General features: G+C 46.0%; 1 protein-coding gene and 1 long non-coding RNA gene across 3 annotated transcripts in view; one reads left to right on the top strand and one right to left on the bottom strand.

The window, feature by feature from the left end:
- Positions 1-22,724: 22,724 nt before the first annotated feature.
- On the bottom strand, positions 22,725-38,355 carry SLC20A1 (solute carrier family 20 member 1). Of its 2 annotated transcripts, none has more exons than XM_067704393.1 (11): positions 38,221-38,355; positions 36,396-37,011; positions 36,080-36,220; positions 35,810-35,895; positions 30,999-31,095; positions 28,437-28,556; positions 26,632-26,904; positions 25,952-26,510; positions 25,174-25,359; positions 24,540-24,624; positions 22,725-23,704 (listed from the first exon to the last, which is right to left on the bottom strand). In XM_067704393.1, exons 2-11 carry the CDS (start codon positions 36,739-36,741, stop codon positions 23,543-23,545), a joined length of 2,055 nt encoding a protein of 684 aa, XP_067560494.1. In that variant the 5' UTR covers positions 36,742-37,011; positions 38,221-38,355; the 3' UTR covers positions 22,725-23,542. The 2 variants fall into 2 exon arrangements, with proteins under 2 accessions (XP_067560494.1, XP_067560493.1); XM_067704392.1 differs by lacking the exon at positions 38,221-38,355 and adding an exon at positions 37,461-37,608.
- Positions 38,356-51,088: 12,733 nt separating this feature from the next.
- LOC137205953 (uncharacterized) overlaps positions 51,089-55,998 on the top strand; it is an 18,769-nt gene continuing 13,859 nt past the window's right edge. Inside the window, exon 1 of the long non-coding RNA XR_010934383.1 lies at positions 51,089-53,314. This is a non-coding gene — a long non-coding RNA (uncharacterized lncRNA). The remainder of the gene's footprint in view (positions 53,315-55,998) is intronic.

Raw genomic sequence — 55,998 nt, 5'->3', positions numbered from 1 at the left:
TGTAATATACCACAGGATAAATAGAACTAACACTGCTGATTTTATATATGAAAGATGTTAAGAGAGAAAAACAATTTTTTTCTATTTCTTTAATTTTGTATCTATATGAGATGTTGCATGTTCACTAAACTTACTGTGATCATCATTTCTTGATGTATATAAGTCAGATCATTATGCGGTACACCTTAAACTCATACAGTGCTGTATGTCAATTATATGTCAATAAAACTGGAAGAAAAAACATTCTCATCACAAGTGGAAAAAAATGTAACTATGATGATGAATGCTAACTAAACTTACTGTGGTGGTCATTTCTCAATACATATATGTATCAAATCATTATGTTATATACTTTTAATACAATGTTATATATCGATAATACCTCAATACAACTGGAAAAATTGTTTCACTAAAAATAAAGCAAAAAGAACTTGGTGAAAAAAATAATGAGAAGGTGGGCTCTGGGCTGAGGACCAATTCATATATTTATCCAGGGAATTTAAGGCTAAAAGCGCTTTTTGATGAGAAGATTCTCAGAGGCTCCAAAGATTACTATCAGCTGCAGTTAGGTTAAAAGAAAATTAATTGTGATAATTCATCACAAAAACACACTACATGTATGTGTAGCTGCCTGGCTTACAGGGTGCTTTCGTTTAAATTATTATACTTGGTCTTTTTTTTTTTGGCCACAGAGCGCAGCATGCAGGATCTCCAGCCAGGGATGGAACCCGTGCCCCCTGCGTTGGAAGCGCAGAGTCTTAACCACTGGACTGCCAGGGAAGTCCCTGTTACACTTGATCTTCACAGCAGTTTTAAAGACAGGAAATGCATTATTATTCCGGCTCAAGTTCATTCTGTAAAATTTCATATCAATTCAGAAAAGCCTTTGAAGATTTAATTCATTGACAAACACTGTTTGATGTGGTCAGGTAGAACTATGTTATTAAAATCACCTAAAGCATATTCGGATCTCTGCAATGTCCTTGGGACACCTTTGAAGCGCCATATGATGAGTAGCAGGGCCAGGCTGAGACGTGATCTGTTCTCAATCCCGCCCCTCCTGGGCTCGGCTGGACAGTGCCTTCCTGTGTAACCCACGCCCTACTCTGTCCCTTTATATTTTTGTCTGTAAAGCCAGGAGTTCGTGTTTGATGAGTAGCTGCTTTTATTATAATTAAGTCTTCAGTAGAAAAATCACCTAAATTCATGGATGACATGAAGTAGTCTCTTGGTTGGCTACTCAGGGAAAGACAGCCTGAGACCCCAGCAGGACAGCAGGACCCTGGCATGGGGGTGGTCCCCCTGAAGGTCAGCACTGGGCCTGGGAACGGTTGGAGAAGGCGTCCAGGACGGGGAACCATGGGTATCCGACCTGCCTCCCAGGGATGCTGGGGAAATACCGCACTACCAGGGACAGAACCACTTCACCCTGGGTGGACGCACACCGCTATCACTATTAGTATTCATATTACCATTGCTCTTTTTATGGATGACGTCTCTTCTTTTTTTTTTTAATTAATTAATTTATTTATTTATTTATGGCTGCGTTGGGTCTTCGTTGCTGTGCACAGGCTTTCTCTAGTTGCGGCGAGCAGGGGCTACTCTTCCTTGCAGCACAGCTTCTTATTGCGGTGGCTTCCCTTTTTGCAGAGCACGGGCTCTAGGCACATGGGCTTCAGTAGTTGTGGCATGTGGGCTCAGTAGTTGTGGCTTGCGGGCTCTAGAGTGCAGGCTCAGTAGTTGTGGCGCACGGGCTTAGTTGCTCCACGGCATGAGGGATCTTCCCAGACCAGGGCTCGAACCCGTGTCCCCTGCATTGGCAGGTGGATTCTTAACCACTGCACCACCAGGGAAGCCCCTGGATGGTGTCTCCTCTTTCTCCTGGGCATGTTAAGCCTCTCTGGAAGGGCCAAGCCTCACCGAAATACTGTGCACAGATGAAACCACAGGTCGTGGAAGACTGGCCCATGGTCTGCAGGATGGTCTGCAAGATGGTCTGCAGGAATGTTGACCTCAAGATGGTCTGCAGGAATCTGTTGTCTGGGCAGCTTATCAGGGACACCTACCCGGCCAAGAGCCACAGCCCAGGCTGTCCTGCTGCTGAGAGATAACCTAACCTGTCTCCTCCTCCAGGCCTCACAGCTCCCCGTCTCCTGTGAACCTCATTGCACTCTCTGGTGTGTCACTGCACTAGAAATGAATTGGTTCTGTCTCCCCACTTGCCTTTGAGGTCCAAGGAGGCCGGACTGTACCTCGGGCTGTGGAGAAGGGTGGGGTGTAATGGGGGGATCTGCTGAGGGGGAGAGGGAAGGCTTGGGGCCCTGTCTCTGCTCTGCCAGGTGCACTGTAGACCCTCTAAGCCTCTCTTTTCCCATCTGTATAAGGGGAGAAATAAACCCTACCTACCTGGTATGGCTTAAAGCTGCACTGTCCACTATGGTAGCCACTAGCCACGAATGGCTGTTGAGAGCTTCAAGTGTGGCTAGTCCGAATGGAGATGTGCTCTAAGTGGAAAATACACACCAGATAGCAAAGACTTAGTACCAAAAAATAAATATAAAATCTCTCAATAATTTTTATAGTCATTACACAATATTTTTGATATATTGGGTTAAATCTATTATTAAAATTAATTTCACCTGTTTCTTTTTACTTTTCAAAATGTGGCTACTAGAAAAGTTACACTTACATACAGGCTAGCATTATGCTTCTATTGGACAGTGCTAGTTGAGAAAACCAAGAAGACACGTAGACAGCTATTTGGATGGACAGAGTCGTTACAACTCTCTTTCCTATGTTGCCCTCTTCTCCCTGCACCTCGCAGAATGTGGCTTTGAAAAATCCCCATCAAACATAAAAATCTTGGAATTTTTCAACTGAAAAGTTCAGGGAATCCAAACCTCCCCACCCCACCCAATGTAGATAAAGAAATTGAGACTTGGAGCAAACTATTAGATATCCCCTGATGATCAACCAGGAAGATAACCTTTTCCCCAGGAGTTTGGGGACTTTTCTGTCCCAGAAGCCACTTTCAAATATCTTTTTAAAATTAGCTTTTACGTTAATAAAACGGCTTTCATTTGTGTCACACATAGATTCTTTCTCCCTGTCAGTCTCTGCCTGGTGTTCCTCAGCAACCTAATAATAAAGGAGCTCTGGGAACAGAATTGTGGTTGCCAAGGGTGAGAAGAGGTGGGGGAGGGACTGAGTGGGAGTTTGGGGTTAACAGATGCAAACTACTATTTATAGAATGGATACACAACAAGGTCCTACTGTAGAGCACAGGGAATTATATTTCAATATCCTGTGATAAACCGTAATGAAAAAGAATGTATGTATAACTGAATCACTTTGCTGTACAGCAGAAATTAACACAACATTGTACATCAATTTTGGTTCAATAAAAAAAAAAGAAAAAAAATGTTAACTTCATTGAAAAAATAATTTATTAATTAGTTAATTAATTAGCTCTGGGTTCCCTGTACATACAAAAGCTCTGGGATTAACAGAGTCCAGTTCAAATGGCCCTGGACAGGCAAACACCAAACCCACGTGATGCCCTTCTCCCTGGACTTCAGCTTGCTGGGCTCTAAAATGGACCCTGACCCCGCTTTACCTTGTGTTTACCTTGGAGCAAAGGCCCAGTGAGGGCTGAGACACACAGGTAAGTCTTTTGTAAGTAAATTATCTGTCAGAAACTTGTGAGTCCCACATGCTATTAATGGATGAGAAGAATGAGGGAATGTTTTGGCACAAATTCTCACAGGGCTTGTCAGCAGACAGCAGCTGCTGCAAACTATAGGCATCTGAGAGTCTAAGCTCTTCCAACCCACATTTAGGAGGTGAGAAGACAGAGGTCACAGAGGAGGAGGGGAAGGGGCTGCCCAAAGACCAGAGGCCAAGTTTGTAGACACTTGGAAGAGCACTTACGCCATCCCTGGTTAGTGTTCTACAACCACTTTGCTTGGAAGTTTTGAAATAACATTCTTTTCTTACCACAAAGCAGATTCTTTTAGAATTTTTTGAAAATACACAGAAAAAAATCCCATCACCCAGTTCCCACCCACCCCCTGCCCCACCAACCAGAGATAATCGCATCAACTGTTTAGCATCTTTTTAAAATATAGTGTTTTTTCTACTCGTGTGAACATATATGTACTTTGTCTTTTACAAAAATGTGATACCACTACAACAGTTTGTATTTTTTTCCCTCTGAATAAATAGTAAACATTTTTCCAAGTGAAATATCTTTTCACATTATTATTACATTACCATTAATGATGTCATGATATTCCATTGAATGAATGTTTAACCGATTCCTGATTATTGGGCATTGAGGTTTTCTCCAGTTTTTCCCAATTATAACAATGCTACCATGAGCATTCTAGAAGAAAATATATGGAATGAGCTCCCTGACAATGGTCTTGGCAATGATTTTTTTGATGACATCAAAAGCACAGGTAATAAAAGCAAAAATAAACAAGAGATATTATATCAGACAAAAAGCTTCTGCACAGCAAGGAAAAAATTAACAAAATAAAAAGTCAACTTCTAGAATGGGAGAAAATTTTTGCAAAACACATATCAGATTAGGGGTTAATATCCAAAATGTATAAGGAAATTATACAACTCAATTGCAAACAATAATAGTCCAATTTAAAAGCGGGCAAAGGAACTGAATAGATGTTTCTCTAAAGAAGATATACAAATGGGCAACATGTATATGAAAAGATGCTCAATATCCCTAATTATCAGGGAAGTGCAAATCAAAACCACAGTGAGATATCATCTCATATCTGTTAGAATGGCTATTATCAAAAAGGCAAGAGATAACAAGTGCTGATGAGGTTTTGAAGAAAAGAGAACATTTCTACACTGTTGGTGAGAATGTAAATTGGTAAAGCCACTATGGAAAACAGTATGCAAGTTCCTCAAAAACTTAAAAATAGAACTACCATATAATCCAGTAATCTCACTTCTTAGTATATATCCAGAGGAAATGAAATCAGAATCTTTTTTTGTTTTGTTTCGATTTTTTGGCTGCGTTGGGTCTTCGTTGCTGCACACAGGCTTTCTCTAGTTGCGGCGAGCGGGGCTACTCCTCGTTGCGGTGCACGGGCTTCTCATGGCAGTGGCTTCTCTCGTTGCGGAGCCCAGGCTCTAGGTGTGTGGGCCTCAGTAGTTGCAGCACATGGGCTCAGTAGTTGTGGCTCGCAGGCTCTAGAGCACAGGTTCAGTAGTTGTGGCACACGGGCTTAGTTGCTCCGTGGCATGTGGGATCTTCCCGGACCAGGGATCGAACCCGTGTCCCCTGCATTGGCTGGTGGATTCTTAATCACTGCACCACCAGGGAAGTCCCTGAAATCAGGATCTTAAAGCAATATCTGCACTCCCATGTTCATTGCAATATTATTCACAATAGCCAAGATATGGAAACAACCAAAGTGTCTGTTGATGGATGAATAGATAAAGAAATTGCGAGATATTTTATCAATGCTAATAAAATGGGGAAATATATATATATGATGGAATGTTTTTCAGCCTTAAAAAAGAGGAAATCCTTGTCATACTGAGTAAGTCAGGCAAAGAAAAACAAATACCATATGATATTGCTTATATGTGGAATCTAAAAAAATGGTAAAAATGAACTTATTTACAACACAGAAATAGAGTCACAGATATAGAAAACAAACTTATGGTTACCGAGGGGGAAAGCAGGGAGGGGGGTTGGGGAGGGATAAATTGGGAGATTGGGATTGACATATACACACTACTATATATAAAATAGATAACTGAGGGCTTCCGTGGTGGCGCAGTGGTTGAGAGTCCGCCTGCCGATGCAGGGGACACGGGTTCGTGCCTCGGTCCGGGAGAATCCCACATGCCGCGGAGCGGCTGGGCCCGTGAGCCATGGCCGCTGAGACTGCGCGTCCGGAGCCTGTGCTCCGCGATGGGAGAGGCCACAGCAGTGAGAGGCCCGCATACCGCAAAAAAAAAAAAAAAAAAAAGATAACTGATAAGAACGTACTGTATAGCACAGGGAACTCTGCTCCATGCTGTGTGGTGACCTAAATGGGAAGGAAATCTAAAAAAGAGTGGATATATGTATGTGTATAACTGATTAATTTTGTGTACACCTGAAACTAACACAACATTGTAAATCAAGTATACTCCAATAAAAATTAATTTTTTTAAAAAAGAGGAAAGTCCTGTCATTTGCAATCACATGGATGAACTGGGAGGATATTATGCAAGGTGAAATAAACCAGACACAGAAAGACAAATATTGCATGATATCAGTTATATGTAGAATCTAAAAAAGTTGAACTTAGAGAAACAGAAACTTAAGAAATGGTGTTTCCTGGGACTTCCCTGGTGGTGCAGAGGTTAAGAATCCTCCTGCCAATGTAGGGGACATGGGTTCAAGCCCTGGTCCGGGAAGATCCCACATGCCACGGAGCAACTAAGCCCGTGTGCCACAACTACTGAACCTGTGCTCTAGAGCCTGCGAGCCACAACTACTGAGCCCATGTGCTGTCACTACGGAGGCCCACACACCTAGAGCCCGTGCTCCGCAACAAGAGAAGCCACCAAAATGAGAAGCCCACACACCGCCACGAAGACCCAACGCAGCCACAAATAAATAAAGAAAATAAAATAAAGAAATTGTGTTTTCCAGGGACTGGGGGTTGAAGGAAATGGGAAGATGTTGGTCATAAGGTACAGACTTTCAGTTATAAGATGAATACGTTGTAGAGAGCTAATATACAGCATTGTAACTATAAGTTAATAATAGATCGTATACTTGAAATTTGTTAAGAGAATAGACTTTTTTTTAATTGGCTGCACTGCACAGCTTGAGGGATCTTAGTTCCCCAACCAGGGGTTGTACCCCTGGCCCTTGGCAGCGAAAGCACAGCGTCCTAACCATTGGACCACCAGGGAATTCCCGAGAGTAGATCTTAAGTGTTCTCCCCTCACCACCACCACGCCCCCCCACCCCCGCCACACACGAACACAAAATGGTAACTCTTAAAGGTGTTGGATATGTTAATTAGCTTGATTGTAGTAATCATTACACAAGGTATACTTACATCAAAACACCACACTGTATGCCTTAAATGTGTACAATTTTTTATTTGTCAATCATACCTCAATGAAGTTGAGGAAAAAGCATTGTAAAATGATGTTTAATTTCTTCCAATGCTAATAGAAGTGTGGGAATAATCAACCAGGACCTACTGTATAGCACAGGGAACTCTACTCAATATCCTGTAATAACCCATATGGGAAAAGAATCTGAAAAAGAATAAATGTATATGTATAACTGAATCGCTTTGCTGCACACCCGAAACTAACACAATATTGTGTTAACTATACTCCAATATGAATAAAAATTAAATTACAAAAGAACTTTAATGGAAAAGAATCTGAAAAGGAAAAAAAAGTGTAGGAAAAACATATTAATCTTTTGTCACACATGTTGCAACTCTTGTTGCTATTTTCTATAGTGCCTTTATGGTGTTTTTCATGATTATGGTGTGAAGTCTGTCAGTATTTCCTTTATTGTTTCTGATCTGTTTGTGTGGTTTTAAAAAGTCTTTACACATTAAGGATAAAAATTGACCTGTGTTTTCTTCTAAACTTTACTAAAGATTTTGTTTATTAAAAATTTATATTTAAAAAAAATTTATATTTTATCTAACTTGAAATTATTTTTGTTATGGTATGATTCAAAATCTAATTTCAGAATCGAATTTCATTTTTCTTTTCCCCCTGAACGGTTCTTCCAAATATATCATTTATCCCAGGGTTTCGCTCCAGTGGCACTATTGGTATTTGGGGCCAGGTAATTCTTTGCTTTGGGGTTGTCCTGCACATTGTAGGATGTTTAGCAGCATTCCTGACATCTATCAAATCCTAGTAGCATCACCCCAGTTGTGACAACCAAAAATGCCTTTGGATATTGCCCGGTGTCCCCTGGGAAACAAAATCACTCCCAGTTGAGAACCACTGATTTATCCTTCCCTGGAAATGATTTGAAATACCATCTCGACAACGAAGTACATTCTAATATATCATATACACCCGGGTCCATTTCAGGACTTTCTATTCAGTTCCAATTATTTGCTGTCTATTCTTGGACTATATAGAAAATAGTACCAACTATTTTCCTTATTGTAGTTTTGTATTAACCTTTAATCAGTTTACACTCTTGCTTTCCCAGTCTTTTTTTTTTTTTTTTTTTTGCGGTACGTGGGCCTCTCACTGTTGTGGCCTCTCCCGTTGCGCAGCACAGGCTCCGGACGCACAGGCTCAGCGGCCATGGCTCACGGGCCCAGCCGCTCCGCGGCATGTGGGATCCTCCCGGACCGGGGCACGAACCCGTGTCCCCTGCATCGGCAGGCGGACTCTCAACCACTGTCCCACCAGGGAAGCCCTCCCAGTCTCTTTTAATCCTTCACGGAGGATACTTAATCTTATTGATCAGTTGCGGGGGGGGGGGGGGCGGGAAGGAACAAAAGAGACCGAAACGGAATCTGGGGCATGGGAGGCCCCACCTTCATGTCAAGGAGGCCCACACTGGGTGGAACAGGCACAAGGCTGCCTGAGGCTGATAAGAGAAAAGGCGCCTCATAGGATCTGGAAGCCACATCCCCAGGATCATCTGGTGCAACCCAAAGGGGAGGAGCTACAGAAAATAAAAACAGGAAGAGGAAGCAGTGCTTTGAACTGCTGGTATTACTAAGTGTGTCGGGGGGAAGGAAGCTGGGGAACAGGATGTTTATTTACACGGTATCTATAGACTTCTGTTGTTCCAGAGGAGCTGAATATAGCCCTATAAGGAATTAGTCTGGGCTTCCCTGGTGGCGCCGTGGTTAATAATCCACCCGGACATGGGTTCGAACCCTGGTCCGGGAAGATCCCACATGCCGCGGAGCAACTAAGCCCATGCGCCACAACTACCGAAGCCTGCGCGCCTAGAGCCCATGCTCCACAACAAGAGAAGCCACCGCAATGAGAAGCCCGTGCACTGCAACGAAGAGTAGCCTCACTCGCTGCAACTAGAGAAAAGCCCACGCGCAGCAACGAAGACCCAATGCAGCCAAAAATAAATAAATTAATTTTTTTAAAAAAAGGAATTAGTCCTTTAAGCCCAGTAGATGAATCATAGTCACATGGACACTGGTAAATTCCCTCAGGACCAGGATCTTAGATTCCCCTCCCCTCTGGGAAGGAGGGCCCACCTCTGCCAGGACAACTACTGGGATAAATAGGGCAGCGCTGCCTCCTCCATGGAGCCCACAACCCAGGGATTCTAGAATTCTCTCCCCCTCTGCATCAGAGACAACAGCTCAGATCAAAGACTCTAGTGACAGGCATCCCAAGGGTACCAGTTAGGATGGCTTCAGCTGCAAGAAACAGGAAACCTGACTCAAACTGGCTTAAGCCATCAAAGAAATTTCTAGGCCCAGGTGACGGAAGTCCACAGGGAGCCTTCCTCCAGTAGCTCAGTGACTTTGCAAGGACTTGCTTCTTTCCTGAGCTTTGCACTGTCTTCCTCATTGTTAGCAGCATCCTTGGGAAAGGCTTGGGGCTCCCTTTGCATTGTGCTGATAATCACACAGCAGAAAACTCTTTGGCCCAGAATTCCCAGCAAAAGTCCTGACGTTCGCTTTGATTAGACCATACTTGTTCACATGTCCATCTGGGAGAAGGGTAGAATTGGCTTGTCTTGATCACCTTAGAGCTGGGACCACTTAAATCCCCACCGGAAATCTGGGCCTGCGGGGGAAAGGGAAGAGGGAAAACGGAATGGATGCTGAGATACCCCGACGTGTCCACTGCACCAGGCTTCCTGAAGAAGCCGGGAAGGAAGCAGCGTGGAGCCTGAAATCTGAAAAGAAATACTTGTATCACTGGAGAAACTTTGCCCCTTACATCTTAGATAGATTCATAACATCATTTTTCTTTATACCATCTTTATCATTTCTTCCCAAGCTCAGGATTCAAAAACCCTGTCAGCCAGAAATGAAGACCCAGAAAATGCATGTGACCTAAATCAGGAACGAGACCCCCAATACCAGACAAAGCCAGAGTCTCGCTGCCTGATCTGTCCAGCCCCTCCATAAAGGGCACACATGAGCTCTAAGTGACAGGTGCCATGTCACAGTGTTTTGTCTGGAAAACAATTTGCAACTATCAGAGCAAAAAGTGCCCTGGTGGGCTTCCCTGGTGGTCCAGTGGTCAAGATTCTGTGCTTCCACTGCAGGGGGCGCGGGTTCGCTCCCTGGTCGGGAAGGTCCGCCTGCCCGGCAGTGCAGCCAAAAAAGAAAAAACAGTGCCCTGGTGATGCAGGCTGGTCTGTCACAGCCACTGTCCTTCCTGAGTTGCTCAGCTGTTCCTTGATGCCAGGAGGGCTGCTCGGGAAGAAGCAAGAAAGCCACAAGCCCCCAGCCTGCTGTTAGCGCAGCGACTTTGGGAGAGCAGTGCCTAGAACAACCCCTCTATCTTCTCGAAACATGTTTCTCATCAGCTGCTTCCAGCAGTTTTGCGTCATCAAGTAGATCCGTGGCTCCTACCCACAAACTCTGCTCTGTTTAACAGAAACTCCTGCGAGATGGCAGTGGGTGGGGAGGTGGGGGGCAAATCAAAGCTTAGCCTGTTTTGGCAACATGATGCCTCAAGGTTCCTCCTGCGGTCAGGGTCAACCATGCTGGTACAGACCATGGGGTTGCACTGGGAATGCCAGTCGCATGCCAGGCATTCAGAAAATGGCAGCATTGTCAATATCCTTATAGTTATGCCTGCAAATCAGACTATGTTTAGTCCAACACTGCTCCTTTGTTCATTGATAGAGGCACTCTTCCCAAGAGTATAAGACCCCAGCAATAAAACCCCAGAAACGGGTAACAGAGGCATCTCTACTATGTACAAAACCAACCATAACCTCCCTGTTCTTTATCTTCCTTCTCCTTCAGTTGCCAGTTATCTTGATTGGCTTTGAAGACCCCAAAAGCACAGGTCACAGATTTGATGGTAAGGACTCTTTTCTCCAAGCACATGAGGAAGTCTCAATGGTGTTGTGTCTGTGGTATCCAGATCTTCTGCTGGCTGCAGATTTTTCTGAAGGAGCTATTGCCAAAGCACACAGCAAATGTTGCTTCAATGCTCCTTAAATAATTTTCCCAGCACTCACTTACTTTAAGAGGAGCAGTCCAATTGGCATCCAGCAATCTCATTTATCTCAGATTTGGAAATGCTCCTGCCTTACCTGTTGAGTGTTTTCTCTCTGTATGGGCACCAGATACACTGTCCTCCGTTGCTTTAACCTTCTCCACTGCAGTAATGACACATTCCTAGTGTGCTGGCTGTGTGACCTTGGATTATTCCCTAACCTCAAGAACCCCTTAGTCTTCTCATCTATAAAATATAACTTCCTGATTGAATTATTATGAATATTAAATGAATTAAAGCAAAGTGAGTGCTAAATTAACGTGAACTATGACTAATTTTGCACCAACCTAATTGCTGATTTCCCTGTGACCAAATCCATCTAAAAATTATGACACAGGGGGCTTCCCTGGTGGCGCAGTGGTTGAGAGTCTGCCTGCTGATGCAGGGGACACGGGTTCGTGCCCCGGTCCCACATGCCGCGGAGCGGCGGGGCCCGTGAGCCATGGCCGCTGAGCCTGCATGTCCGGAGCCTGTGCTCCACTAGGGGAGAGGCCACAGCAGTGAGAGGCCCATGTACCGCAAAAAAAAAAAAAAAATTATGACACAGAAGACCTAAACTGTACCTATTTCATAATTACATATTTAACTAGAAATTAAATATGCAGTTAAAGCAAAGACTAGAACAGAACATGGACAAATGAAAATAGTAGATTGGGAGTCATGGTAGGTGATTTTATTTTATTTTTTATTAATTTTTATTAGAGTATGGTTGCTTTACAATGTTGTGTTAGCCTCCACTGCACAACAAAATAAATCAGCCATACACATACATATTCCCCTCCGTTTTGGACTTCCTTCCCATTCAGGTCACCACAGTGCATTAGGTAGAGTTCCCTGGGCTATACAGTATGTTCCCATCAGCTGTCTATTTTATACATAGTATCAACAATGTATACGTGTCAATCCCAATCTCCCAATTGCTCCCACCCCACCACCTTCCCCCTTGGTGTCCATACATTTGTTCTCTACGTCTGTGTCTCTATTTCTACTTTGCAGATAAGATCATCTATGCCATTTTTCTAGATTCCACATATATGTGTCATTATAAGATATTTGCTTTTCTCTTTCTGACTTACTTCACTCTGTATGACACTCTCTAGGTCCAAGTACGTGATTTTATTTTATTTTAATTTTATTTATTTTTGGCTGCGTTGGGTCTTCGTTGCGCGCAGGCTTTCTCTAGTTGCCGCGAGCAGGGGCTACTCTTCGTTGCAGTGCACGGGCTTCTCATTGCGGTGGCTTCTCTTGTTGCAGAGCACGGGCTCTAGGCGCGCAGCCTTCAGTAGTTGTGGCACGCAGGCTCAGTAGTTGTGACTCACGGGCCCTAGAGCGCAGGCTCAGTAGTTGTGGTGCACAGGCTGAGTTGCTCCATGGCATGTGGGATCTTCCCGGACCAGGGCTCAAACCCGTGTCCCCTGCATTGGCAGGCGGATTCTTAACCACTGCGCCACCAGGGAAGCCCCAGGTAGGTGATTTTATAATGTACTGTTTGTATAACATGGGAAAAGTCAACCCAAAATAGTCATATTGGGTGGATTTAAAATTTTGAAATGCATGTAATACATATATTTTGTGACAGCTATATATATATATATATCTTCCCTTCAGTTTCTGCCTTCACTATAGCTCTGGTTACCTATTGTCACATAACAAGCTATCCCAAAATTTAGCGGCTCAAAAGAAGCATTTTATTTTGCTCATGATTTGGGGGATCAGGAATTCGGGGAGGGCTCCAAACGGAGCTCTTCTCTGCTCCACACAGCAGCAGGTGAGGCTGGAGAATCAACTTCCAACATGGCTCACTCACATGGCTGGCAAGTTGGGACTGGCTGTCGACCAGGAACCTTGGTTCCTCTCCATGAATCTGCCTGGGCTACATCACAACACTGCCGCCAAGTCTCTTCCCCAGACCAAGTGTTCTAAGAGACAGGAAGTGGAAGCCGCCAGCCTCTCAGGGGCCGGGTCTGGAAATTGGCAGAGTCACTTCTGCCAAAGTCTATGACTCAAAGCAGAGACAGCCCACCCTGAGGTTTCAGGAGAGGGGACACAGACTCCGCCTCTATGGGGAGAGGGTCAAAGAATTTGTGGCCATTCTTCAACTGCCACAGTTACCCTTTTCTCATGCCAGCTTGCATGCCGAAGCGACAGACAAGGCACTACCGTTTCATACCTCACACACGTCCTCTCTCACCTCAGCCTCTCTTATTCCTTCCTAGATCCTGGTCCTTTGCCCAGCTGTCATCTCTCACACCTGCAGACGCTCATCTCTAGTTACAGATTCAGAAGCTACACTACATTGCAGTGACGTACTGTTAATCAAGAGCTTTGGAAATGGTAGACCTGGGTTAGAATCAACTCTATCAATGACTTGCTGTGACCCTGAACAAATTACTTAATATCTGACACTCAATTTCCTCACCTGAAATAAGAAGCCTACTCATAAGAGTGCTGGGAGGATTAATAAATAACGTATTTGGCAAAAACTGTAATGTCCGACAATGCCAAGTGTTGGCAAAGGCATAGAACTGGAACTTTATACACTGCTCGTGAGAGCATATACTGCGTCAAGTTTTGGAGACCAACTTGGCAATATATGATAAGATTAAAGATGAACATATACTACAATGCAGTGGTTCTACACCTAGATTTAGACCCTGAGAAACTCCTGCACAGATGCCCAAGGAAATCCATATAAGAATACTAATGGATGGACTTCCCTGGTGGTCCAGTGGTTAAGACTCTGCACTTCCACTGCACTTCCACTTCCACCTGTTGGATCCCTGGTCAGGGAAGATCCTGCATGCCTGGCAGCGGGGCCAAAAAAAAAAATGCAAGAATACTAAGGGTAGCACTGTTTTTAATTGCCAAAAATTGGAAACCACCTAAATGTTGACCAGGAAAAGAGATAATCAACTGTGATGTGGTCATGTATGGGCCAGAGCTACTCATACTAACACGGAGGAATCTCACTACTACAATGTATAAAAAGTAATTAGAATGAAAATGCACATGGTGTGAAGCCATTTACATATAGCTTGAAACATGCAAAACAATGTTATGTCTTATTTAGGGAAAAAAGCATGTGTAGTAAAAGTAAAAAGAAACAGTAAACACTAAATTTGGTCAGTTGTCAGTAGTCCTGAATGGAACAAGAGGAAAACAGTCCAGGCCCTGGAATCTTAAACTACACAGTGGGTACAAGAGTGTTCATTATTTTATTCTTTTTATAACCTTCTCTATGTCTGAAATATTTCACATCAAACTTTGAAAGTTTTAAAGACCTATTTATAGGGACTTCCCTGGCGGTCCAGTGGTTAAGACTCCGCGCTTCCACAGGTTCAGTCCCTGGTTGGGGAACTAAGATCTCCCATGCCCGTGGAGTGGCCAAAACAAACAAGTGAATAAAGACCTATTTATAGTGAGTATGTGTGCAACGCCGGGGATGAGTCAAAGGCTCAACGTCCACTAGGAAATGCCTTCATTTTCACTCCGACATTCCACCCCTTGTTACCTACTCACCCTTGGGACCCTCTCCTTCACTCCACCCTTAAGCTAGAAAAAGGTGTTTCCATTTTTACAGGAGTTCAAATGAGTGTGTGACTAAGGTCATGAGAGAAGCCACATTTATCTGGTTGCCTGGATCTGGACCAACTGAGTCAGACTGGATTTTGAGAACAGTAACTTTTTTTTTCCCCAAGGGAAAAGAAATCAAATTTACAGTTGCACATATATACAATGGAATATTCCTCAGCCATAAAAACGAACAAAATAATGCCATTTGCAGCAACATGGATGGACCTAGAGATTGTCATACTGAGTGAAATCAGACAGAGAAAAAGACACATCATATGATATCCCTTATAAGCGGAATCTAAAAAGAAATGATACAAATGAACTTACTTACAAAACAGACTCACAGACTTAGAGAACAAACTTATGGTTAGCAGGGTGGACAGGTGGGGGGAAGGGATAGCTAGGGAGTTTGGGATTGACATGTACACACGGCTATATTTAAAATGGATAACCAACCAGGACCTGCTGTGTAACACAGGGAACTCTGCTCAATATTATGTAGCAACCTAACTGGGAAAAGAATTTGAAAAAGAATAGATACATGTATATGTATAACTGAATCACTTTGCTGTACACCTGAAACTATCACAACATTGTTAATCAAGTATACTCCAATATAAAGTAAAAAGTTAACAAAGAAATCAAATTTATAAATATGCCATGTGGTCAAACACTAACAGTGGGAAGATTTTTTAAAGTGCTGATTTGAGAACAAGGCATGCCAGTATACCTAGTTCAGTTCCTTCATTCCCATTCAATGGAATGTAACAGACAGCACTCATTTACCCCACGTGACCACTGTCGGCTGCCTGTTTCCAAGTTCTGAACCGTGGAAGCATGTTGGAATCCTCAAGAGAGCTTTTAAAAATCCTGTGCCCAGATCCCACCTATACCAATTAAATCCCAATGCCCCTGGAAAGAACCCAGGCCTCAGGTCTCCCGATGAGTCCAATGGGGCAGGCACAGTAGAGAATCACTCGCCTATTTGGTCCTCTCAAGAGAATAACACCCTGAAACATCAGACACCACCTGTGAATTCAGGTTGTTTTCCCTCATCCTTTCATATGTAAAATACTCATTAATTCCTTCTAAAGCTTTTATAATTCAAGACAATTATGGATACAATGACAGAAATAAGACTGCTTCGGCTTTGGACTGTGTCAAAGTGACGGCTGACTACACCGTGTCTGTTCTACCCAGTTCTTAATAATACAACTCCAACTTTTAGCCAAGATGTGGTCACCCAACTGAAAACCGCCATTTCCCAGAGCAAAGTATGAGGGAGATAAGAGAGCTTTCCTTTACCAAACGAAGAATGCCAACTAATAAATGTTCAAGGTGTAAGAAAAATAGAACATCACCCATTTTACAACCAGTTTGGCAAAAATGGATTCAGGCAAGATTCATCAATGGATACTGAGGCCACTGAATGCAAGACGGCTGTGAGGCACAGGACAGTCACACAATCTCAAAATCTCACCCCACAGATAAGGTATTAATTCCAAACGTGCTCTGAAGATGAAGAAATCCGGCAGACGCCCCTGTGTTGGCTGCTAAGCTAGACCACATCTCAGCTGCAAACCCAGCCCTCCCGACTTTGTGGTGCCGCTGGGGCTGGAACTCTCCCAACCACGTGTTCGCCGGCTTTGGTCACAGCATGCGTGTGGGATCTTAGTTCCCTGACCACGGATGGAACCCGGGTTCCCTGCATTGGGAGCGTGGGGTCTTGTTCCAATTGTTCACATTTGCTCAGTAGGGGAGCTGTGAGGACCTGGCCAGGAAAAGGAACTACTCCTGGTCAGCTTCCTGTTCCTTCCATTTCTTCACATTTCTTCATTCCCACAGCAGCAGTTCCCCCACCCCAACCAGCTGCATCCTGTTGGTAGTTTTTCAGCCCTCACAGAGTCATCCTCTTCACACCTAGCCGCCAGCGTGCCCTCCTCAGGCGTTGGGGTCCCAGGCCCATGGGACTCCTTCCAAACTGAGACACCATTTCCAGCCCATCAGTAACTGGCGGAAGAAAAACTTTCTTCTGTGTTCTTGGGATTTTCCATCACTCACAGTTTAACCGAATCCTAATGTATACAGGGTCTGAATACACTTTCCTTCAAAGGCAAGCCACCAAAATTAAATCCTTCATTTCAGATTTAAGAAATACATAAAGGTACAGTTAAGGAAAATTACTTAAAAGTCACTCCATAGTCAAGGAAGGGTATCTAGGGGAATCAGTGTTAAGTCAACCATGACCGTGTCAAGAAAAGTTACATATATTTGGAGGATGAGACCAGTTAGTAAACACTACTTAAGAAGTGCTCAAGAAGGCACACTTCACAGCATTATTTTAATTAATCCTCATGAAAATCCTGGGACCTAAGTACCATTATTATCACCAATCTTCAGACAGGGACCTGAGGCTCAGAACGATTAAATGACCTCAAGGATCCGCAAGTGGTAGAGCTGGAATTGGAACCTAGACAGGTCTAGCTCCAAAGCTTACGTTCGGAACCACTACACTCCACCACACACAGGAAGTAATCACTGTCTTTAAGATCGCCGATTCTGGGCTTCCCTGGTGGCGCAGTGGTTGAGAGTCTGCCTGCCAATGCAGGGGACATGGGTTCGAGCCCTGGTCTGGGAGGATCCCACATGCCGCGGAGCAACTAGGCCCGTGAGCCACAACTACTGAGCCTGCGCGTCTGGAGCCTGTGCTCCGCAACGAGAGAGGCCGCGATAGTGAGAGGCCCGCGCATCGCGATGAAGAGTGGCCCCCGCTTGCCACAACTAGAGAAAGCCCTTGCACAGAAATGAAGACCCAACACAGCAAAAATAAATAAATTAATAAACTCCTACCCCCAACATCTTCTTTAAAAAAAAAAAAAAAATCTCTGATTCGGGGGCTTCCCTGGTGGTGCAGTGGATAAGACTGCACACTCCCAATGCAGGGAACCTGGGTTCCATCCCTGGTCAGGGAACTAGATCCCACATGCATGCTGCAACTAAGGAGCTCGCCTGCTGCAACTAAGACCCGGTTCAACCAAATAAATAAATTTTTAAAAATTAAAAAAAAAAAAGATCTCCGATTCCAATGGCAACTTTGAATTTAAAGCCCTTTTCTGTGGTAGTGACGACAGAACCACTCTAAGAAAAACCAAAGATCCTAAACAGAAGAGTCACACCAACTCTATACTCACAAGCTGACACTAATTCCAAAAAGCTGGCAAGGCCAACCACATTTAGACTGAAGGAGAGCTTGCCAGAAGCCAAGACCTTAGCTAAAAGATTACCTTCCTTCCAAATCAATAAGGTACACACAAGGCCCATTGTATGACTATTCAACTAATGGGCAACATTGACTAACATTCCCAGAACGTGGCTCCCTCAAAATTTTTAATTGAAATTCAATTTAATAAAAGCTCCCAGAAAAAGACATCAAATCAATAGGCTCTTGGTTCTTCCAGGCTGAAATCTGATCTCTAATGGTCCTTGCACACAGCACAGGCTTGCCCTGGGACTTCCAAAATGCCATTACCCTTAGTGCTAAACTAAAAGGTACTATTTCACTTTAGAAACCAAACCAGCAACTCATTTGTCAACGATTATTTTGCAAAGCAGGTCACAGTTAGTTCAAAATTATATTTTTCCAATTAGCACAATGGGAAACACTACGGAGGCATTCAGCCCAAGCCTGCAATTAGAGAACGTTTGCTTGCTTCTGGAAATAGAATGAATGGGAAGTAGAAACCTGCTAGGTCTTCAGCAATAATCGTCTGGGAGGGGAGACCTTGCACTAATGTCAGCAGTCCCCAGAAAAACAAACATCTTGCTCCTTTTCGTAAGTAGCCATCTGCACTGCATCACAGTGTGTTCAGCTGAGATGAAACCCTGCTTCAGCTCTGAATATAACAAAAGGGGTTTCCACAAGAGCCCAGTCATTAGAAAGGCAAGCCAATGAGCAGCTCTAATATTTTAGTATTAAAAAAAGCTATTAATAAAGTCTCGAAAGTCCCCATCTGTCACAAAAGTAACAGTTTGGTAGAAGCACCTCAGCAGTCTCCAGTTAGCTGAGTTTTCTCCGACTTCAAAGATCTCACTGTGTCTTGGGTGTAAATGGGATGGGTAAAGAATTTAAACCTCTCAAGTAGAGGCAAAGGCAAAGAGAACGGAGTTAAAGAGAAAGGACTTTCACACCATGGGGTATGAGTTCTGTAACCTTACTGAAATTTTGGAGCACTAAACAAGATTTTCCTGTGAAGCAAGAGAAAACCATGGCAATTAAAATATTTGCAAATCGTACACACTGCACAAACACAGTGCAGAAAGTGTTTAATAGACCAGGCATCCCTATACCACTATGTTGTAGAGGGAACACCGCAACCCAGGTTTTAGGAGCAAGTGTTTTGATTTTGTCACCTTGGGTCTCTAGGAAACTTTACGTTGCGGAAAGGTGAAAGGGTGAGGTAGGGTGAGAACAAATCCTTTTATTTCCTGCCAGTCAGGAGATGAACTGTTGGAAGCACTAGTAGCCTAGAGCTTAGCCCAGCTTGCAAGTAAACATGATTGTGTAACATTTATCTAGTTCTCAGTTACCATATTGCAGTTTAACCAGGTGACTCGTCATTGACCCGTTTATCCTGTGAATGATACTGTTCATTTCCTGTTCCGGTTGCTGGTTTCATGGATCTGTCCAGTGTGCAAAAGGTCAGCAAGTTATACAATTATGTGCACTTTTCTGTATACAATATATTTCAATTAAAAAAATCTAAATTTCATCTGCAGGAAACTAATTAATTAATTAAATAAAGTGTTTGAGGCTCAGCTTCCAACATTTTACCTTTTCTTCACCGTTGAGAAATAGCTCTGGGAAGTCCCTTCATGTGAAGTTCAGGCGAAGTTCGGGCCAGGCCAGCATCACTTCCTCTGGGACATCCGCATCCTTTTCATCACAACCACCTTCCTCATTTACGCCGACACGCTCACCTTCACTAAAGCGCCTCCGGCTGCCTATCTAGAATCTCTCAAAAAGTAGCAGCATCAACCCTCCCGTGTTCAAATACAACTCAATTCACGTCCACTTTGAATCGTCCAAAGTTATTTGCAGTGTAGTCAGTTTCTGCCACACTGCAAATTACTGCTGCTTTTTGCCATGACGCTTTCAACTTCTTCCAAGCCTCAGCTGAAGCAATCGTACAATCTCCAGTTATAGTACCAATAGCCTGTCCAAACCTGTTAAAATTTGAAATAACCTCTTTGTTGGCTGGATCAATGAAAGTTGCATTTGATGGTAAAAGGCAAGTTTTCGCACTTTCATTCAAGCCCGCAAGAGAACCTGGAACATAATCCAACTGCGGTGCTAACAGCCTACAGCATCTCTTCTACCGCTGGAAACACTACTAAAAAGCTCTGTTGTCAGTGAGTGAACTGAATAATAGCTGAACGGCAACCAGACACCAAGACGACTTTGAAAGAAGCGAACTGAGAGGTCATTCGTTGGGCCTATGTCCATCTGTTCCTCTGGAAATGGGATTTGTGGACCAAAGAGCTAGCATTAAAGTTTGTACTGTACGCGATTCCTCAGTTAAAATATACCATGGCAACTGAAATCTGAACCGTGTTACTGGGGGACTGGTGTTAGTTACCTAAAAACTGTGGTAATGAACGCTGCATTTGGAACCAGGCAAAAAAAACAAGGTACTGAAAACGGGGAGACTAAAATACACTGTGACCTTTGCCCTAGTGAGCCTCGGAACTCTGAGCAATTAGGCCTTTACCACCCGAGATTCTCTCTCAGGAAGCTGCTACAGTAGGGTGTTCTCCCCCAAAACAGGGGAATAAACCAAGAAAAAACAAAAACATGGGCTACAGGAAACAGGAAATCCAACAAAGGAGGTAAAAGAAATTTCCAGAATGGCAGAGGGAAATTTTAGGATGCAGATGTGAAACTTGTCTACACTGGAACAGGTCAGAGGCTGTGAGTGAAGCTTCCCTAAAATATCAGGAACTTTCCTGTTGCTTCTCATAGTCCTAAAAGGGTGACAAGCACTTAATAAAAAAAAAAGGCGGGGGTGGGGCGGTAGAGCTTATTCCAGGGAAAACAAAACGGTCACAGTATATACGTACTATAAGACTCAGCAGGGCTTCCCTGGTGGCCCAGTGGGCCATGGCCGCTGAGCCTGCGCGTCCGGAAAAGACTCAGCAGCTCAGTGACATTTTTAAAACACTCTCAATTTTGATCTTACCAAAATTAAGACCGAATTATACAGCAAAGGTGGGAGGTTAGGGTCTGTGTATGATAACAGGGTTAGACTAGAACTAAACATCATTTTTCACTATGGGACATCAAGAGCTAAACACTGAAAGGGCCAAATAGTAATACAAATACCAAAAGAAAAGCAAGTGGTTGCCTCAGCAAAGAGGGAAATGATGGTGGGAGATCCCTGTTCCATAGAAGCCTTGTTGAATCACTTGAGTACTTTATTATGCATACATGCAACCTTAATGAAAATAGCTTGGATGGGGGGAGAGTAAAAAAAAAAAAAAAAAAAAAAAAAGGCAACATCTAATAACGCCCAAGAGAAACAGGCCAGAGTTCTCACCAGCCTGTGTCCCTGGCCCACAGCAGCTATCACCATACATGGAAATACAGATCCCCTCTGGCCTCTTACTAGCTCTAATGGGGTTCCTCTTCCCCAGATCTAGCTGCTCTTCCTAGAGAAACACATCCTTGGGTCAAGTACTTCCTCAGCTGTCCTCTCCTGGGCCAAGGGGAGAGTCTTGGGGAGAGTCACTACTCTCCAATTAATCACTGGGCAAAGACAGGATCTGGGTTTGTGTGAGGTCACGTAGCACCAGGAAAGGAGGCCAGCGCCAAAACTCAGAGGGTCTCCTGCAGGACCCTCAGTTCTGGGCTTACCGTTAGGTTCCTTTTACCCCAGGCCCCCCCTCCTTCCTCAGTCACATGGCTACCTTCAGCTAGCCTGGGGCTGTCCATTCTCTTTATTTTGGCTGCACCGGGTCTTAGTTGCATGGCACCCGGGATCTTTAGCTGTGGCATGTGGGATCCAGTTCCCCGACCAGGGATCGAACCCGGGCCCCCTTCATTGGGAGCGCGGTGTCTTACCCACTGGACCACCAGGGAAGTCCCTGTCTGTTCTCTTAAGATTAGGAAAGATACAGTTCAGTGTCTTTCATCAGCTACAAAATAATGTTAGGAACTACTGCAAAAGGTCTTGAGAATTAAATGTATATAAAAAGCTTAGTGCAGTGCCTGACATGAAACGGTGAACATTTACTAAGTGAATCCATGGCAGGTATGCAACCAGTGGTCCAATTTCTCAGGCACAGGTCAGGCAAGCATAACCTTATCCTTGTTGCAGTCTGGCTTCTACAAAGCATCTTGCTAAAAGTCTAAGGACAGGACCCATCAATCTAGTTTGCAAAGCCATGCACTTTTGCTTAACTGTCCTGATCAAGCCTAAAAGAGATAATGGGTCAAGACTGAAGAATCCGACACTGAGAATTTTTAAATGAAGCCGAGCTACACACACGAAACACGAACACTCATTTTAGCATTCTAATAGCAAAGCTACAAATAATCTAAGTAAGGGTCTAGTAAGACAAACTAATCCATTCAAACAGGAAAACTTTGTGGCTGTTAAAGACAATGAGTAGATACGTGTTAACGTGGAAATGTCTAGGATGTGCTGGTAAAAAATACTAAACAGTTAGAAATGCCCCATGGAGGAATGTCATGTATATTCTGGGATCACAAGAAACATACCAGGGAGGAGTGGGGAACTTTAAGCTAGAGGGCAGTTCTCACTTGTTAAGATACCACATTCTCCTAAGAATTGCATAAGGCTGACTGATCGGGAGCTCAGATGCTTCAAATATATGAACAAAACCAATGAGACATGTTTTCTAAAAACGGTAGGCTTTTTAATTCAGTTAAGAGGTAGACAGATGAACATGGAAAGCTGGCCCATTTAACTCACCCGAAGTTCATATTCCACTGCATTCATCCATCCCACACTGCCAGAAATCTTAAAGAAATAACCAAGACTGCCAGAAGGATTTTTCTTCCAATTCTTCTTAGCAATCATAGTCAGTGAACTGCTTGCAAAGAAGTTACTACTAACTTAAATTTTCACCGTGTCCAAAGAACCTCGTCCTTGTAAGTAAGAAGTTCACGTATGCCAACAGAACCTGCCACTACCGACAGGAGGGCAGGGTACAAATGACGATTTTTCTAAGAGACTACAAGGGAAGCTTCGGTTACGGTGTGTGCTGTTAAGTCCCTGTGCGTGTTGGGGCAGAAGCTGGTGAAACCAACAAAGCAGAGCACACTGTCAAATGGCTCTGAAGGGTCGTTTTAAAACGACACAAAACAAACAAACAAAAAATCACAAGTTATCTTCAGAGACAACATTAAAACATAATGGAATTGAAGCCTGATACAAAAAGTAGAGAAATATATACAGGAATTCACAGCCCAGAAGGAAAAGGAACCTCAACAGGAACCAGTGGAAACCCGGCTACTTTACATAGCTAATCTTGAGACAAGTCATATTTAGCACAAAAGCAATTATAGCACAAGTAACGCTTCCCTCCCACAGCTCCCAAACTTTAAAGAGACTCCTGTCAGTCCTCTATAACACTGTAATTCATTCTTCAAAGGAACAGGAATGTGTATGGTGGTCCCAAACACTGACCCGAATTTTCATCTCAAACAGCTTCACACTCTGAGGATGACATATTTGAAGACTGCCATGATAGCAGCACTGATAACGCCAGAAATGGGGACTGTGACAAACCAGGCCATAAAAATGTTGCGGAAGAGTCGCCAATCAACAGCCTTTTTGGATCGGAGCCAGCCAACGGACACAACAGAGCCCACCTACGGGAGAAAGCAATCAAGGAAACTGGTTACTGAAGTGCCAGTGGCATTTTGTTAAACAGACCCGTGATTCTTAGGTAGGTAAGGAGCCCCGGACTGCCGGACCGATCCACGAAAGCTGGCTTGTAACAAGACGAAGGGCAATATAAAATCCAGTCACGGAATCCGTGCTAATTGGGGTAAAAGAGGGAAAGAAAACTCCCTTTCCCCTTCTGAGCTGCTGGAATGTAATGAACTACATTAATAATAACAACTGCTTTAATAATAGATTCCTTTAAGTTTTAGGCTTCCCAAAGATTCTAGAGGGAGGCTGCTGTTAGACCTAATAGCCAATCACCCGTAGATCTCTCTGGAAGAAAAAGAATGACTCAAAGGCTCCATGATGAACTAACTTAAAAATTCCCTTAAGGAAGCCAGTTTCTTCCTTTCCCTACAGTTACCCTATGGTTATTAGATGGTCATCAAGCCACCTTAGGACTCAATAAGTTTCTCAGGACTTCAATCCTGAGATGCTCTGAATATATGCTTGCTTCAAATAAACTGCCCTTCAACAAGCCTCACAGACTTGCTGCCTCTATAAAAAGGGGCTTTTGCACCGTTTGGGGAGAAAATATACTATCTGCTTAAATAAAAGTAATAGACGCTAGAAATTGCACAATGTGTATTTACATCCTTAGAGTCAACTTGCCCTAAACTTGTGAACTCTTCAAGACTCCCACGGTATAACACCAAATATCAAAGGAAAAAAACCAAAAAACAAAAAGAACAAAAAAATACCTCTCGACGTATCTACTAAAACCACTCAAAAGACACAGTACCTCTACGTTACACTTACTTTACAATGTGTTGTACTGATGGGAAGGCCAATATTCGATGCAATTACTACAGTGAGGGCAGATGCCAGTTCAATACTGAAGCCGCTGTGGACACAGACAGATCACTTGTCAAGAATGGAACTTAAATTTTGGTAAGTTAGCACTACCCCAAAGTTCACACAATCTTGCTGTGCTCTATCCAGTGACGAAAACTCCACCAACATCTTTAGTCTGCTCTAACTCCTGAAATCTGCTTTAAATCAGGCCATGAGACTGCTCTTCTCTTTTCCAGCATTTGAGGTTTTAAGGTTTTCTGGAAGCCCATTCTTAAAGCTTGCACTTTTACTTTGAATTTAGTAAACATCAGCGTTGGCTCCGTAAAGACAGAGATAAAAGCCAAATGTACATAGCTAGTAAGTCTTAGCACACACGTCTTTCTCAGAAGTTATTTTGTTAAAAAGAGTCCACCGGAGTTGAATAGATAAATTATGTTTAAGGGCCAGACGATAAGGAAAATCTAAAAAGTTCACACCAAAGAGAGAGGAACATCAGGAACTTACACGAACTTGGTTACTTTACGTAGTACCACTGCACAGTATTATGTATCTTAAGAAAATGAGCATTAACCTAATAAGACCTGCTTTACCAACTTACCTAGAGGGTGTGATTGGTGTCAGATCTTTCCCCATGGTCTGGATAACTCTCCTTCCCCAAACCCATAGACCAATACAGATACCAACACCACCATAGAGCAGAAGCCATATTGGTGTTGCTACTTTTGAGGAAACATCTCCCGTGTCATAAACCAGATACAAAGCAACCAGAGGACCGATGGCGTTGCTGCAAGAAAAAGAGGGCAGGGATGATTTTTCAGGCAAAACTAAAACTTGGCAAGAATCTAGTTGTCAATTGATCTACTAAGTTTTCTAAAGCAAAGCTTTCATTAGAAACTGGTCTTTCTTTCAAAGGAAATAAATGGAACCCCAACATACACAACAGAAGAAAATGAGAGCTCTTCTCAGAGGGGAAACGCCACGCATCTGGTGGCCTGTCTTCCTACAGGCCCAACTAAAGCAAATTTTGGGTTCCAATGAACAGGTGACAAACCACAGAACTAGGATTAACCACCTACAAATTCATTCTAGGGGGCAGTGATTCTATCAAAGAACTGGCTCCCATCTCGATAAAAGGCTTCTCTGTGGAAGATATATGTGTTTATCACCTACAGAAACAAACATATTCTTTGTAATCTCTGAAGAAAAAATTTTTCTTCCTGTTTTTTTAAGTCAATTAATTGCTATTACCTCATCCTTTCTGCATTATTCAGTGTCCCACGGGTGGTATAAGTACCAAGGCCACAAGCAGAACCTCATAAAGGGATTAGGCGGCACAAAAATAGCACGAGCAATGCCAAGAATCATAATCGACTGACCTGACGTCATTGCCACCATGGGCGAATGACCCAAAGCAGGCCGTGAGGATCTGCAGGAACTGGAAGAGGAGAGACACTTCTGGTTTGTCCTGGTCACACCATTCTTCTAGAGAGCTGGTGCTTCCTTTTCTGTCGCCCAGACCCATCTCGGCCTTGACACTCACGTCGATCTCGGATGCCGAGTGAATATCAGACACGGCGTTGCAGTAACTGGTGTAACTGTCCATTCGAATTCGCTTCTTGCTGTCTCCGTTAGGCCACGTCAGCTTCTCCATCTCTTCACCCTTCTGTTCACCTTCTTTGGCACGGAATGAATCCAGGGGCATGCCACAAATTGCCATGGTATAGGAAGTGTAGCTATTGTTGCGCCTCAAGGGTTTGTCGCCAGAGTCTCCCATGCAGTCGCCCACCTTGGCAAGATGTAGCTTGTGGAGCAGCTCTTTGTACAAGCCGGAGTCCTTATGCACCGTGTGATACTGATAGTGGCCGCTGGAGTTTATCTGGTTACTGACAGCTTGATTGAACTGAACTAGGTTCCCATTAGGCAACTGCACTGCACCTGGCCAAGACCGAAAGGTTACACTCAATGCCCAGAGCATCAAGTCCGAACACAGAGCCTCGCAGCAGTGCTGCTGACAAAGGGAAATTCGCCTTTCCCCACCCGAGAAGAGTCCACTCACCGTTCATCGTGCCATCTATGCTGGTTTCCTCTTTCAGGTCCACGCTGGGAAGCCTCTCTCGCTCTGGAGCTTCCTCCAGGTCTCCAAGTTTGAACGAGACCGTTCTCTCCTCCACTGCAGCCCGCAGGGGCCCAGTGGCTGCTGACCCTACCTCTGAGACGGGATTCCTGGTTTCGGTATCACTGAGAGACAACTTTGTTTCTTCACGGTCTTCTTTCAAGCTATTCTTTTTTTCCATTAAGGGGCTTTCAGAAGGACTAGACTTGATTTCTCCTAGAAAAGAAGGATGTTTTTGTTTGGTTTTGACCAAACTAACTTGCTCTACATTTCCCCTTTCCCTCACTTCAAAAAAAAAAAAAAATCCTTCTCAAAATAAGACCACATGTAAACTTCAGTGAAAATTCAGGATAATTTTCCTGTCTGCTTTATTTGCTGTATCGCTTAATCTCTCACTTGGGAAGAAACCAGCGATACAAATGCAGAACACCCTATTACTAGGGGTTGCAAAGTTTTTTTCAGTGAAGGGCCAGATGGTAAAAATCTTTTAGGCTCTGTGGACTCTGCTATAAATTCTTGTTCTTTATAGAACCCTTCACAAATGTAGAAACCATCCTGAGCTTCCTGCTGACCCCTTCTTGAGGGGAAAGGAGCTCAAGCGTGGGGCTGACAGATAACTAAAAATTCTGACTGCATCTAGTGCACGTCCTTTTTAAAAAGTGGCCCCAAATTTCAGTCTGTGAGTTCAAGCAAAATGACACAGCTCAACGCAGGCAACTGAAGGTGACTTGAATTTCCACCTCTAGAAAACAAAGACATGTGCCTTATGGTTCAAGTTCCATGACCAGGTGGGAACGTTTTCTGCCTCTGCACCAATGCCCAGTCTGTTTCCGTGTTCATTCAGGAATCCCGGTCAAGCTACCAACCAGGGTACAGAACATTAGCAAGACCTGTCTCATCTTCTCCCAGACTGAGGGAGAATCAAGGTCACGAAGTCCTGAAGGCCGCCAGACTAGCGCAGAGCCTCTCGGAGGCTCCGGAACACAGCTGCATGACGCAGCACTCTCCCGGTGCCACTGCAGTCTGTGCAGCCCTGCGCTTCTTCAAAGAACAAACTTATATCACCACCCGAGCATTTGCAGATGAAAAGGGCGGAAAAAGATCGTCTCAGGAGAGTTCAAGTAGTAAGGGAAGGAATACAAGATTTAATTAAGACCTATACTAACCAGAATGTATGCCATATTTGATTATACTGAAATACTACATACAGTAATGGTCTAAATGATCCCTTCATGACACCCTGAAAATGTCTACCTCTGGAATCTGTGCTCCAATTCTGAAAATGAACCAAATCTGAAGTCAGATAATATAGTAGCATAGCTCTGAATATCTGAATCTGAAGGCGCTGGTTTTGGTAAATGTTTCCTGTGAAAATATTTCATACCTACCTTTTATTTTTCATTAAGGTATCCTCATCCTTCTCAATTAATGTAGACTACAACTTCTCTGTATTTATCTAGCATGTCACTGGCAAGTGATCAAGGTACAGTAAAAAAAAGAAAAAACAGATTAAGTGCCTAGCTTGTCTGGCGGCCCAAATAAGGTCAAATACGCCTTATGACTAGGTCTCAGGTCATTTTAAGTTAATAAGAACGTAGTTTGGACAATAAACCTACATCCGCAAATTTCCATGTAAATTTTCTGGCTTTACCAATCTATCCAAGTAGCAGATTTTTACAGACGGCTACACACAAAGAAGCAAGCACAGCATTACTAGTTAAGATTTTCTGCTACAACGTGTTACTTACGTTCAATTTTTCTCTTCATCCTGGGACATACAAAGAACCAGACGATAAGGGCACAGAAAACTGCACATCCCACCGAGATGAGGATGGTACCCCACAGAGGAAGTTTGTCAAAGCCCAGCACTAGGAGATAAAATGGTGCATCTTGAAAACCCCAGGGCAACTGCCCCCCTGTAATAACGTGTCAACCCTCCTCTGGGGACTCTGGGGTTCCCCAAGCCAGCCCATCACCCTTTATAGCTGTTGCCAGCCTTAGGTCCACAGGATTACTGTGTTCGTGGCTATACAAATCTGGGAGAAAAATCCCATAGCATGTGAAATCCACCAGTCTGGCCTACTTTAAACACCTGCTAGACTGACATCTCCCAAGCTCCTTCACATACTAGGCTTTTTCCTTTCTTTGCTTTAGAAGACAGATTACTACACTGAGCAACTGCAACTAGCTATGAAAATAAACGGAAGCTTTCCACTGCCCAGCCTCCAGATGGGAGCGGCCACACCTTATGTTTGCACATAAGATTTTAACGTTAAGAAAGGAAAGTGCCCCAGTCGTCACATTTCTCCTACTGATGTAATCAGTTCTCTGTGGAAGTTATCACATCCAAGCAAAATCCTTTAGAGCAAGATTATCTCTTAGGACGCATTATCAAACTAAGATACATTTATCTATCAAGGGATAAGAATAGTTCAAAGGGCTGTCTTTCACAAAAAGAAAATAGTAGAGTGGTAATCACACTAACAAGCGACATCTTAAACAGAGACATGCCTACTTCTCACATGGCTCAAGGATCATTAACTAGTCACCTGGTTATCACTTAAATGCCAACAGCCTCCAAGCCACTCGTCTATATTTAATGACAGAAGCAAAGCACTAGAGAACACTACTTAAACCTAAAGGATGTTATAATGATCTGTGGTTTATCCAAGAACAGCTTAGTTCCTTGTGGTTGTTTTGCATATTAGGAATTACTTATAAAATGGAAATTCTATTGTTCCTCAAAATGATTCGTATTTAAAAATCAGATATAAATCGAGGCCCCTTCAAAACCAAAGTTCTGTGATGACTAAATCTTTCCATTTTAATTCCTGCTATCAATTCTAATCATGCAGTTAGTCACACAAACTAAAATATACATGAAATTTAATCAATCTCTGTATCACAATTTAAATTTGCCTACGTTCCAAGTCAAAAAAGGAAAATGAGACTGGTTCTTTCTTGTAAATGATCGACCAAAGGACAGGACAAAAATACCCACATTCCCTTTTCAAAGACGACTGAAAATGCAAGTTTCTAATTTCACTGAACTATGAGCTTTGCTGCTACCACATAAAACATCAGTGCTTAGAGCCTCACGGAGCCTTTTTTAGTTTAACATGAAGAAGCCAATTTAAAACAGAATGGAAAGGCAGCAGGCAAGCTTTCCTTTGCCTGTAGCATTTGGTAAGGAGGCTGGTATCCCCTAAATAAGATCAATATCCTCATAAAGTTGTCTGATTTCTTTCCTGATTATTCTAACAAAGACATGGTTAAAAATACTTAGCTAACTCCAATTTTGGTCAGTGACTTATTACTTCAGTGAGGTTTCCAAAGCAAGTTACAATCCATCAGTCAGAAATGGAATCAATTTGGTGGGCCACAATGAGCATTTTAAAAAGCTAAAAAGAATACTTGCAAATATGACTGCATAGCACATAGTAAGGTTAAGTAGCTTCAACATACTATTCCAGTTCTCTTTCCCTCTCTCCCCCTCCCTCTCTAAGTATGTGTGTGCTGGGCAGCAATGTACAATGTCTTTCTTCCAGTGTGTCACAACAGTCAAAAGATTGAAAGCCACTGACTTGACGGATCAAAGGCCATCAGGCCAAATGAACCTAGACAGGAAAACTGACTGATCAAGACATGTACTGTCCTGTCTGACAAGTTACAGGTTATCAATCTTTTTCAATTGCTAAATGAAACACGTATCACAATTTAATCCATGCTTTGCCTGTGTTCCAACATAAAAGTAATCAACATTTCAATCTTTATATTCTCACAAATATTTTTCCTCTTAGCTGCATGAATTCTTCTTCCAAGTGCACTTAGGGCAGGTGTTAAACATCCCAACTCTTCTCATTCAAGCAGATTCAGGGGAGTAAATTTAGAAACAAAAAGGAGCTCCACTTGGGAGAGAAAAATGAGAATATCCAGCAAACCAGTCCTAAATGACTGATTATCGAAGACCAAGTATAACTAATGACTCTTCAGTAGTCGAGGTAACATCAATTCCGGTATTTTTAGCATAGATAGGAAAGAGGGAGGGAGAAGATCAAATTATCGGTGGATCCTGTGAAGACTAAAGAGTAAAGGTCTGTAGTGATTTAGAATCTGAGCAGGTCTCTTTGGTTGAAAAACTATCTAGGTTAACTCAGCATACACTAGCCTGCAGCCTTCTGAAATGGGCGCAGGCCAGCCACCTTCTAGGAGATTTCAGCCCTGTAAACAAAAAGGGGTAAATTGGGCATTTAATGCAAGTTTTAGAAACAACTTTCAATTCACATTTAAATATTCTGATATGTACTTACAAGGTGCTCCAGTGTACATGATGGAAAAGAGGTTGATTCCAACTGTGCAGGCATAGAACACTGGCAAAGCTCGCAACCCGTTAGGAACCGGATCTGCCTGTAAAATACCATCATCATTAAGCTCAAGATCTTAAAAGCTGTAAAAACTTAACCCATTTCCATAGAACCTTATCAAAGGGCAGCTTCAGGAATTAGTTCCAATAACTATCTCCCCATAGTAGTTTCCAAGGCCAGATGGTCTTTTCCTACATTTGCTCCTGGAAGTTCCCCTACCAAGGCTGATCTCATCTTCTACATCCATCTGAATTTAAGTTTGTGTTTGCTTTAATGTTTGGGGGTTGGTTAGGTTTTTGTTGCCGTTATTGTTTTTTTTTTTTTTGGCTTCGTTGCATCTTTGTTGCTGCGCTTGGGTTTTCTCCAGTTGTGTCGAGCGGGGGCTACTCTTTGTTGCGGTGTGCGGGCTTCTCATTGCGTTGGCTCCTCTTGTTGCACAGCATGGGCTCTAGACATGAGGGCTTCAGGAGTTGTGGCACGCAGGCTCAGTAGTTGTGGCTCGCAGGCTCTAGAGCACAGGCTCAGTAGTTGTGGCGCACGGGCTTAGCTGCTCTTAGCTGCTCCGTGGCATATGGGATCTTCCCGGACCAGGGCTCAAACCCGTGTCTCCTGCATTGGCAGGCGGATTCTTAACCACTGAGCCACCAGGGAAGTCCCTGTTGCTGTTATTCTTAACAAGGCTACCTATTACTAGTGACTGGTGATGTCCTGAATGATCAGTTTCAACCCCCAGTGCTCTAAGGTACCTCATGTCCAGATAAAATCTGAGCACACACCTGAAAATGTACTATATAAGAGAGATCAAGAAACAGACTATGAGATATTACATTTCTTACCTGACTTTATACCCGCAATGACTTTTCAAAAACAAAACATGTAGGAGAATATACCAGCAACAACCATCTTATCTAGACATTTGATAAATATGCCACAACTAGTGATTTACCAAAGTGCTAAGATAAAAATCAATCGTACACTAGGTCACCTCCTCATTTAACAGACTGTGCCAAGCACTAAAATATGGGAGTGAATGAGACAAAGTTCCTGCTCTCACAGAACTGACACTTACATTCTAGTACAGAATCATGCTATGAAGAAAAAAGAAGGGGAAGGAGGCCGTGATGGAAGGAGGCGCACACTTTAATTCTTGGAGGTGGCGCGGGAGATACTCCAAAGACCATCAGTGGAACAAAGACACAAATGTGTTAGGTCAACAAGCCATAAGCCAGGTACACACGCAGGGGTAGAAAAAGAGCAGCCAGAGAGCAGGCTACCTGGAGGGCAGACTATCCCAGAGACGTCAGAAAGTACAAAGACCCTGAGGCAAACACCTGAATTGTCTGAGGAACAGCAAGGAGGCCAGTGTGACTGGAAACAAGAGTTAAAAACAAGAGCACAGATCTGAATACATGAGAAGGCTGAACTTCAAAGATGTGGTTAGCCCAAAGGTTTAATGCTATCTTGAATCACAATCCAATGGAAAATCTTGGGGAGGAACAGACAAGGAGAAGAATCAAATACATCAGAAGAGTGAGGTAATGGCTTAAGATCAAGGAAACGGAAAGTAGAGGTGCCATTCCAAATCAGCAGAGATGGGCGCTTGACAAAAACCACTCTGAATATTACCTTCCCTATCCGTAGTTTAAGAGAATGCTACAGGTAGGGAATTGGTCAAAACAAAAATAGCCAATAAAACCTAAGCATTAGGGCTTCCCTGTTGGCGCAGTGGTTAAGAATCCACCTGCCAATGCAGGGGACACAGGTTCAAGCCCTGGTCCGGGAAGATCCCACATGCCGCAGAGCAACTAAGTCTATGCGCCACAACTACTGAGCCTGCGCTCTAGAGCCCGCACGCCACAACTACTGAAGCCTGCGCGCCTAGAGTCTGTGCTCTGCAACAAGAGAAGCCACTGCAATGAGAAGCCCGCACACGACAACGAAGAGTAGCCCCCGCTCGCTACAAGTAGAGAAAGCCCACGTGCAGCAACAAAGACCCAACGCAGCCAAACATTAATTAATTTAAAAAAAAAAAAAAAAACTCATCATCTCTGAGTAACTCAACCATGCGTGTCCCACCCCAAGGGTAGTCGGTAAGGTTATGAACCTGAGGTGTATATACATTTTTCTTCTAAGAACTCTCTGTGCTTTTAAGAAATTCTCCAAGAAACCAAAGACCACCCCCCGAAATCAAAATCCATAAGGGTTCTAGACATTTGTGGGGGCTTCTCTTTCTCCCTTTTGCTACCTCCAAACTCCTCTTAGCCACTCCCCCAAGAGGTAACCAGGGCTAACATTTTATTGAATGTTGACCACCATATGACTCACCTAACACTTAAAACTTTACCTATAAGTAAATATCTCATCATCCAGTTATATGGGATGGGAAAGGGGGTCTTCATAACCCATTTTCAACCATAATAGTTCATTTTTTATACATCGGACATTCCAGTAAACTAAAGAAAAAAGTTCCTGAGTTTGAAAAGATACCCTAGATATATTTAATGAGATTCCTGACAGAAGGGAGAATGCTGAAAGGCCCACTTTCTTTGACTAGAATTTAAACACTCAACAGGAAAACTCCCTTTTCCCCTTATTCCTTGTTTATTGTCCCAATCCTTAACCTCCACTCTGCTTTTTCCTACTAGACTACCCAACACCCTTGGAACATTCAGAAAATTGAAAATTTTTAAAAGCACTTTTAATGTTAATTTCCAAAACAGAATCTTTAGTTGGAAAGTATCTTAATGGTCAAATATTTAGATTTTAACAGCCAAGACCACCAAAGGTTACTAGTGTAAAGATGTTTTCTTGAGACTTAAAATCTAACAGTAACCAGAAATATTCAGCCTCATCACCTAAAAATTCATCTGTTATTGGTAGATTAAACACAAGAGTACGTGCCTGCCTGTGTGTGTGTGTGTGCGGGTAGATTCTCAAAGTCCATATTGAATAGTTTTAAACACTATTCCAATCATTCTTTTTTTTTTTTTAATATTTATTTATTTTGGCTGTGCCGGATCTTAGTTGCAGCACACAGGATCTCTTAGTTGTGGCATGCGGACTTCTTAGTTGCGACATGCGAACTCTTTAGTTGCAGCATGCGTGCGTGATCTAGTCCCCTTGACCAGGGATTGAACCCGGGCCCCCTGCATTGGGAGCACAGAGTCTTACCCACTGGACCACCAGGGAAGACCTATTCCAATCATTCTTGATCATGTCCATCCTCATACCCCATGAGGAATATATAATTAAGAAGTTCATATATCTAACTTAAGGTCTCTAACTGAGGATAAAGACGCCTGGCATGCATTCCCCAAATGAGAGTTCTGGGGACCTGAAAATCCCACTTTGCACCTGAAAGCATGACCATTCCTCCTCCAGAAAAGAAGTTTGTTTGGGCTTGAGACACACAAAGCCTCTGGAACAATCTGTCTCTCAATAATCCACAAAGGCCCGGTGTAAACCTTTATGAGCACAAATCCACAACAGGGGATCCCAGCAATCCTCCTGCTTCTCTGGTAAGGAGCAAGCTATACAGCTCTCAAAGTACAAAGAGTTCTGACCCCTGACTACTACTAAGCCTCAAAGGGAAGCCTCACGTTATCACATTCCACAGCTGTGGGGAGTAGGAGGGTAGGTGCTATTCACTAACCACTTGCTAAACAAGACAATGCCAAACTCTGAGTCTGTTGATATCAACCAACTGTTTACTCTCAAATTATACCAAGCTATAGAGGTTTCAAGTTTTCAAAGTATTACGCTGCTATCTTTTGCCAGACTCAGGCCATGGTAAATAGTGATTAGTGAGTCACTTTACCAGTTACTGAATTTCTATAGAAAATATCCTTCCCTAGAGAAGCTCAGAACTAGACCAAACAAACGGTTCTGAATACATTCTTACCCCTTGGGATTAAGCTACCTATCTCCCTTCACTCAGATTTCTTCAGTTCAGAAGAATTTTTAAGAACTTACAATGGACCGTTAAGAGCCATTCACCTCAGGAAAAGGACAACTTTGTTTCCTGAGAAAAAAGCATTTATTCTTACTGTAACTCAGTCCAACGACAACATCCCTTGTTGTCTACATTTATTTTGGAGCCAGCATCAGACTTCTTGATTAAAAAAAAATGCTATCAGGTCCCTCAAAAGGGATTTTCAAATGGACAGGAAATTAAATGGCTGTCTGGAATTTTTTTTTTTTTTTTGCCAAGAAAAACAAAACGAGAATTACCTTTACTGGTTCCTTTTTACCTATTCTGAGCTATTAGAGTCAAGTCACTGTGAGAGGTAGCGTGTCCACCATGAAGCTTACAAGCTGGTTTCGATAATCAACACTCTACAAATAACTATGTGGGGACCCAAACGACTCCACTTTAACTGGCAGCTAAGAAAATGTCACCCAGGACACTGTGATTTGTTGAACCCTAAGCTTACAATGCAGACTGGCCTGCATATGACAGTGATTTGAGGTAGTAATCTGCATACAGGTCAACAAAGCCACTCCAAATACATTTCCTTAATTTTTTCTTTCAGTCTCGGCACGCTATAGTGTTATTTTTTCCTTCCCAAATGACTTCTTGGGTATTGAAAACCTGCTTCTTTCAGAAAATTCAACATACGAGAGGAATACAAAACAAAGAATTTTTCTAACTTTCCAAGGCCACACTCCTACACACCGATCACATTTGCAATAATGCTATCGGTTTGAACACCACTGAGTGTGACTTAGTACAGGTCATGGGGGGAGAGAAAGATTACCTTACGGAGGATGAATGCACGAACAAGGAAGAATAAAATTCCAGACATAATACCAGAAAGCAGCGGTGAGACGAACCAAGACATCACTGGAATAGAACACAGTAAGAAAAAAATGTCAACTAATGGAAATCAGGAACCAAAACACACTTTAAATTTTAGTCCTCTCGTTTCAAAACTTTAGCCCATCCCTCCAATTTTACATCATTTTCTCCCATACACAACGCCATGGTAACACGACAAGAATAAAAAGCCTTTTAGAATTAAACATACCAATTTTTATCAGTTCTGACCACTTGACCCCCTCCTGCCCCTTCGCCACCAGGGAGAAACCAATGGTTGCACCAACGATACAATGGGTTCCAGAAATGGGAAGCTTCAAAAACGAAGCCACTAGTTGCCACACAGCAGAACCTGAAACACATGAAGTTTTATTAAGTACGTGACAAAAGTGACAAATTCCATTATGTACGAAGTGCATATTACTGAATGTAATACTCTGAATCGAGGCAGAGCACAAGAATGGAACTACCCATGATAAGAATTTCCTCACCCGCCACTATCAGGACAACACGAATAAAAAACTTACCAAACATCGCACTGACAGAGCCGGCCATCAGCAGCTCTTGTGTCGAGTTGTACATCTCCACGTCAATCAAGCCCTTCCTGATGGTCTCGCTCACTTTGGCCCCCAGCAGGACGGAGCCCACTGTCTCAAAGATACTAGCTAGGATGCAGGCTTGCTTCAGGGTCACTACACCTGATCCCACGGCTGTACCAAACGAATTTGCTACATCATTGGCTCCCACGGAGAATGCCAGGACAAATGCAATAACGAAGCCCAGGACGAGCATCCATAGGTAGTCCACCAATGGACCAGAAGCGGCAGTAGCAGCAATAGTAGTGGCAATCAGCGTTGCCATGGTAGATGCCATTCTCTAGAGTAGTGGTTCTTTAATTAATCAGAGAATTACTGAGCGGTTTTCGAGATGTGTAAACAGAATATGAGGTATCAAAAATGCTATAATAAATAATATATATTATATAAAATTAAATACTGTAAACTACGGCACAGAAACCGAGCTGGGGAGTTACTGCTATACGCTGCGTATGGGCATCTGTTGTCTGGGGTTTCTTTGGCTCTGGAGGGCTAGAAGCACGGAGCAGAATTCCATGGCGGAGAAGAGAAAGGACGCAAGTTCATCCTGGAAGGGGGGATGGATAACAATAGCAGCGCGCCCTTGCGGTCCCGCACCCCGCGACGGCCCACCGGGACTGGGGGCCCCGGCCGTGCCCGCCGCCCGCGATCCGGTGTCCCGCACCCCAAGCAGAACGCGCCGGGCGGCGGGCACGTGGCGCAGGGGACCACCTCGGCCCGCGCGCGCCCAGCCCGGCCCCCGCGCCGCCGGCCCGCGCGCGCCCTCCCCGCGAAAAGCGGAAAAGAGCCGTTCCCGCGCGCGCCTCCCGGGGACCGCCAAAAAGGCCCGCGGGCGGGCGGACGGGGTGGCATGGGGGAGGGTGGGGGAGGGAGGCGGGCAGCGCCGAAAGCAGAACCCCACCGCGCCGCCGGCCCCGGCCCAGCCCCCGCGCCGCCGCGTCCGCGCCGGGCCCCGGGGAGAAGAAAGAGCCTTTCCAAGGTGGCGCCGCCACTCACCAAAGGAAACGAAGGGCCGAGCGGGAGACGAGGTCCAGGCTGCGGCGGCGGGCTAGGGCCACGGACGCACGCACCTGCTGTCGGCGAGCACACGGCCTGGCCTGGGGCGGAGGCTCTGGGGATGGCTCGGCGGGGCTGGCAACCCACCCAGGAAGCAGCCGCGGACGCCTCAGCAGCCGAGAAGGAAAAGCACTCAGCACGCGACGGCAGCCATCACTCCAGCAGCGTACTCCGCCTGCCTCTACTTATAGCCGTCGCCGCGCACCGCGTGACCAGCCGCGCCTCGCGCCGCCCAGGAGCCCCGCCCCCGGGATGACGCAGCCCCAGCTAACCCGGCGGCCCGGCCGGATGAGCCCGACCGCGGCGATCATTGGCCCGCCCCGCGCTGGCGGCCACGCCCCCAGAGGGTAGCCTGTCCACGTGGGGAGGGCCGGCCTCCTCCCTGCGGCCTTGCCCTGGTGTCCTGGCACCTTCTGGCCGCGCCTGCTGGTTAGCGGCGGAGGCCGCGGGGCACCCTCACCCTGCCGCTGGAGGTTGTCAAGCGGGGATTGTAGAGGCCGCGACCAAGGTCATAGTTCCTCCCGCGCGAGCCCAGTTTTACGGAGCTGGCCGCGCCTCAAGCCGCACTTTCAGCGCACTTGCGACCTGCCGCATCCGGAGGCCACACCTGGCCGAGTTCCCTCCCTCCCGTCCTCCCGGTGACGCTGCAGGAGAGCTCGCGCCCCGGGGCTCCGAATCCATTCCCGGCACGTTGTCGCACCTGTGACTTGCCATTGGCCAGACAGGCACTGTCCCTCGCCGGGGGAGGGAAAGGGCTCACGTGGTCGCTTTACTCCAGCAGTCATGCACTTGGGTGAAAACAGACTGAGCAGTCACGAGAACCAGGTCGTCTCCCAGTCATGGCGCAGAGCCCCAGGGCGGCTGCGAGTCGTCAGTTTCCCCGTGGCAGAGCTGCGTTTTCTGCGCCGCAGCTGTGGCGCGTGGGGAAGGACACTGCTCCGGATTCAAATCCTGACTCCTGCTCGCTGCAGCGTGTCACCTTGAGCGACTTCCAGATCTCTCTGACTGCGCTCTCGGGAATGTAAATTGTTAACAATCCCTACCTACCTGGTAGCGGGGATTAAGTGAGTTAACGTGTGTGAATGTGACTAGAACTCAGTAGGAGTTCAGTGAATGCTAATTTCGTCCTGCTCTTTCCGTGAATATTCCTGTTTTAGAATGTAGAAAAGGTTGTAAGGGTGTTCTCTTTGCATCCCGGAAGCTTTCCTATTTTGAGACATTGATTTCTGGTCCCCCTACGTGGTATATAATGTAGTTTTGACATTAGTGAGATTTTCTCTGCACATTTAGGGGCATTTCACTATTTGGCTTAAGTTCAAGACGAACCATTCATGCCAAGGGAGATTAAGGTCATGGTCTCTTGTCAGGGTTGTCGTGAGATTAAAGAATTCCCAACAGAAATATTTACCAGGCTTAGAATGTTCTGGAGCCCTCCCCACCTTTTGCCATCTCTAGCAGCTGGGCACTGATTAGCAGGAACGAAGACGTTGTAAATCGTTGCTATGTCCGGGTCATCTATGGAGGCGTAAACTCCACCGGAGTATCCTCTGACCTGCCTAGAAAATCTGGTGGAGTTATATGAGTAACTTACAAAACTCTAAGTCCGAAGGTCATGTCCAAAAAGAAGAAAGTGCGTGTCCAGGAGCACTGACCCTGGGGTGCAAATCTGATGTAATTCTGACACCTTAAATTGTACTCCTCCTTCCACCTTTACTTCATTTCAAGGTTATGAAAAAAAAATAAAGGACTGGTCTGTTAAAGGTCCTTAGTGTTCTGCCACTGAAAATGATAATTTTCAAAGCAGTTATTAAGGCAATTGCCTGGAACTTTTCCCAGTATGTGTTTTTTGCATTCTGTCCTTTCTGTCTACTTTTGCTGGCCTGTGGTACTAGCTCTTTAAGTGGGCAAACACTTGCTGGACAATGTCTATTGAAGGCCGTGGGGCAGCCGTGGGGCATATCTATCAAGGCAAGAGCACATTCCAGGCCTCCTGGGGTGGGTTGAGGAGAGTGCCAGGGCAGAGATTCAGGAGATGCCCCTTGTGACACAAATGAATTCTGTGAACATCTTCAGGCTCTAGAAGGGTTCTACCCTTCCTCCTTAGGACAACACTCAGAGTGAACCAGGCTGTAAAGGGATGTGGGGGGGTTGAAGGCCGTGTGGGGTGGGGTGGGGTCCTGGCTGCCTCACCTGGGGAGAGAGGATCTGTGGGATACAGCCCTTAGAGACCTAGACTTACCATGGTTGGGACGCCTTATTCTCCCATTAGGGAGAAGAGCTAGGGCTCTGCCTATGGAGAGAAGTTACAGTGCCTTGGAAATGGAAAACGATGGAAAAAATGAGGACCACCAATTCACACACAAATGGCGCTGGTTCTGACCTTACGGCTGAACACAGGAAAGAGGGCAGAGATCTCAATGATAATGTTTCTCTCTTAGAATCAAGGCGTTCTCTGTTAGAATCTCGGACCCTAGCGAAGCCAGTTGGTCTAGTGGTTTAACGTATGGACAATAAAGCCGAACTGCCTGCTCTGCTACTCACTAGTCACATGACCATGGGCAAGTACCTTCTATGCCTCAGTTTCCTCATCTGCAAAGAGGAGAGGTTAAGAGTTGCTACTTCCTAGGGCTGTTGTGAGGACTCAATCAATGTACATAAAGTCCTTTGAGAGGATGTCTACTCCGTGGCTGGTGTGATCTCGGCACTCTTACTGAGTTCAGTATCTAGCTGAAGGCCTACTGTGCAGAGCTCATGTTTAAAAGGAACTGTGTGCTACATGGCAGAGTTGCCATCCAGGCCAAGCTCTTTTAGACTTCTCCCATTGCTGATAAAGAATGGGGGGCCACGAGAAACTGGGGCCCTCTGCCGGGGCCCTGGCATGGTGGGATGGGGTATAGTGTGTGCTTCAGGGCACATGAGTGGGCTTGCTGGCCTAGGAGTGAGAGGCCTGGCCTGGCTCAGACCCTAACTGCCCCCAGGATCTTTGGTGAGTCCCTGCCACAGAGCCCAGGAGCTTCAGGGTCCCTTACCCACCCTCACCTCAAAGAGAATTGAACAGGGAATTCCCTGGCAGTCCAGTAGTTAGGATTCTGTGCTCTCATTGCCGAGGGCCCAGGTTCGATCCCTGGTTGGGGAGCTAAGATCCCACAAGCCATGCAGTGCAGCCAAAAAAATAAAAAAGAATTGAACAAGACAGCCTGCCATGTGCCGCTGAACGGCAACCTGGGCACTATGGGTTTGGAGTTTTCTTGGAGATGCTTCCATCTCTCACTGACTCCATGGGTGGAGTTAAATTGTAGAGAGCTGGGAAGGCTGACCCACCAGCCCCTCCAGACCTGCAGAAGCGTGGACAAAAGGAAGAGGCAGTACCACTTCCGCACTTTCTGAGCTCAGAGACGCTTGCAGTCAGAGAAATGCATCTGAGGTCACCATTCACTGAGCAGGAAGGAAGCCTCCTGGAAAGGGTCTGCTTCGAGGAGGGGGGACTGCAGTGGGGAATGGGAACACTGTGGAGCCAGACTGGGATCCAAGGAAGTTTCAGAGGCCATCCATTAGGACTTGGATGGGAGAGGGGAGAGGAACATTCAGGGAGAAGAAGATGGGAGCCTTTGAGTAAAGGAAAACCACCTCTTCTCTATCCACCACTCCCCTCCGCTCGACTGCGGTCACAAATGAATGAAGTAGTGGTAATATCTACCACGTTTACTCTGCGCCAGGCAGTTTCAGATGCTCTACATGCTAATGCTCACGTGATGCTCTAATAAACCTCTCTTAACGTACTTTTACCTCATTTCACAGACGAAGAAACTGAGGCACAGAGAATGAAGCAACAGTTAAACCAGTGAAGAACCCCACAAACTTCGAGTCTGTAAGTGCTTTTTCCCTGACTGTCAGTAAGGGCAGAGGCAAATAGGATGCCCTTAGGTGGTAACTCTTCTTTGCACTTAACCCGTTTACTTCCCCCTTCTTTCCTCTTTATTTTTGTTAACTCTGTTGCTTTTACAGCCTGTACTTTAAGCCTCTTCCAACCCTGTCAGAATAGAAAAGGGCATTTCTAGGAGACCTGACTTCAAGATTGCCCTCCCGGGCTTCCCTGGTGGCACAGTGGTTGAGAGTCCGCCTGCCAATGCAGGGGACACGGGTTCGTGCCCCGGTCCGGGAAGATCCCACATGCCGCAGAATGGCTGGGCCTGTGAGCCATGGCCGCTGAGCCTGCGCATCCGGAGCCTGTGCTCCGCAATGGGAGAGGCCACAACAGTGAGAGGCCCGCGTACCACAAAAAAAAAAAAAAAAAAAAGATTGCCCTCCCTTTCTGCAGAGTAAGAAGAGGCAGGAAGTCAAAGCACATATTCTTCCTAAAAAGTAAGTTGATGCAATGGCCTGACCATGTCTTAGAGTTGCTGAAAACTCTGTTCTCTTTCAGACTTCTCAAGAAAGGAAACGTGGGGGAGTTTCCTTTCTTGAGAAGTCAAGAGTTCTAGGCCACCAACTGGTGGCCTAGTTGCTCGGATTCTGGGCTTTCGCTGCTGTGGCCTGGGTGCGATCCCTGATCAGGAAACTGAGATCTCATGCAAGCTGCTTGGTGCAGCCAAAAAAAAAGAGAGAAAAGAAAGAAAGGGAACCTGTCTTGTACCCGGCTGTAGTCAATGCCTACAGAAACAGGTTCAAAATAATGATTCAAGTAAGGACCACACATCACCATCCCACCACCACAGTCCCACCTGCTGTGGATGTGGCTGGCCTCCATCGTCAAATATTTCCTCACTCCCCATCAAACAGGACTGGCCACCCAGTATCCGTGGCTCTGCCCCCACGAGGTCCAGGGACTGTTCCGGAGAGAGGGGGAAGGTAGGGGAGGGGCGCTTTCAAGCACCCACACAGACAAGCTCTGATGTGGAGAGCTGCCTCAGGCCAGCATCCCACAGCCATAAAGAGCTGGATTTTGTTTGGCCCAGACAAACGGGTCAGTCTGTTCCTCTGCCAACACAAGGGGTGGGGGACTAGTCCACCCACTCCAGACTTTATGTGCCTCCTTCCGACTGCTCATCCCTGGTCTCTTCCCTTTGGTTTTGAGTTCACACGCTTGGGCGTGTTGTGGCATAGGACCCAGACAGAGGGGGCAGCACCGAAGACCCAACGCAGCCAAAAAAGAACCAAAACGAAACAACAAAAAAAAAGAATTCATATTTATCAGTCATTCTATTTAGTTCACAAACTGTGGTCACTAAAAAAACGATCAAGCCCTTTTTTCCTGGACACTTCTTCAGAAAGGCCTCTCCGGAGACCTCACCCAGGACTCCATTTTCCCCAAGGCCCAACTTTCTCAGCTCTTACCAGGAAAGCACGGAAGAAAGGCAACTTGCTGGAAACTCAGGAACTGTGTGTAATGACACTCCTGTGGCAGAAGGGACAAGGGGTCAGCTGGTTGTCACCGTGCCCCTGGACACATGGCTTTAGGCTGAGAAAGTGAGTGGGCGGCAGGATGTGAGTCATCCTCACAGCCCTCCCACAGACTGGGTAGAGGGTAATGGCCTCAGACGCTCCATTGCTTCCGTAGCTCTTCATCCTTTCACTCGCTGAACAGAAGTCTAGCATGGATCTGGCAGGGGAACAAGATTGACCAGCCCTCGCCCTCACAAAACACAAACTCCTCACACCCAGAATTTCACACCGAGGACCAGCCCTGAGCACAACAGCCGAGAAGGCAAAGTCAACCTTCCACCCGCCTCAGACCTCCCCCTCCTGTTCCGGCCCACACAGCTCATCATCCAGGCCACTCTGATTCATCGTTCTTCTCTCAGCAGACATCTCCAGAGCACAGGAGGCTGCCCCCTGCTCTCCATGGGCGTCCCCCAGCTGGCTCAGGGTCCCTCACGCATCTGATCCCCTCAGCAGGAGAAGGCTGTCTGTTAGGGGAGCGACCGGCCCCGCAGGCCCAGAAATTCAGATGTTTGGGGGCTCGGAGGGGCTTCAGCTGTTGGGAACTGCCTCACGGGAGACTGAGGTTCTAAAAAAGCCCAGTTTCTTCATTTTCAGTGGGGAGATCCATTTCCAATTTCCCTCTACCTAGAGCCTTGCTTCTCCAAGTGTGGTCTGCAGACCAGCAACAAAGGAGCTGGCAGAACCTCAGGCCCACCCCAGACCTGCAGAATCAGAATCTGCATTTAAAAAAATTTGTTATTGAAGTATAGTTGATTTACAACGTTGTGTTGATTTCTGCTGACCAGCAAAGTGATTCATTTATACATACACATACATTTTTCATATTCTTTTCCATTATGGTTTATCACAAGTTATTGAATATAGTTCCTTGTGCTATACAGAAGGACCCTGTTGTTTATCCATCCTATATATAATAGTTTGCATCTATTAATCCCAAACTCCCAACCCTCCTCCCACCCCGCTTGGCAACCACAAGTCTGTTCTCTATGTAGAATCTGCATTTTTAACAAGGTCCACATGGGACTCAGAGGCACGTTACAGTTTGAGAAGCAATTACAAGAAGAAGAATGATTCTTGTTATCTGGACAGTTTAGAAACAATATGTTAATACCTTCTTTTTCAGTCGGATGTTGAAAAGCCGCCACTCTTTTCTATCTTAAATCTGATCTTCCTGAGCAAGCACTCCAGCATTTTAGCTACGGGGTAGTTCAGCACCTAGGCTGACTGTCTGAAATGAGAATCCTGCTCTACCATTTCCCTGCTCTGACCTTAGGCAAGTTACCATGCTTCCCTGTGGCCCACATTCCTCCTCTGTAAAGTGGAGATAATAGGGTTGTTATAAGGATCAAATAAGTAAAGCGCTTGGCGCATACCTGGCATTTAGCGAGCACTCGATACACTTGGATACTAATTGGATTTGGGTGTCCCCCAATTTTCTATATACTGCACTTACCATCTGTTAAGATGAAATGCTTCTGGAGTTGGTGGTCTCATCCACTATGCACAGATGCTTCCTAGTTTTCTTTCTTTTTTTAAAAAAATATTTATTTATTTATTTATTTATTAGGGCTGCACTGGGTCTTTGTCGCGGCTCGCAGGATCTTCATTGCAGCCTGCAGGATCTTTTAGTTGCAGCATGTGCACTCAGTTGCAGCATGCATGCGGAATCTAGTTCCCCGACCAGGGATCGAACTCGGGACCCCTGCATCAGGAGCACGGAGTCTTACCCATTGGACCACCAGGAAAGTCCCTGCTTCCCAGTTTTCTTTTCTAAAAGTGACTTTATTCCTGCAGGCAACCTACTGTTACCCCCGAATATATTCATTTCAGGACTGTCCATTTAATTTATTCCATACCCGCCATCTGCAGGGAATTGAACTTTTTCACCGTGACCTTGGGTAATGCCTCTGACGATGATTTCTGAAAACCTTGAATATTTGTGTAGGGCTCTTACCCTCCAGGTACCTTCAAAAGCACTGTTTCATCTTCACAACTGTGTAATGTAGGCAGAACAAGTATTATTACCCTACTGTACAGGGAAATGAGAATCTGAGAGCCCATGGCCACACGGTAAGTGGTGGAGCAGGGCCTGGAATGCTGGCTGGTACAGGATGCCCTGGTAGGCCCTGGATGAATGACTCAAAACCCAGCGTTCTTCCCACCACCCAGGGTTGCCTCCAATGTAAACCAGAGGAGCAACTTTCAGGGGTGAGGCTTTGAGGCCAGATAAGGGAGAGAGAGCAAAAGGAGAGACCTCTGTTCCATTGTCTCCATAAGAATTCATATTTGGACTTCCCTGGTGGCGTAGTGGTTAAGAATCCACCTGCCAATGCAGGGGACCCGGTTTCGATCCCTGGTCCAGGAAGATCCCACACGCCGCAGAGCAAGTAACCCCATGCACCACAACTACTGAAGCCTGCGCGCCACAACTACTGAAGCCCACGTGCCCAGAGCCCGTGCTCCACAAGAGAAGCCACTGCAATGAGCAGCCTGCGCACCACAACGAAGAGTAGCCCCTGCTCACCGCAACTAGAGAAAGCCCCCTGCGTAGCAACGAAGACCCAACGCAGCCAAAAAAAATAATTCATATTCATATTTATCAAATTTGCATTCTGACTATTTAGTTCACAAACTGTGGTCACTTAAAAAGCAATCAAGCTAAATAATACGTTCAGATGTTAAAAAATACACCATACATGGTGGGAGTGTAAATTGGTGCAGCCACTATGGAGAACAGTATGGAGGTTCCTTATAAAACTAAAAATAGAGCTACCATATGATCCAGCAGTCCTACTCCTGGGCATATATCCAGAGAAAACCATGGTTCGAAAGGATACATGCACCCCAATGTTCATTGCAGCACTGTTTACAACAGCCAAGACATGGAAGCAGCTTAAATGTCCATGACAGATGACTAGATGAAGAAGATGTGGTACATGTATACAATAGGATATTACTCAGCCACTAAAAAGAATGAAATAATGCCATTTACAGCAACATGGATACCTGAGATTATCATACTAAGAGAAGTAAGACAGAGAGAGACATATCATATGATTTCACTTATATGCGGAATCTAAAAAGAAAAAACTGGTACAAATAAACTTATTTACAAAACAGAAACAGACTCACAGACTTAGAGATTGAACTTATGGTTACCAAGGGGGGAAGGATGGGGGGAAGGGATAGCTTGGGAGGTTGGGATTGACATATACACATTGCTATATTTAAAATAGATAACCAACAAGGACCTACCGTATAGCACAGGGAACTCTACTCAATATTCTGTAACAACCTAAATGGGAAAAGAACTTGAAAAAGAATAGATACACATATATGTATAACTGAATCACTTTGCTGTACCAATACAACATTGTTAATCAACTATATTCCAATATAAAATAAATTTTTTTAATTTTAAAAAATTAAAGTAAAAAAAATACACCATACAGAAGTTTCAAGTTAAAAGTGCCCCTACTTAGAACCCCAATTTTCTAATCTAACCCCCAAAATAACTGCTATTAACAGTTCCTTGTGAACTCATGACATCATTTAATATAACTAAATAGGTACAGATTTTTGTATGTCTATCATACCTCAACAAAGTGGTTTCTTAAAAAATTCCTGTGATAGACACATAGAAAGTATGTTTTTCTATAATATAAAATACATACCATGTTTCTTCTTTTAATCAAGTGAAATCCTACCACACAGTTATACAACTGGTTGTTTTCTCTTAACATTTTTAGATACTTTGCATATAGAGCTCCCTGATTCTTTTCTCTTAACATTTTTAGATACCTTTGCATATAGGGCTCCCCGATTCTTTTCCCTTAAAGTCTGCATAATAGTCCATCATAAGGTGTATGTGTCCGTGCGTGTGTGTCCTAGCACGGGTGGAGTAGCTGGGTTATAGGCTATGTGAATGTTCTCATTTATAGGGTATTGCCAAACTACGAGTTAGGTGCCCACCTGTAAGCCTATAAGAGAAAATGCCAGTTTCAAGGCTCAGGATGTTTTAGATCTCCTTCGGGTCACACGTGGTCAGTGGCCTAATGGCCCACCTACGTCTCCTTCATCAATATCAATCTCCCTCTTTAGCATCTCTGAACTCTCTGTCAGAATGAGACCTTTTATTTGGGGAGGGGGTTCCCAGTGCACATAGAAGTCATGTTTACGCTATACTGTAGTCCATTAAGTGTGCAATAGCACTGTGTCTAAAAAACAATGTACATACTTTAATTTAAAAAATACTTTAGGGCTTCCCTGGTGGCGCAGTGGTTGAGAGTCCGCCTGCCGATGCAGGGGACACGGGTTCGTGCCCCGGTCCGGGAAGATTCCACATACCGCGGAGCGGCTGGGCCCGTGAGCCATGGCCGCTGAGCCTGCGCGTCCGGAGCCTGTGCTCCGCAACGGGAGAGGCCACAACAGTGAGAGGCCCGCGTACCGCAAAAAAAAACCTTTATTGCTAAAAAATTCTAACCATCATCGGAGCCTTCAGCAAGTCATAATCCTTTTGCTGGTGGAGGGTCTTGCCTCGATGCTGTGGCCGCTGAGTGATCAGGGCGGTGGCTGCTGAAGGCTGGGGAGGCTGCGGCAGTTTCTTAAAATAAGAAGATAATGAAGTTGGCCGCATCAATCAACTCTTCTGTTCAAGAACACTTTCTCTGTAGCGTGCAGTACCGTTAGATAACATTTTACCCACAGTCAGAACTTCTTTCAGAATGAGACCTTTGGACCCTCGTCCCCAGCAGTAGGCTTTTTTTTTTTCTCCTTCCAGCTCTTTACTTGTCATTCCTGCACAAATCTGTCTTCCCCTTCACACTGTGCCTCGCAGTGTAGACCAAGACCACTCTCCTTCATCCATCCGTCTTCCCTTCCTGCCCTGCCGTCTCTAGAGCAGCCTCCAGCCCAGCTGTGAACACGCACCTCCTTCCCTGCCCCGGGGGTGTATGTTTGCTTTTCCAGTGAGGTCATCCTCGAAGGCACCTCCTTGCTTGATGATGTTCCTATATCCACAGGGCCTGCTGGCCTGGTGCTCGTTGTGGGGTCCGCGTGGGTAACCAGGTCGTGAAGAGACAGACTCTGCCACCGAGAGAACTTTAAATCTGTCGTCACTCGCCACCTCAGCAAAGGCTGGCTGAGAACTTGCCGCCGAGAACTGTGATGATTAACCCAGGCCTCGCCCCGCCCCCCTTCCTCGTGGTTACCCACTTTTACTTCCTGTCTGTCTGCTTGTGCCTGGGGAGCCTAAAACGGGGGCCAATCAGCGGGCTTCACGGACGTTTCCAACCCTCTGGACAATCACTACCAGTTCTAATGGGGGCCCCTGAGAGAGAAAGGAGAGTGGAATCCAGGGCCAGAGGGAAAAGGAATCGATGCTGGTGCTCTGGGTCCCAATGCTGAGCTAAGAACACCCCCGCCTTTCCCCCAAGGTGCCTCACCTGGCCAGCTGCCGACTTCCCTCTGCTGCCCAAGTCCAGGAGTGAGGGGCACAGACAGTGGGGGGACCCAGGGCCGGGCCCGAGATGAGGGGTGAGGGCATGCAGCCCGTTGTGAAATCCGAGCTTGGCGTCTCCATCCACCCCCTCCACCGCGCCTGAGCCCTTTCTTCATTTTATCATCTTTCCGTAGCAGATTCAGTACTTTTCTCACCATTGTCTCCTTCTGCCTTCAAACTTCCAGGACTCTCCTTTTGTTCCTACTGTCACAACCGAGCAGGACCCTACGGCGCTCTCCCAGATACAAAAGCCCCTCCGTGTCCCCCATTTCTTGTTTGTAGAAAAAGGCTTTAGACTCCTAGAACTTCCCTGAGTTCCAGAGCAGGAACAAGGAGTTACTTAGCAGAGAAGTGAAGGAATGCAAAAACAAAGGAAAAGCAGTTAAGAAAAGTAATGACAATAGTTCAGCGAAAAAACAGAGTCCACGTTCTATATCCCAGTCCTAGCCCTATATCCCAGAGTCCTCAAGGGATATACATCACAATGTGACACTACCTTCTGCCAAAACTAAGACCTCCACCGCCACCCCCGCTCCCCCTGCCACCCAGGTGGAGGACAGTGACTACATGCTGAGCCCAGGCAGTAGACCCCAGACTGGTTAGAACCTGAAGGTTGATGATTAAGATTCCCGAAACATCACCCTGTTACCTCACTACCAGCCAATCAGAAGAAAGTCATGCCCCGGCAGTTCTCACCCCAAATGTTGCCTTTCAAAATCCTTCCGTGGAATCCAAGGGGTGGGGGGAGTTTAGGTCTTTTCGCCAGTACTCCGCTTGGCGCCCCGCAGATGAATGGTGTACCTTCCTTCACCACAAGCCGGTGTTGGTATCGGTGACATCACTTGTATCTACCACGAGCTCCTTGAGATAAGGAGCCTCTTCTCCACCGGTGCTGTCTCTCTGATTGTGACATATGTGGCCGTCTTCTCCACACCTGCCAAAACGTCTGCCACTCCCTGGCTCCAGACCCCAGCCTTTGCTCTGCTCCGCTTTTCCTGAATCCTCTGAACTTGATGATGTCAGTGGACCTCTTTCTTAAGGTTGTCCTCTCTGCTCTCCCTCTCCGATTCCATGCCCGTCTTCTTCCCCAATGCCTCTCCCTCTCTCTTCTTTTTTTCCCCCTCCACATCTCCCTTGGGATTCTTGCTCTAATCCACTGCCGCCCTAAATCACCACCTCCATCTCTGGGTCCACGGTTCTAAATGCCAGCTACCTTTTTCATCCATCAAATGTAACACATTTCAATCAAAATTTCTCAACTTCTCACCCCACCCCAGGCAGCTGCCTTCTCATGACTTCCCCATCTCCGTGATTCAAGAGCTTTGTCTCTGTGATGCTCTGAAGCTTCAAGCTTAGTGTCCTTGGATCCTTCAGCTTGCACACTGCCCGGTCTTTACATCCTTCAAACTTCCTCCCAAATTGGTACCTCTTTTCAGCTCCCACCCCTGTCCCCGCCCCTGCTACCTTCCTTGAACTGTTCTGTGCCACCGTCATTGCTCCCTTATGCAAACACCTCAGAGGTGCCCCCTGCTGCGTGTGGAATGAAGCCCAGCCAGGTGAAACTTCTCCAGGCGGTCCCCTCCGGTCCTTCCCCTTCCTGGAACATTCCTCCCTAGTCTCCATCCCAACATTCCTCTTCCAGCGAGGCTCAGTGTGCAACTCACCTCTGTACATTCCTCTATCATGACCTCCATGGGAGATCTCTCGTCTAAACTCCAAAAGTAGGATGGCTGTCCCACACACTGGGTCTGGCATGCTCAGTCCTCTTGGCCTGTATGTTGGTCTTATTTTCCCAGCCATGTCAGAAGCTCCTGGAGCACCTTTGTGTTTCTTAGGGTGGGGTTGCTAAAGTCATAAGCTCAGTGGCGAGACAAGGCAGGCAAATACAGGAGGCAGAGAGGGGACAAGGGAGATGTGTAACAGAGTGAGAGGGCCTGTGTGGGCCAAACAAAAGCCATCTGCAGGGGGGATGGCCCTGTGGGCCACCAGTTTGAGACCCTCACCCAGGTACCTTGCCCTGGCGGGCTAGTCCATGAATATTTCTTCGATGCCCCAGAGGCAGCAGTCGGTGCCTCAGCATCTAGCAGAAGGAAGAGGCGCAGGGTGACCTGATTTCCTTGGCCCTGGGTAGAAGGAGCCACCGGCCTCAGCAGCCCAGAGGCATCACCTCCCCTTCTCACCCAGCCGGCTGTGCCGCACCTGATGTCAGGTGCTACCCTTTGGCTTGAGCTTCCTGTGAGGTGTAGCCAGCAGGCGCTTTTCTCTCTCACAGACTAAAGAAAGGGTGGCATGCCCCTCCCGCTCATGACCCAGTCAGAGCCAGCCCGGCCCCCGGCACCCAGGGAGCACCCACTGGGCAGCAGCTGCGTCGTCTGAAGCACTGGCTGAGCCTCACGTACGCACTGACCTGGGTGGTAGAAGGACACACAGGGTGGATGTGGGGAGTAGGGGTGGCATGGAGACAGAAGGACCCGGACGGGGACTTCCCTGGTGGTCCAGGGTTAAGACTGCGCTCGCAATACAGGGGTCTGGGTTCAATCCCTGGTCAGGGAACTAGATCCCGCATGCCACAACTAAAAGATGCTGCATGCCGCAACTAAAGATCCTGCATGCCACAACTAAGACCCGGTGCAGCCCAATAAATAAATAAATGAATAGTTAAAAAAAAAAAAAAAAAGAAGGAGGACCCGGAGGAGAAAGGCAAAGACAGAGAGAAAGACTTGGGGGCGGGAGGGGAGAGGGGGCTGACAGAGCACAGGGAAACCCAGTTTTGAGTCCTCCCGTGGCCACTCTCTCACACCTGCCCCTCCCCTCACTCTCTCCTCCCTCAGTGCAGCCACTCGCCCCTACTCCCCCGCCCCCAGCCTCACCCGGCTTCCAGCCGAGCTACACAGGTGCCCAGACTAATCTGTTAGGCCATGACTTTCACGAAGGCTCCCCGCACGACCAATGCCAGGACACACTCTAGACGGTTCTGGCTGGCCGGGGCCCTTCTCTGTCCATGCAGCTCTCTTTTCCACGGATTCACCACGGGAAAAATCCAGTCGGCCCAGTCTGGCTCTTCACTACCACCTTCCTTCCGCACTCAGAAGGCAACAGGCTCCAACGTCACCTGAGAAAGTTACCGACTTCTCCCAAACCTCAGCTGCTGCCACCTATGTCCCGTCGTTTCCCTCCTCCCAGCAGGCCTGGGTGCAGTACAGTCATCCTAATTCCAAGGCCGAGAAGAAACTGGGGCTCAGAAGGTGCCAGTCGCTTCCCGAAACCACAGGGCTGAGACCCCTCTGTGCTCCTCGCCTGGAGGCCTTCCCACTTTACCTGTCTTGAACACCATGAGCTCCTGAGGAACAAGGGCCAGGTTCTCTTTTTTGTGTGACAAACAAGGCAACAACGAGAGGACGGAGCTAGGTAAACAGTTAAGAGGAACAGTCATTGGTTCTGTGTCTGTTTTTAATCTATCCTGTTGCTGAAATTCATTTAAAAAAAAAAACTGAACTTCGTACCCCTTGGCAGACGGCACGATGCTGTCCTCTTAAAAGGCACTGAAAGAGCAAAGACGCAAAGCAAGTGAGGCCCAGACACAGGCGGCAGCCAGCTGGAATGTTCTGGGATGTTCTCACCCCGGTTCCTTCCTGAGGTGGCGAGCTCTCTATGGAGTGGAGCTCTGTGTTTGTTGTTTCTTTCTGCGTGGAAGATGTGTGATTACCGCCAGCACAGGACCAGCAGAACCGTGACTTACATTTTCCGACGTAATGCGATTTATGTACTATTTATGTTTCACGATCTATGTCATTCCTGACCATCCCCAAAACACTTTCTACCCGGAATATTGGTACATTGGCACGGAAGGTGGAGACACAGCACTGACTGCCCTCCCACGCAGTTTTATACACATCATCTGCTCAGAGCGAGGCACGGCAAAAGGGAAGAGGAAGCTCCAAGGCCCCGGGGTTGGCTTTACCCGCGGCGAGTGACCTGGGTCACATTCAGACCCTCAGTGCCAGGCCCCGAGTTGGCGGTCATCCGCCACTGTAATCAGGGCTCCAGGAACCCCAGTCCTCAGAGACTGCCTCGGCACCAAAGTTCACCCTAAGCCCAGGTTTATCGTCTTGATTTCTTAAGTTGTGAGGTTTCTGGACGAAGTGAAGAGATAACCGAGTTTTGGAAATTCACTGTTGAACTCCAGTCACTGCCCCTGGGCAGCTCCTGCCACGGCCTGCCCTTCCTGCAGCAGCTCCGAGCCTTCGGCCACTCCCGACCCAGCAGCCGTGAGGAAGAGGTGACACCCGCGGACCCCCTGAGAGCAGTCCTTCATCTCTCCTCATTCACACAAGGCAGTCCTGCTGGGTGGCTTTCCCAGGCCAGGGGCCCTCTAGGCACTCAGGTGAGCAGCCAGCCATGTGAAAAGGAATTGCATCACAGGCCAGTGTGATAAGATCAATCAGAGAGGTATGCACGAAATATAAGTGACGCCCCAAGCCAAGTGAGAGGAAGTCTTTGTGAGGCGGAGGTGGCCTTGTGAAAGGAATGAAGGAAAGATAGAAAAGACTGAACGAGAACGCTGCAAAGGGCACGCCCAGGCCCAGGTACTGCCCGGAGTGTGACGTCCAGCATGTATCCACTAACCCTACCTGGGCCTCTGCTTGATAATGAGGCCAAGACCTTTGTCTGCACATCAGAGCTGGCTGAGGCCCTCATTTGTTTACACTTTAATCCTAATCTGATCCTGGCTGGAAGGGAAGCTCTTCTCCTTTCATGCTTTCGAACAGTGGCTTTCCACCTACCAAGTCCCAACAAAGCATTTAGGAATAAAATGAAATAAAAGAGAAAATCTCAAAGCGCATCTAACATAGTAAGTATTGTTTCTTGAAACTCTTATTTCAATTATATACATGTGTGGATGAGTGTGTAAATTGGATCATAATGTAAAAAATATTTCTTACTGAGGTTGTGGTTTTAAGTTTAAGAAACGTTGCTTTAAGGGAAAACATCCATCAACTATTAAACAAATGCTCTCCAGAACTGTATCTTGTTCTAGGGGAGAGAAAAAAGCAAGACTTGGTTCCTGCACTTAAGCTCCGGATCCGGGGGTGAAAAGACAAACACACCACCAGGACAGGATGTGAAAAACCACACTGACAGAGGGGTGTGCCCAGCCTGCCAAGCCACCGCCTTGCCCAGGGTCCCAGTGCTTCCAGCTGGGCGTTGGGGTGTGAATACAGAGCTGCAGGGGTTGGTGTGGCCACCCGGGGCCAGGGGCTTCTCAGCAGGTGCTGGGGAAGGACGCAGGGGCAACGGTGCCAGGCAGGAATGGAAAGATTCTGAGAAGCGGCCAGCTGAGGATGTTCCCCTGTGGGAGATGTGGGATTATTCCTATTGTTTCAAAAAGGGGATGACATGGGGCAGGGGCCGAGGCGGGGTTGGGGGAGGGCAGGCAGCAGCTTGAGGACCAGATGTTGCGTTTGTCCCTGGTTCAAGGATTCTTCGGGTTTGTTTTTTTGTTTTTGTTTTGTTTTTTTGCGGTACGCGGGCCTCTCACTGTTGTGGCCTCTCCCGTGGCGGAGCGTACGCTCCGGACGCGCAGGCTCAGTGGCCATGGCTCACGGGCCCAGCCGCTCCGCGGCATGTGGGATCTTCCCGGCATGTGGGATCTTCCCGGAAGCCCCTATTTTTATTTATTTTTGAAATTTGAAATGTTACAATGGTTCCAAAGGCAAGTCAGAACAAAAAGCTGTTTCAGGGCTTCCCTGGTGGCGCAGTGGTTGAGAGTCCCCCTGCCGATTCAGGGGACGCGGGTTCGTGCCCCGGTCCGGGAAGATCCCACATGCCGCGGAGCGGCTGGGCCCGTGAGCCGTGGCCGCTGAGCCTGCACGTCCGGAGCCTGTGCCCCGCAACTGGAGAGGCCACAACAGTGAGAGGCCCGTGTACCGCAAAAAAAAAAAAAAAAAAAAAAAAAAAAAAGCTGTTTCAGAGAAGTGTCATTCCCCTCATTTACTTTATTCTTTCAATCCTGTTCCCACTATGCCGTGCAGGTAACTAATCTCATTAGGGTTTTTTTTTTGTTTGTTCCTTTTTCTGGTCCTTTTTCCTTGAATAAATAGGTTATTGAAAGTTATCTGAGTGGAGGTTATTTCCTCCACTCAAATGATATTCTTAAGACCATGTCCTTTGAGACCAGATTCTCAGGACCCTAGTCATCTTTGCACTTCAGTTTGGGAGGTGTTGCAAGCAGGAGCTCCATGACAATGGGGTTAGTTGGTGCTAATTCTCAAGGGATTAGTCATGGTGAGAATGAGCTGGCGTAAATCCTTGCCCAGGTCCCAAAGGTATCTCTATGACTGATAATGGAGCCACGGCCCCCATTCCTGCTACTTGGGAGTTCCTGCTACTCGGAGGCTGAAGCGAAAGTTTTGTGCCCTAATGAAGCATCCCCACCGAGCCCACCGCGGCCTCCTGAGAGGGCAGCAATGCCAGGCTGCCTGAATAAAAAAATATAAGATTGGATTTTTAGAAAACCACCCTCAGTGGTTTGCTTTGCAAAACCACACTAAGCAAGTGCAGCATCCCTGGGACCTTAGCTCTTGATGGGAAAACAGCACTTTATGCTTCTTATCCTTATTTCTCGGTGAGATCTGAGGAATCAAGGTTGAAAGGTCCCTGGCTACTTCTCCGAAGGACCTCACGTCAAGGAGTAAAACCAGAGTAAATAAAAGTGCACAGCCAGAGGGAGATGGCCAGAGGAAGCGAACGCCACAGCTGGCGGTATTCATTGGAAAAAGCAGTAGGAGGAGAGGATCCTTACTCGGAGTCAGGCTGTCTGCAAGTCAGCTCCGAGGCTGTGACTCACCGCGAGGAAAAGGAGTGCCCTGTATTCCGGGCGAGGTTGCTTACTCCAAACGGGATCGGTGGCCAGGGAAGGAAATGAAGCAATCCAAGAGTAATCAGCAGCTGCGGGGCAGGGCGAGCTGGAAGCCCAAGTCATCCCCAACTACTGTAGCTTGATATTGACCCTGTGCCTCCAAGGGACAAACAACACGAAAGAGACGGGATTCGGGTGAGAAAGGGAGTCGGGCCCTATCCTGGGCAAGTAGTTCCCCCACCTTCTGCGCCCCTTAGTTTCTCACTGTAAGATGAAGGGGCAGACCTGGCAGTCAGGACCCCAACTCAGCCCAGGGCCATGTTTTATTTTTTCCCAATTAGAAAAACAAGTGAACGGAGGTGTTTTTGCACAAGGCTGGGCTTCCGGTTCACCATCGCCGCTGTAATTCCCCACCGTCTCGCCCTAAATCAGCATCACAAATTGAGGCTCACCGCCTGCCTCTGAAGTTATTTGAAATGGCAACTCCTGGACAAAGCAGCCCCCCGAGTTTTTTTTTTCCAGCTCTGGGGCTCTAGGATTCTATGCCCTGGAAAAAACAGATTTTTGAATAGTGAGTAGAAACGGGGCAAGCAGAATGCCCTGGGATGAGACGGAAATGATCCTTCGCCCCAGTATGCTAGAGAGGGGGATCGTGGCAGGGCGCCAGGGCTGAGCAT

This window comes from Pseudorca crassidens, chromosome 14, assembly GCF_039906515.1.
Source record: "Pseudorca crassidens isolate mPseCra1 chromosome 14, mPseCra1.hap1, whole genome shotgun sequence".
Taxonomy (NCBI): Eukaryota; Metazoa; Chordata; class Mammalia; order Artiodactyla; family Delphinidae; genus Pseudorca; species Pseudorca crassidens.
The sequence above is the reverse complement of the archived record's forward strand: the minus strand, read 5'-3'. Positions and strand labels throughout refer to the sequence as shown.

Coding starts and splice junctions, on each gene's coding strand:
- SLC20A1 (XM_067704393.1), bottom strand. CDS start 36,741: ATGGCATCTACCATGGCAACGCTGATTGCCACTACTATTGCTGCTACT. Junction 28,557..30,998: donor CATGTACACTGGAGCACCTT/GTAAGTACATAT, acceptor TTTATCTCCTAG/TGCTGGGCTTTGACAAACTT. Junction 26,905..28,436: donor GATGAAGAGAAAAATTGAAC/GTAAGTAACACG, acceptor CTTCTTTTCTAG/GAGAAATCAAGTCTAGTCCT.